At 41.8% G+C, this 72,089-nt stretch overlaps 1 long non-coding RNA gene across 1 annotated transcript; it reads left to right on the plus strand.

Annotated features, from left to right (window-relative positions):
* The first annotated feature begins 22,180 nt into the window (after positions 1-22,180).
* On the plus strand, positions 22,181-44,016 carry LOC124554197. Its single transcript, XR_006968286.1, has 3 exons — positions 22,181-22,348; positions 38,983-39,307; positions 43,972-44,016. It is a non-coding gene; the product is annotated as an uncharacterized LOC124554197 (long non-coding RNA).
* Positions 44,017-72,089: the final 28,073 nt, after the last annotated feature.

A 72,089-nucleotide genomic window follows, 5' to 3' on the forward strand; every position in this document is an offset into this window, starting at 1 on the left:
GATAGTTACTGGAGCGAACAAATATTTACGTACTTCTCCGGAAATAGCCGCTGGCCATCGCGAATGACAAATAACATGTCAGAAAGTATAACATAATACAGTGGAATATAATAATTATTATCCTCATCATTTGTCAGGAGATTGTCAAAATATGTGAATATATCACAGTAACTGCTAATATTTACAGAATTGGTACACTGACAGAATAAAACACAGTTACGTACTTTTAATAAATTTATCGTACACAGAATACCCGATCTTGACTGTTGCAACCAAGTGCTGTCAAAACTGAAATATAGCAGAATTTTTACCTAAGCTGGTCTATCAGCCTCTGTTGCGATATTCATCTGCGGAATAGAAGGAGGGGTTAATGGAAGCGTCTGATTCCACCTGTCTGCTTTGACGTAAAGGTGTTGTGGTGTGTGAATGTCGTTACGGCACGGTGTTTATGAGTTGGTTTTTGTCTGTGTGTGTGTGGGGGGGGGTGGGCTGTCGATCTAGGTTGCAGTGCCGGAATTTGTTGGTGGTAATTAATTTTTTTTTTTCTAGCTGTGATGTTTTGTGTATTTATGAAGTATTGAATGTGATTTAATTTATGTAGGGATGATTGATTTGTGGACTTTTGGGATTGTGGTTTTATTTTTCGCAGTTGTAGGTGTTGGTTTTTTGGCATCAGTAGCTGTGGTGGACCTATATAGGTCACCGGAAATGACCGATTCCCATTTTCATAGTTGTGTGTGTTGATGTTTTAGTATCGTCATCTGAGGTTGACCTATGTAGGTCAAGGGAAATGTCCGATTCCAATTTTTGTACTTTTAGTTGTGGGTATTGGTGTTTTGGTATGGTCACCTACAGTTGACCTATATTGTTCAAGGGAAGTGTCCGATTCCTGCAGATTTTTTTGGTGTAGCAGAATGCTGTATTTTTTTCTTTTTGTTCTTCATTTTGTGTTTTGGGATCATGGTGTGTTTTTTTTTACTAGCTTGTCATCACCCTAAAACCCCCAACTTCCCGCAGTTGTCCCATTGGTTTGATTGTATTTTTGGTGAGAAATGTTATTGTATTATTTATATGTATCTTCGTGTTTGTTGCCATGTGTATGTAGTGACGTCATAGACACACTTAAAATAGCCATTTCCGGCATATTGATGACGGGTGGAATCAGACACTTCTGTATCAAATAGTCTTTCAAACACACTGTAAACCGTGCTTTATCTGAAACCAAGTTTTTAATGGTTGCTGACTTGCTGGCAGTTTATTGAAAATGCATGTTCCTGAATACTGGACCCCTTTTGGACCAAGGTAAGTGATTTTAGGTCTTTATGTAGATTGCTGTTCCCATTTCTAGTACTGATATTATGTATTAAGCTATTGGTTGGAAATACTTGTAACAAATTTCATTAAGGAATAAATATACTAGGAAGCAGTGGTTAGAATACAAAGTTCCTTGAACACGTTCCTACATGATGTTCTTGAATTGATACCACAAACAATTTTTATTACACGCTTTTACATGCGAAAAACTTTTGCTACGTTTGATAAGTTACCACAGAATATGCTCCCTTATGAAATAATAGAATGAAAAAATGTGGTATGCCCTTCCCAACTGAATTTATTATCGAGTTGTAACACTGTCAACCATTTCGATCTGCATGTCTTCATATGTTATAAACATGCTGTAGCTGGAGAAATCGAGCAGTTTCCAAATTTGACATAAAACTTGGATTAGCGTACTCACACTTTCCCCAATAGGTCTAGCTTTTACAGCACAAGAGTAAACGAATCTGTCACATTACGTATAATTTTTTTTTTTTTGTATTACAAGGCTGTACACTTTATTCTATTATGTGAGCAGCACAAGAAATTAAGCTTCGAATTTAACCTACAGTACTCAGTTTACATACTACTTCATACTTAAAAACGCACGTTGTTAACATTTTACTTAAACAGTGCTTTGGCGAAGTTCCCCGTACTTTCTGTCGCAGCTGCGAAGATAATATTTCTAATAGCGACCGATAACCTACAAACATATAATATGAAACACTAATAATCGTTCTAACATCAACTAAAATGTACCCGGAGTTAATAAGCTAAGGTTATGACACGATTCATACGACATTCCTGCTATTTCACACTACTCGCAGTTATACTGATAACTGATGGATTCCAACTATGTCGTTATTTAACTGTCGGAGTATTCGGTATTCGCTAGCGAAAAATAACTTGGCAGTTATTAATAACCGTTAAAGATAACGGTTATCAAAGAATAACTGGAACTGTGTTAACGGTTACTCCAGAATAACCGTTTGGCCCACCTCTAGTCTAGCGATAGCGAAACACGGGAAGTGACGTAGTTCACACAAGTTACCACATCCAATTGAAGGCGTTGCGAGTATTATCTTTGTAGAAGAAATTTTTGGCGGGCCGAAAGATCTGTGTTTGTTATTGTTTTCATCGAAGTGGTACATGCTGCATGGAACTGTGGTAGTAACTCAGCAACAGGGTATGTGGTACTGTGATTTCGGAAATACAGAAGCGTCCGATCTTACCCGTCGGCTTTGACCCATGACGTCACAAATACCGCGGAAACGACTATAAACAATTCCAATATGGCGGATATAAAAACATCGCATACGTATTGTAAACACTGAAATACACAAGTTTCACAAAAAGCCTAATGACTGTAACGGGACAAGCGTGGGAAATTAGGGGTTTTTGGGTGCGGAGAAACTAAATATACAGAAATGTAGCCACCGACCGCCATTCAAAACCACGCAAAACAACGAAATAAATCAACATCACAAAACTGACCAAATACCAAAAAACACATTCCTATCCATAATCGGACACTTCCCTTAACCTATATAGCTCAACAGAACCTACCGATCACATCCCCCAATAGAAAACTAAGAAACGAAAGCTTCCCTTACACCTACATACATCGGCACTTATGCAGTTTAGCAGGTACGGAAAAAATTTTTCATTTTTTTTCAAAATTTGATCATCATGTGTCGTTATGCGGTGGGGGGAGTCTGCAGTGCCCCCCCATCCCCCCACAGGCTTCATTAGTGTCAAATCAATATTTTCGAATCATAGGCGGCCGCTGCCGCGGCCGCATTCCAAAAAAAAACTCCCAACCTAACCTCAAGTGGGCTACGCTACAGATCAATATGTTCATCAAATTGCTTCATATTACGTATACATGTTCATTAGTGTCAAATCAATATTTTCGAATCATAGGCGGCCGCTGCCGCGGCCGCATTCCAAAAAAAAAACTCCCAACCTAACCTCAAGTGGGCTACGCTACAGATCAATATGTTCATCAAATTGCTTCATATTACGTATACATGTTCATTAGTGTCAAATCAATATTTTCGAATCATAGGCGGCCGCTGCCGCGGCCGCATTCCAAAAAAAAAACTCCCAACCTAACCTCGTATTCAGGGCTACGCTACAGATCAATGTGTAGGTCCCTTACGTCACGGGTCAAAGCCGACGCGTGAGATCGGATACAGCAATGAGCATTAAATTAACCATTAACTCACTAATAGAAATTCCGCTTCAAATCCAACACCTGAGCAACAGAAAACTGACCCCACCACACGAAACAAACGAAACAAACGAAAACCATGAACACACCACCAGAGAGCACGACAAACAAAAACAAGACATCTACAAACACGCCACAATCGCAAATCAAACTCCGCGCCGTAATGACGTCACACACCACAACACGCTTACGTCATGGGTCAAAGCCGACGGGTAAGATCGGACGCTTCTGTTGACCCCAGTAGACATTTAAGTATCACAATTTTGTTTTGAATTTTATCGAGCACATCCGACCACACACGCTTACAAGACGTAAATTATCGTCAATCCGGTCACAAGCGTAGCACTTCTGGTCTAGTGAAGCAGGGAATATAATCTGTCGGCCTTGACCAATAACGTCAATCGTCATGCATTAGTCAGAGATAGTAATGTCTTCACTTCGAGGCATAGATAATAAAACAGTTCTGTGTCCCGGATAAGCGCTATCATTGTACATTAAAATAATTATTCGTAATGATATTGAGGTAATTTGGAGTATTAGTTTGTTATTGTAGAAAAATTTTTAGTGTCTTATTTTCGTTTATAGGAATGGATTTGTTTGTTTGTGGGTATGGAACTTTCGTTACTGTCTGTCTAGGTGAGCTTCGGTTATTCCTCGATATTTCCGTGTGGTAAGTTCACTTTTCCATTTGCTTCTTTCACTGTATTTCACTATTTTGACATATTTCACTGTTTTATTCCCCCAATATGTGTATTTTCGTGTTGTAAAGTACGTAATAGAAATTTCTCAGCTGTCGATCTTCTTTCGTTTCCCAGCACTAGTATCAGTACGACATTTTCGAATGTGTACTTGCTATATTACAGGCTAAACCCCCGGCACAACTAAAATTTCTATCATGTCCTTCACTTCGCATTAACACTGACGACACAACGAAAATTTGTATCCCATCCTTCACTTCGCCTTTAACTGACACTATATATGTCAATTGGCGAGCAAGATACAAATGTTGCGTATAGCTATATAGCTCAAGTAACGAATGGGATACCATTAGCTTCCAAGGCAACAAGGAAACTGTACCCCAAAGTGAAGTACGGGATACAAATTGTACATGTGTCGTCTTCTTGTCTCCGTGTAGTACAATTGAGGTACAGTTGCGAATGTAGAGTACGTCTATTTCCACCGTTTCGTCACCAGTGTACATATATAGAGGTCAACGGAAGTCTGGTATACATATATTACATACGTAGGTCCTTCTGTCATCAGTGGTACTGATATGTACATAAGAAAAGACTGTTAGTAATAGACTAAATAAACAACACATCTACAATTTGTATCCTGTATTCCACTTAGGGTTTACTGAAGAGGAGGATACATCGTTCAAGTGAAGAACAGGACAGTAATGCTGGTGAAAACGAGGAAATCGACTTATGACAAACTCGTATTCCGTACTGTACTTAAGCAACACACTTCGGATGAGCTTTTAATTTGTATCGGGTTTTTCATTTATGGTTAGTGAAGCAGGGGATACATAGTTCAAGTGAACAACAGGACAGCAATGCTAGTTGAAATTAAGAAATCGACATACGCTAAATTTGTATCCCGTACTGCACTTAAGCAATACAGTTCGAAAGAGTTTCGACATACAACTGACGTACATGTAACTTGATGTCTTCTTTGCTAGTAATATATTTCATTCATGTATTTCCATTGTATTTTGCGGAGAAATACTAAGATACAAACACGCGATATCATTAACGTGAAAATACTACTAGCCCTTATATATGTGAAGTACAGTCTTTCTGTCTTGCATTCCTTTGTTTCTGAACATTCTTCTCAGCTCTTTCATCTTTACAATACATGATTTCTGGCCAATTCCGAAGCCATTGGTCAAAGCCGACGGGTTGTATCCCCTGCTAAACTAGACCTGGACTTTTTGTGGGCAAGTTTTAAGAGTTCTGCATTAAATACATTCTACAAGCATGCATTTAAATGCACATTTGGTCCTGTCGCAAACATACGTGTACAAAGATACCGCGGCACAAGAAAAAGAATAATCAAATTTCCACTCTTCTGTTGCCTTGATAACATTTAATTCATTTCTTTCCATCCCACGGGGACTTGCGACCAAAGATGAATTACCTATGTCTGCGAAAATCCTATCCGTTCGTTTCGACAACAAGCTAATGAGTAACGAATACCTTCATAATATCCTGGTGGGCATGATCTTAACATTCGACAGTGTTACTTACATCGTCAGACTATCGATTAATCGATAGTATATGCGCTATCGGTAGTCTGGTTTAACTATCGTTAGTCCTATCTTTTATAATGTAATTGGCGCCTGAAAAATTGTTGGTTCCTATTACCTCCATGGCGTTTGGAGTGCAGAGGAAATGTAGACTGTATGGTGCTATTTAATCAACAACAAATACGGTGGCGCCTAAGCCAGTCTAAGTTGTTTATAAGCTATGTTGTTAATGGATTGTTCGCTGTGGGAGAGGGGTTCGTGAAAAAGGGAATTTTAATTTTCTTGTTTGTCTTCCAATGATGACAACTCATGGTCGTGTGTCTCGTACCGATCAGATGCTTATGGCGAAAACTACACAGCTAAATAACACGTAATTGTGAATGTGCGTTATACTGATTTTCATCTTCAAATGTGTGGGCTTACTTACTTGTAAAATGGAATACAAATGTAAATAATGCTGTTGTAATACAACGCAGTTAGTAGAGGAAAATATGACATTTTAAAGATTTTTTAAGTGTTTCTGATTGTAACGTGTAATGCATTTTAAAATAAATACAATTATTGTCGTTATCAAGTAAACACACCTGCTACTGCCCTCTTCTGTTTCTGAGTCCTCAATGCACTTACAAGTGTTTTCAGTTGTACATATTAATACGTAAAGTGATGGCTGGACACAAACATTAAAATATACAGCTGTATTTACATGCTATATGCTTTCACAGCATTGTAGGGCGTATTCATAAGTAATTCGGGCGAAATGTGAATGTTTTAGTGGATGTGAGAAAAAACTAATCACTTCTTGCCAAGAGTTGACTGAATGTCCACGGCTGTTTTTGCAAAGCTCCAAATCCTGTATATATTTCTTAAGCTCTTGCTCGTTAATGCTGAAACCCCTTGTTTGAAATTTGTGCAGCAGGTGAATAAGCTCACCATTTTTTTTCATTTTTCGTGTTTACATCTTTCTGCAACCTGATGAATAATTTTTCGAACGCCACGAGAAAGAATTCTATCCCTTAAGCTTCTCGCTCTACGAGGTACCATAGGGGGCGACCACAATATGCCAACAATCGCTTCTTCGTCACTCACTTCGTTATTTAAACGCCACACAACATTATTATTGATCATGCAACTATAGTGCCACAACTGTTCAACCTCTGTCGGCAGCAGTGAGACAAAGAGCACAGTAGCGAAGAAGTTTTCCGAATGGTGCCGACATGAAGCGATCAGTACTTTTTGCGTGCCAGCGACAGTCTCTGTTGGCTGAGGAAATTCCGCGCTTTTGTTTATGTAAGAGCTGCGTCTTATTGTTCTGAAAATGAACCGTAAAAATCAATAATCCATGTGGAATTTTTTCAAGAAAGCGAGGGATAACAGTCAGTTTGTAAAGTGTACCATCTGCATTTGAGATAATAAACATGATCAGCGAATAGGACTAATTTAAGAGACCACTAAAAAGAAATCATGGTGAAAACTAGGAACCATGAATTAGCAATAGAAGCGAAAGGGAAGGGATCGAGTTGTGAGCTAGATCAAGTGCAAGAGGTGCAACCAAAAACATCGAAAACCTCTACAACCAATTATTTTAACACAAGACAGTTGTACGATGCCAGTTCAAATGTAAAAAAAAGAACTTGGTTCTCTTTATGCACAAATGACTGCTATCTACATTCTGCCAAACACAACTTCCGACCATCAATGCTTGAAAAAAATTGTTTGTGCCTTAGACAGCGGATAAAAACCACACTTAAATGTTTACCGATCTCAAAACTATAAGAAGCGATAAAAAATAAATCGGAGTAAGCCCTTACAAAATGTAATTTTTTAGTGTTATAACAGACATGTGGAAAAGCGACACATATAACTCATACTGCCATTGACTTGCCACTCTATAATAAACGAAAAATTAGTTTCACCCATATTAAAACTGACAAAAACTACAGGCTACACAAGGCATAATCTATGCACATGCAACTAACATTTTTTAAAAACGTTTCCTCCTTTAACTTGTCAATGCCATGCTGAGTTTCGTTTCGTTCTTGTGATCGGTACATGTCGGTATAAGTCAAGTCGGCGTAACTTGTAAGATATTTCTTGGCAGTTTCACCCGTCCCCTTCCCGCCCCCACTACACTCGCCAATCTTGTCGATAGAAATCTGACGTTATCGTGTATTTGTGTTCTGTTTAGACACTGCCAGCTGCAACAGATCATTGAGTAATTGTGTTACAACAGGCTTAGTATATTTTCTTATTCATTACTACAAATAAACAACACATTTGAACATAGATGTCTCTGTAATGCGCTTTCTCAAAATATTGTTACTTCCACGCCCATAGTTTTCTCTTGAGAGTTCGTGCAATAGCAGACTAACAAGTGAGAAATGAATGGTAACCCCAACACGATCTGAACCAAAGTTAATATAGCATAGAAAAATCAGCTGCAGTGGCATTACAATTACAATGTTGCTGTCTTCTGAGTATATAAACAACTTGCTTTTGTGGCGATTTATGTGGAAGTGTTTCCCTTATGTCAGCGAATTGGAAAGAATTAAAACTTTCGGTGCTTATAAAATGGCATCAAAAATTAACACATATATTTGCCATAAAAGACTAACCATAGCAAGTTGTAAATATAAGCCTTACTAACGAATCGAAACTTACCAGTGGTAATGGTAAACTCTGAGCTATTGAGTAATGGAAGCTGTCGTATCGCCACTGCAGTGAAGCTGACGAAACGCTATCTCTCAGGTTCTGTCAAGTGTATAATTCGAGCAACGCGGGTATATTATAGGAATACATCGGTCTCTCGCTGCACCTTACCATATCCTTCATTAATACCGTGCTCTTTATACCGCTCCGTGTGTTTCCCCCCGACGAAAGGCAAAACACCCAACAAAACTTCTACAAGCTACATGCTTTATGTCAACTGCACTAAGATCACAAGTGCTACCGATCTCTGTGATGTAGTGGCTGTAGCACTGCAGTAGAGTGATGGCCCTTTTGTTTCGTACTGAGTGTCAACTCAACAGAGAAAAAACATGAGTGAAGGAGCCACCCTTGATCTCTTCAACCCAGTTTCAGCCTTGTTATTCCAATGTCCAGTTTATACCATAACTGCTGCAGTTCATCAGCAAGCATGCACACCTAACGTAGCAACATTGCGTAGCTGAACGGTGAACATTTCCCCTCTCACATCCCTATTCCTTACGACCACCTTCTTCTTCCTCTTGCTCTTCCTGTTTTCCCCATGCTTCTAAGACTCTGAAGCTCGATGTAACGTCGACAAATAACATATTGGCCAAGTTTTTATGTGAATTATTTTTTACGTATGAAAGTAATTTATCAGATAACAAGACGCTAAAGAAAGAAATTTTTTGACAATATTATGCAAAATTTCGGACATACTTGCAGGTTACATTAACATTACATATTTTCAGATCAAATCTTACTAGAATACAATACCCGTGATAAGACAATAGTAGTGGTTACAGACAACACTGCAATTACGAAAAATCTGTCTAAATTTTAAGGATTCGACATTCACCCTGTTTTGCCCACTGCATCAACTTAAATGTAGAGTTCTATGTACTGACTTGGCAGAAAATCCTTACTTCGAAGAGGTAGGAAGATCAAAACAAAATGTCCAGACACTCTGTGACCAAAATGGTACTGAAACAGAGGATGACAGACTAAAGGCCGAAGTACTAAATGTCTTTTTCCAAAGCTGTTTCACAGAGAAAGACCGCATCATAGTTCCTTCTCTAGATTGTCCCACAGATGACAAATGGTAGATACCGAAATAGATGACAGAGGGATAGACAAACAATTAAAATCGCTCAAAAGAGGAAAGGCTGCTGGACCTGACGGGATACCAGTTCGATTTTACACATAGTACACCAAGGAACATGCCCCCCTTCTTGCAGCAGTGTACCGTAGGTCACTAGAAGAGCGTAGCGTTCCAAAAGATTGGAAAAAGGCAGAGGTCATCCCCATTTCCAAGAAGGGACGTCGAACAGATGTGCAGAACTATAGACCTGTATCTCTAACGTCAATCAGTTGTAGAATTTTGGGACACATATTATGTTCGAGTATAATGACTTTTATGGAGACTAGAAATCTACGCTGTAGCATGGGTTTCGAAAAAAACTATCATGTGAAACCGAGCTCGCGCTATTCGTCCACGAGACTCAGAGATCCATAGACACGGGTTCCCAGGTAGATGCCGTGTTTCTTGATTTCCGCAAGCAGTTTGATATAGTTCCCCACAGACGTTAAATGAACAAAGTAAGAGCGCATGGACTATCAGACCAATTGTGTGATTGGATTGAAGAGTTCCTAGATGACAGAACGCAGCACGTCATTCTCAATGGAGAGAAGTCTTCCGAAGTAAGAGTGATTTCCGTTGTGCCGCAGGGGAGTGTTGTAGGACCGTTGCTGTTCACAGTATATGTAAGTGGCCTTGTGGATAACATCGGAAGTTCACTGAGGCTTTTTGCGGATGATGCTGTAGTATATCGAGAGGTTGTAACAATGGAAAATTGTACTGAAATGCAGGAGGATCTGTAATGAATTGAGGCATTGTGCAGGGAAAAGCAATTGAACCTCAGTGTAGCCAAGTGTAATGTGCTGCGAATACATAGAAACAAAGATCCTTCCTCATTTAGCTACAATATAGCAGGTCAGCAACTGGAAGCAGTTAATTCCATAAATTATCTGGGACTAGGCATTAGGAGTGATTTAAAATAGAATGACCATAAAAAATTAATCGTCGGTAAAGCAGATGCCTGACTGAGATTCCTTGGAAGAATCCTAAGGAATTGCAGTCCGAAAACAAAGAAAGTAGGTTACAGTACGCTTGTTCGCCCACTGCTGGAATACTGCTCACCGATGAAGGATCCATACCAGATAGGGTTGATAGAAGAGAGAGAGAAGATCCGACAGAGAGCAGCACACTTCGTTACAGGATCATTCAGTAATCGCGAAAGCGTTACGGAGATGATAGATACACTCCATTGGAAGACTCTGCAAGCGAGACGCTCAGTAGCTCGGTACGGGCTTTTTCTGAAGTTTCGAGAACATACATTCACCGAGGAGTCAAGCAGTATATTGCTCCCTCCTATGTGTATCTCGCGAAGAGACCATGAGGATAAAATCAGAGAGATTAGAGCCCACACAGAGGCATATCGACAATCCTTTCCACGAACAATACGAGACTGGAATAGAAGGGAGAGTCGATAGAGGTACTCAAGGTACCCTCCGTCAGGTGGCTTGCGGGGTATGGAGGTAGATGTAGATGTAGATGTGCATACTGAGGGGCTGTAGTGTTACAGATTCTTGATGGTCAGTAGGGCTGTTTGAGAACCCTGGGTTCTGACTCAGCATGCAATAACTGTGTCGAGTTTAGAGGTGAAAAGTGTTTGAAACATTCATTCTGGCGTACAACCGTACCTCACCAAAGAGGGCAGACTCTTGCTGAACAGCTACAGCCAGCAGGAAGATGGATGGACAGATTGCTACACATGTTGGGCACAATGTATTGGTAATGCGTCGCTGCTTTCATCAGTGGGCTGTGGAACATTTCCACGTCTGTAGACCATGTTCTGGACTTTGATTTAGTACAGATGAATGTCAATGTCGACCCATTGTGTGAAGAGTGGTGGCCAGCCGAACATCATGAAGGATCGAAATCAGGGCTCATGTTGCATCTGCTGTCTCGTCAGGGATAATTGGGAACCATCAGCTTGCAGCAGGATTAAGGTCACATGCATCTTTGGCCAGGATACCACAGCCTCCATGACACCACTAACCATGGCTACCAGCACTCTGGTGTCGTTAAAGTGTTGACTGTAGAGTGGAATGGAGCTGTTGTCTTCAGTGATTAGCGAGTACGTTCTGTCTATATGCAAGCGATGGACATACTTCTGCTGTACACCTGATGAACTGCCTATTCTAGAGTGCATTCACCTATGACACATACGTCTCATTCCAGAGTTGATGGTAGTGGTGGGAAAGAGGCAATCACTTAAGTTAGTGGTCATATCTGGTGTTTCTGCAAGATAAAGTAACCAGTGCCCAATACATTGCACAGCCACAGACAATTTCTTCGACAGGAAGGTGATATGCTTTTTTAGCAGGATAATGTATGGGTGCTTTGGTGCAATGTGCTCTTCGTCATGTGCATCAACTGCCCTCATCTCTAGTCAATTGCAATAACTTACTCATTCTCCAGAGCCTGGAAGAACCATTGCCAGATTACAACAAAAGGCAAAAGATGCTCAGCACAGTTTATCACAGGACATCGCTTGGCACCTTTATGATAGTTTGGACTGAAGAGTACACGTTTGTGCATTCACCAGGTAGGGGTACAGTACACCATTTGATCAAAAGTATCTGGGCACCCCCAAAAACATACGATTTTTATATTAGGTGCATTGCGCTGCCAACTACTGCCAGGTGCTCCATATCAGCGACCTCAGTAGTCATTAGACATCATGAGAGAGCAGAATGGGGCTCTCTGTAGAACTCACGGACTTCGAACGTGGTCAGGCAATTGGGTGTCACTAGTGTCATATGTCTGTACACGAGATTGCCACACTCCGAAGCATCCCTAGGTCCTCTGTTTCCAATGTGATAGTGAAATGGAAACGTGAAGGGACACGTACATCACAAAAGTGTACAGGCAGACCTCGTCTGTTGACTGACAGAAACTGCTGACAGTTGAAGAGGGTCGTGATGTGTAATAGGCAGACACCTATACATACCATCACACAGGAATCCCAAACTGCATCAGGATCCACTGCAAGTACTATGACAGTTAAGTAGGAGGTGAGAAAACTTGGATTTCATGGCCTAGCGGCTGCTCAAAAGCCACACATTAAACGGGCAAATGCCAAATGACGCCTTGCTTGGTGTAAGGAGCATAAACATTGGACGACTGAACAGTGAAAAAATGTTGAGTGGAGTGACAAATCACGGTACACAATGGGGCGATCCGATGGCAGGGTGTGGATATGGCGAATGCCCAGTGAACATCATCTGCCAGCGTGTGTAGTGCCAACAGCAAATTTTGGATGCGGTGGTGTAGTGGTCTGGTCATGTTTTTCAAAGAGGGGGCTTGCACTCCTTGTTATTTTGCGTGGCACTATCACAGCACTGGCCTATACTGATGTTTTAAGCACCTTCTTGCTTCCCACTGTTGAAGATCAATTCTGGGATGGCAATTGCATCTTTCAACACAATAAAGTAACTGTTCATAAGCACGACCTGTGACGGAGTGCTTACATGACAATAACAGCCCTGTAATGGACTGGCCCGCATAGAGTCCTGACGTGAATCCTATAGACACTTTTGGGATGTGTTGGAAATCCGGCACAACCTCATCCACCAACATCTATACCTCCCCTCAGTGGAGGAGTCCATGAAGAATAGGCTGTCGTTCCCCAAGAAACTTTCCAACACCTGACTGAACGTATGACTGCGAGAGTAGAAGCTCTCATCAAGGCTAAGAGTAGGCCAACACCATACTGAATTCCAGCATTGCCGATGGAGGGCGCCAGGTGTCCGGATACTTTTGATCACATATTGATGCGACTGTTTGGGCACGTTTTACTGTGCTATATGTGTTTTATTTGGTCAGAAGTTATTGTCATATACTGCTACAGTGATGAATTATCTATCATCTCACTTATCATTAAAAAGACCTTGTCACTGAGGGTGCCGCAGTCTTGTTCCAGCACTGTATTCTGACAACATACACACTATGTGTTGCTGGCATAAGCTGTCGCCAGCACACCGATCGGCAAAGAGTTTGCAAGAAGATCGATAATATGCGATGAATCAAGCGCACTTATCAGAAGAGAGGGGAAAAACAGACTCGCAAGCAATGCGCCGCCAAAGTCCTCTCGACCGTCAGTATTTAGATCGCCGCCGCGCCCAGTCAGTCACAGACGGCCAACCAAGTCAGTCAGTCACAACCAGCTCAGTTACTAGCTCAGTCACTATCCTGGTTCGCATCTGCCATTTTACATTACCATTTATAGTGGGACTTGTACTTCACCAGCAGTGAGGCTAATGTGGATTATTACAGAAGAGCTTGTACCACAACAACTTGGTTAAAGATAAGTAGCTCCTTCTTCTTACGAATAAAGAACCTTGTTAAAATATGTGTGCAGTTGTGTTATAGAAAGAGGACACCAGCTACCAAGCAACATCCTCTCCTTGCTTCCCATGGTACAAGACCCTACAGTAGCAAATATGACACAAAAATATGTATTCATGTAAAACGCGTCTAAACATAAATATACGTAGATACCGCAAGAAAAAGACTTTCTAACTTCTAAGACAAATAAGTATATATTTGTTGTGGATTAAAGACACACCAACAAATTTGTTTTCCAGCCAAAAATCTGCATTTTATCTGCCCTCGTTATACGTTAGGGGAACAATCACTTCACTTAGTGTGATAAGATGACAGGAGACGTAGATATCGGCTGGAAATACGTACAACTGTAAGCAGCAATTCATTAATGTAAAAATTGTGTTGCTTACTATTTTCTGGTCAACCAGTATCGTGTATAAAAGCAAAACTGTGTAGTTCGAGAATAAATCCACTGAAGATTCCTTAAAAGGCGAAACTGTAGTGGAGTATAGGCAAATAAAGATTGCAGCAAGAAAAATACGTTTCCATTTATAAATTGGATATCTCAGTACTATGGCTCCTAATAGAGAAATTATTACACTAGACGGATGAATGTGAAACCAACGATGAGTGTACCTGGTGAAGCAGTCAAAATACTCTTTAATAAGCAACTGAAATCAGTTATGAGAGAAATGTGAAATGTCTATAACATGTGGAAGTAGCTAAAATGGAACTAAATCTTCGAGGCTATATTGTAACTGAAAGTATATTATATATATATATATATATAAAGTCGTGATTTAATATTGCAGGGTAAATGCTGTCAGGAGACATGTATTTAAATTTGCATGATGCATCCAATACCCTCACTGGTAAACTGTTTGAATTGTGTGGACAATATATTTCGTGTGTGACGGTGCAAAGTGCACTGTGTAAAATAGACCGCTTTGACATTGTCTAACACTCTTTGTGTGCGCTAATTATTCTGTTGTGTTCGCTGTTAATTTTGTTTGTTCTTGAATGTGCAAATATAGTTATTAGTAAAATGTCCTTTTTTTCTCCTTAATACTTATTGAGCTGCGCAAATTCCAATAGGTTATGGGCCCAGTGTGCATTTGAAATAAGTATATCAATAAAATGGTAGGGAGAAAGTATTGGAAAAGTTCCAATTTACGTGAAGTGCGAGTTATCCTTACAAGACGATCGCAGTTTTTTTCCGCATTATTTTTCGGTGTTCTTTACGGCAATAAAAAGCAAGTTACCGTTAAGAATGAGTGCGGCACAAATTCCACAGATTGAAAGACTTATAGATCGCGAAAACTATGCAACCTGGAAGTTCGCAGTAGAAGTGTATTTACGTTTAGACGATCTATGGGACGTGGTAGATGGGACAATGAAATTCACAGATCAGAATTGTTCAAGTAAGGATTGTTGTTGTTGTGGTCTTCAGTCCTGAGACTGGTTTGATGCAGCTCTCCATGCTACTCTATCCTGTGCAAGCTTCTTCATCTCCCAGTACCTACTGCAACCTACATCCTTCTGAATCTGCTTAGTGTATTCATCTCTTGGTCTCCCCCTATGATTTTTACCCTCCACGCTGCCCTCCAATACTAAATTGGTGATCCCTTGATGCCTCAGAACATGTCCTACCAACCGATCCCTTCCTCTGGTCAAGTTGTGCCACAAACTTCTCTTCTCCCCAATCCTATTCAATACTTCATCATTAGTTATGTGATCTTCCCATCTAATCTTCAGCATTCTTCTGTAGCACCACATTTCAAAAGCTTCTATTCTCTTCTTGTCCAAACTATTTACCGTCCATGTTTCACTTCCATACAAGGCTACACTCCATACAAATACTTTCAGAAATAACTTCCTGACACTTAAATCTATACTCGATGTTAACAAATTTCTCTTCTTCAGAAACGCTTTCCTTGCCATTGCCAGTCTACATTTTATATCCTCTCTACTTCGTCCATCATCAGTTATTTTGCTCCCCAAATAGCAAAACTCCTTTACTACTTTAAGTGTCTCATTTCCTAATCTAATACCCTCAGCATCACCCGACTTAACTCGACTACATTCCATTATCCTCGTTTTGCTTTTGTTGATGTTCATCTTATATCCTCCCTTCAAGACACCATCCATTCCGTTCAACTGGTTTTCCAAGTCCTTCGCTGTCTCTGACAGAATTACAATGTCATCGGCGAACCTCAAAGTTTTTATTTCTTCTCCATGGATTTTAATACCTACTCCAAATTTTTCTTTTGTTCCCTTTACTGCTTGCTCAATATACAGATTGAATAACATCGGGGAGAGGCTACAACCCTGTCTTACTCCCTTCCCAACCACTGCTTCCCTTTCATGTCCCTCAACTCTTATAACTGCCATCTGGTTTCTGTACAAGTTGTAAATAGCCTTTCGCTCCCTGTATTTTACCCCTGCCACCTTTAGAATTTGAGAGTATTCCAGTCAACATTGTCAAAAGCTTTCTCTAAGTCTACAAATGCTAGAAACGTAGGTTTGCCTTTCCTTAATCTTTCTTCTAAGATAAGTCGTAAGGTCAGTATTGCCTCACGTGTTCCAGTATTTCTACGGAATCCAAACTGATCTTCCCCGAGGTCGGCTTCTACTAGTTTTTCCATTCGTCTGTAAAGAATTCGTGTTAGTACTTTGCAGCTGTGGCTTATTAAACTGATGGTTCGGTAATTTTCACATCTGTCAACACCTGCTTTCTTTGGGATTGGAATTATTATATTCTTCTTGAAGTCTGAGGGTATTTCGCCTCCAGATGGTAGAGTTTTGTCAGGACTGGCTCTCCCAAGGCCGTCAGTAGTTCCAATGGAATTTTGTCTACTCCAGGGGCCTTGTTTCGACTCAGGTCCTTCAGTGCTCTGTCAAACTCTTCACGCAGTATCGTATCTCACATTTCACCTTCATCTACATCCTCTTCCATTTCCACAATATTGTCCTCAAGTGCATCGCCCTTGTATAGACCCTCTATATACTCCTTCCACCTTTCTGCTTTCCCTTCTTTGCTTAGAACTGGGTTTCCATCTGAGCTCTTGATGTTCATACATGTGGTTCTCTTATCTCCAAAGGTCTCTTTAATTTTCCTGTAGGCAGTATCTATCTTACCCCTAGTGAGATAAGCCTCTACATCCTTACATTTGTCCTCTAGCCATCCCTGCTTAGCCATTTTGCACTTCCTGTCGATCTCATTTTTGAGACGTTTGTATTCCTTTTTGCCTGCTTCACTTACTGCATTTTTATATTTTCTCCTTTCATCAATTAAATTCAATATTTCTTCTGTTACCCAAGGATTTCTACTAACCCTCTTCTTTTTACCTACTTGATCGTCTGCTGCCTTCACTACTTCATCCCTCAGAGCTACCCATTCTTCTTCTACTGTATTTCTTTCCCCCATTCCTTTCAATTGTTCCCTTATGCTCTCCCTGAAGCTCTGTACAACCTCTGGTTCTTTCAGTTTATCCAGGTCCCATCTCCTTAAATTCCCACCTTTTTGCAGTTTCTTCAGTTTTAATCTACAGGTCATAACCAACAGATTGTGGTCAGAGTCCACATCTGCCCCTGGAAATGTCTTACAATTTAAAACCTGGTTCCTAAACCTCTGTCTTACCATTATATAATCTATCTGATACCTTTTAGTATCTCCAGGGTTCCTCCATGTATACAACCTTCTATCATGATTCTTAAACCAAGTGTCAGCTATGATTAAGTTGTGCTCTGTGCAAAATTCTATCAGGCGGCTTCCTCTTTCATTTCTTAGCCCCAATCCATATTCACCTACTACGTTTCCTTCTCTCCCTTTTCCTACACTCGATTTCCAGTCACCCATGACTATTAAATTTTCGTCTCCCTTCACTATCTGAATAAATTCTTTTATTTCATCATACATTTCTTCAATTTCTTCGTCATCTGCAGAGCTAGTTGGCATATAAACTTGTACTACTGTAGTAGGTGTGGGCTTCGTATCTATCTTGGCTACAATAATGCGTTCACTATGCTGTTTGTAGTAGCTTACCCGCATTCCTATTTTCCTATTCATTATTAAACCTACTCCTGCATTACCCCTATTTGACTTTGTGTTTATAACCCTGTAGTCACCTGACCAAGTAAGGATAGGAAAGCAAAATCAAAATTGATATTACTGATTGATTCGGTGAATTATGTTCACATTGAAAAAGCTGCTACAACGAAAGAAGTCTGGGACAATTTACGAAGTGCATTCGAGGATGGTGGTCTTACGAGAAAAGTAGGATTATTACGCGAGTTAATTACCACTCGTCTGGACAAATGTAAGAGTGTAGACGAATACGTTAACAAAATAACAACCACGTCGAACCGACTGAGAAACATCAGATTCGAGATCGCTGACGAATGGATAGGAACATTGCTGTTGGCAGTACTGCCCAAAAGGTATGCACCTATGATTATGGGACTTGAAAGCTCGGGTATACAAATCAAAGGCGACAGTGTTAAGGTGAAAATCCTGCAGGACTTAAAGAGTGCTCCAAGCTGTTGTACATTGGAGAAGGAAGGTGCATCTGCTCTCTACTCAAAAAACAAAAAGAAGAAATCGGTGAGGTGCTATAAATGTCAGAAGATGGGACATATTGCGTCTCACTGCAAAGAAAAAGTAAGCCCAAGATCAGACACTCAGCAAATGAGGTATGTTACTGATAGCCCAGAGATAAGGACCAATAACAAAGGTAAGGCACTCTCATGTTTTTATTCTTTTGGTGGGATGAGCAATCGTGATATGGAATGGATTTTAGGCTCAGGTGCATTTGTGCATATTGTTAAAGATAAATCACTTCTTTATAACATCAAAGATAAGACTCATATGGGAATATCTACTGTTGACGGCAACAAGCTCCAGTGTTACCTGGCTGGGAAACTAGATCTACATGTAAGTGTAAATGGTGAATCAGATATGGGTACAGCACACAATGTTCATTATGTGAAAAATGTGGCAACTAACCTGCTGTCTGTAGGGGAAATTGTCAAGAAAGGAAGTACAGTCACTTTTGACATGCAGGGTGCAAGAGTAATCAGTGAAAGTGGTGAAGTTATAGCTACAGCAAGTAACGAAAGGGGTATTTTTAAGTTGGATACCATTGACAGTAAACATAAAAATGTTAGTGATTCAGTATATTCAGCAGAAGGTTTTTTATGGCACTGGAGGCTTGGACATCTAAATAGAAAGAGTATGTCTATAATAAAGAATATGGTAAAGGGAATACAGAATTTTAGTGTGTCCAAGGATCCTTGTGAGGCATGTATAAAGGGAAAACAAGCAAGGTTACCCTTCAAGACTAGTAAGAGTAAATCCACAGAAGTCTTACAGTTAATCCACACAGATGTATGTGGCCCGATGGAGTGTGAATCCATAGGTGGGAGTAATTATTTTCTTACGTTTATTGATGATTACTCACGATATACTCATGTTTATTTTCTTAGTTCTAAAGACCAAGTGAGAGATATCTTTGAGGAATATTGCAATATGGTTGAAAGGTGGATGGGAAATAAGATCAAGATCATCAGGTCTGATAATGGGAGAGAATATATTAACCAGAAATTGATGAAACTTCTGGCAGAAAAGGGAATCAGGCATCAAACTACCATAAGGTACAGCCCATCTCAAAATGGGGTTGCTGAGAGGGCTAATAGGACCATTGTTGAGAAAGCAAGGAGCATGATGACTGACGCTGAATTATCCAAAGATTTTTGGGCAGAGGCAGTGTCAACAGCTGTATATTTGAACAATAGATCACCTACAAAAGCATTAAAGAATAGAACCCCTAATGAGATATGAATAGGAAAGAAACCTGATCTAAGCAATATAAGGGTTTTTGGGTGTGTTGCAATGGCACATATTCCAAAACAGCTAAGAGGAAAATGAGATCCGAAAACTAAAAAGTATATTTTTGTAGGCTATTGTGAAAATTCAAAGGGCTACCGATTAATGGATCCATTGACTAAAAAGATTGTCACAAGTAGAGATGTAATATTCTTTGAAAATAGAAAGGACTCAAAAGAGAGCAAAACCACTAAGTCAACTGCACCTAGTTCAGAAGGTGAAACCTTGTGTGAGGAAATAGAAAGTGAAGAAGAGGAAGACGACAACCAAGGACAAATGGATACAATTTATGATGACAACGAGTTAGAGGATGAAAAAAATGAAGAAAACAATGTAAGGCGTTCTTCTCGTGTACCAAAACCGAAGGAATATCCATATTTTGAGATGTATACAGCACAGTCTTTTAATGATGAGCCAAGAACAGCAGAAGAAGCAATGAGTGGCCCAAACTCTCAAGAATGGAAAGAAGCGATGAAGAGAGAATTAGAATCTTTATATCAGAACGAAACCTTTGAATGGGTAGATATGCCAGGAGATAAGAAACCACTACAGGCAAGATGGGTATTCAATTTGAAGAACCCTGAAAGCTCATCACCAAAATACAAAGCAAGACTTGTGGTAAAAGGATATTCACAAAAAAAGGGTAGATTACGAAGAAACTTTTTCACCTGTAGTCAAGTATGCATTATTGAGATATCTTTTAGCCTTGGCAGTAAAACGAAATTTAATAATCCGTCATATGGATGTTAAAACGGCATATTTAAATGGGAAATTGGAGGAGGAGATATATGTCATTCCACCAAGGGAAGCCATAAAAACCAGATCAGAAAGTAAAAAGATTTGGCGTTTGAGAAAAAGTATTTATGGACTTAAACAAAGTGGACGTTGCTGGAATCGATGTCTACATGAAACTCTAATAAATATGAATATGAAGCAATCCAAGGCAGATTCCAGCATTTACTATAAAGGGAGAAAAGAAGAAATAATAATAATGGCGATATGGGTGGACGATTTCTTTATCCTGACTGAAAGTGAAGGCCAAATGAGAATTTTCAAGGAACAGCTGCAAACCAAGTTTAAGGTGCATGATGTGGGAGAAGTCAAACGTTATTTAGGTATGCAGATTACTAAGGATGAAGAAAGACAAGAATTGAGGATAAGTCAATCATCATACACGGAAAAAATATTAAAGAAATTTGGCATGAGTGATTGCAAACCCATAAGTACTCCAATGGAAGTAGGAATGAAGTTAAGTGTAAATGAGACTGATGTGGAATGTGACAAGAATGTTCCTTATTTAGAAGCAGTAGGGAGTCTGTTATATTTGTCTCAAACGTCACGACCCGACATTGCTTTTGCCACCAATGCAGTGAGCAGATATTGCAGATACCCAAAGGAAAAGCACTGGAAAGATGTAAAGAGGATATTCCGATACCTAAGAGGAACCTCAAACTATGAGTTAAAATACCATAGACATGATAATGCAAAACTAGAGGGATATAGCGATGCGGACTGGGGGAGTGAATTGGGAGACAGATACTCCACCCCTGGCTGCTGTTTTAAATTAATGGGGGGCCTCACATCATGGTCGTGCCAAAAGCAAAAAACTGTTGCATTGAGCACCGTAGAGGCTGAGTATATGGCTCTATCTTACACCACACCGGAAGCATTATGGCTACGAATATTAGTAAGTGAAATAGAACCCAATTTAATTGAGGAACCTACAACCATCTTCTCTGACAATAAGGGAGCCATAAACCTAGCTCAAAATGATGTTACTAGTGCTAGGACAAAGCATATTGATATACGGCACCATTTCATTCGGGACCACATAGAGCGACAGAACATTGCCGTGGACTATCTGTGCACAGAAGACATGTTAGCTGACCTTCTGACCAAACCCTTGGAAAGGGAGACGTTTGAGAAGATTGTGGGACTATTTGGCTTATCTTGTGGAAGCAACACACAAAATATAAGTTCAAGGAGGAGTGTTGGAATTGTGTGAACAATATATTTCGTGTGTGACGGCGCAAAGTGCACTGTGTAAAATAGACCTCTTTGACTTTGTCTAACACTCTTTGTGTGCGCTAATTATTCTGTTGTGTTCGCTGTAAATTTTGTTTGTTTGAATGTGCAAATATAGTTATTAGTAAAATGTCCTTTTTTTCTCCTTAATACTTATTCAGCTGCGCAAATTCCAATAAAAACTAAGAGTTAGGCCGCAACAAAGAACCAAAGACGTACCTATAAGTTCGACCATACCGGAAAGAAGTTGAAGCAATTCGCGGTGCTGCAGGCACTGCTGTCATTTCATAGTCATCGGTGTTCATTTGTATTCTGGGACTCGGTTTGACTAGCCGAAAATTAGTTACTGTTTGCCGTTCATTTGTCTGGTGGTTGAGTTCGTCAGTCATTGAAACAGTTGAGTCCTAATTTTTGTAGTCGTACTACAAAGGATTTTTCTCTGATGCGAGAACTTACTTTAGTATTCTGCATGAAATACATTATAGATTCGTCCGCTGCAAGATTATGGTACGTTAACGAGACAGTGTGTTTGCGCTTTGTCGCTCGTAATAGTTACTATAGATGATGTGATGTATGTCAGCTCAAGGAAGTTGTGCGTCCTGATAGTAGGATACGGAAAAGGTAATATTGATGCAATTTTTTTTGTAGGTAACAATAGTTATTTTGTTGGCCTTCCTTGCAAACTTGTAATCGGTATCATTAATTTTACAGCCAAGTGGTTTCGAACAGCATGTGGTCTTCAATTTCGCTTAAGCGGAAATGAGGTTGAATATGTGAACTAGGCGGATTTTCGTAAAGATTAAGAATTCATTTATTCATGTACAGAATGAGGAAATACAGAAGCGTCCGATCTTACCCGTCGGCTTTGACCCATGACGTCACAAATACCGCGGAAACGACTATAAACAATTCCAATATGGCGGATAAAAAAACATCGCATACGTATTGTAAACACTGAAATACACAAGTTTCACAAAAAGCCTAATGACTGTAACGGGACAAGCGTGGGAAATTAGGGGTTTTTGGGTGCGGAGAAACTAAATATACAGAAATGTAGCCACCGACCGCCATTCAAAACCACGCAAAACAACGAAATAAATCAACATCACAAAACTGACCAAATACCAAAAAACACATTCCTATCCATAATCGGACACTTCCCTTAACCTATATAGCTCAACAGAACCTACCGATCACATCCCCCAATAGAAAACTAAGAAACGAAAGCTTCCCTTACACCTACATACATCGGCACTTATGCAGTTTAGCAGGTACGGAAAAAATTTTTCATTTTTTTTCAAAATTTGATCATCATGTGTCGTTATGCGGTGGGGGGAGTCTGCAGTGCCCCCCCCATCCCCCCACAGGCTTCATTAGTGTCAAATCAATATTTTCGAATCATAGGCGGCCGCTGCCGCGGCCGCATTCCAAAAAAAAACTCCCAACCTAACCTCAAGTGGGCTACGCTACAGATCAATATGTTCATCAAATTGCTTCATATTACGTATACATGTTCATTAGTGTCAAATCAATATTTTCGAATCATAGGCGGCCGCTGCCGCGGCCGCATTCCAAAAAAAAAACTCCCAACCTAACCTCAAGTGGGCTACGCTACAGATCAATATGTTCATCAAATTGCTTCATATTACGTATACATGTTCATTAGTGTCAAATCAATATTTTCGAATCATAGGCGGCCGCTGCCGCGGCCGCATTCCAAAAAAAAACTCCCAACCTAACCTCGTATTCAGGGCTATGCTACAGATCAATGTGTAGGTCCCTTACGTCACGGGTCAAAGCCGACGCGTGAGATCGGATGTTTCCAACCTATACCCAATACACAAAACATACATAAATAACCAAAAAAAAAAACGGAACTTACCTCAAAAAAGTTCCAGCTCCACAAACTAGATTGGCCACCACAATCACACACAAATGCACACACGCACGCACGCACACACACACACACACACACACACACACACACACACACATACAAAAACACACACACACACACACACCAACGAAAAAATACTGAACTAAAATAAAAACCCAACCCACCCAAACGTCAACCCCCTCCCCCACAACTCCAAAATACAACACACAAACACTATACAACAAAATAAACCACCCACCCACCTACCCAGCCCACCCTAACTAACCACTTTCGGTCTATACATTTTACCCACAGCCCTTAAAAAAACCCGAAGAATGCAATAGCCCTCTGGGACACTCTTCCGCCAACAGTACTCATCTAAATGAGACTGAAGGTTGGAAGAGCGCCTCTTCCCCCTCCCAAGAACTGACTTAACCGCTCCCCACATCCCCTCAATTGTGTTAGTGCAAGCCCCAGTATCATAATTCTTAAACTCTAGACTGTGGTTCACTACTAAATGATTAAATCCCCTCTCACCCAACCCCCTATATGAAGAAAACGCATCTGAAACTACTGTGGACCCCGGCTCTCATACTCCTCAATTAACCCCACTAATTCAGGCTTCGACCTCCCCTCCACAACCCTAAAAACACATTCAGTACCCCCACCCCCCTGAACAACAGCCCCCCACACCCAAAGACCAGCCACAGACTTCCCCCTCCCATACTTCCTTTTACCAAACTGCGATTCATCCACCTCCACAAGCACCCCATGCCCACCCAACTTACCCCTGTACTTAATAAATTCGGAACACACCTCACGACAAAAGGAATACCAGTCTAAAACAGTCCTCTCACTCACACCAGTCTCAAACGCGCAAAAACTCTGCCCGCAACTATAACAAAAATAATACGTAATAAGCACAATCTCACGCATGGCCAATCTAGACTTCTCGAACCAGGTACCACGCCTTACAGAACGCCATACGCCATCTTTCCGGCAACACCACATGTATCCGTCCCTGGTCCGAGAGTCCGGAACTTTAACCAATTTCATAGGTTCACGGCACACACCGCACTTCACGACCTCGGCAATTAAGCCAAATAGCTGAAGAAATTTAATCAGCTCTAAAGCTGTCTCCCCCATCATCGCCCTCAACCGAACACTGTTAAGGCGGTCTTTCATATCCATTCCTGAACAAAAAACCACAACCAAATACACTCAATAACAAACTCACCCGACGTACAGCAATGAGCATTAAATTAACCATAAACTCACTAATAGAAATTCCGCTTCAAATCCAACTCCTGAGCAACAGAAAACTGACCCCACCACACGAAACAAACGAAACAAACGAAAACCATGAACACACCACCAGAGAGCACGACAAACAAAAACAAGACATCTACAAACACGCCACAATCGCAAATCAAACTCCGCGCCATAATGACGTCACACACCACAACACGCTTACGTCACGGGTCAAAGCCGATGGGTAAGATCGGACGCTTCTGTTGACCCCAGAATGAAGTTAGCTGTAATGCGTTTACAGTAAGGCATTGCTTTCATAAATAGTTTTTGTTTCATAAGACAGACAATAATAGTAAATGTTATGTAATGGACTCCATTGAATTTTTGTAGTTTGTGCAGTGTGTGTACGTGTTATGGGAAATACGGAAGCGTCCGACCCCGCCCGTCTGCTGTGACCCATGACCTCACAAATATGGCGGAAACAAAAACAGACACACACACTTTCCACAAGCAGCCTAATGACACTAACGGGACAAGCGCGGGAAATGGGGTGTTTTGGGTGGGGGGCAAACTAAATATAAACAAATTTAGACGCCTTGCGTAGCTACAACGTGTAAGTGAAGAGAGCCATGCATGAATACCCACCCACCTCCCCAGGGGTCGTAACCCCTGCAACCCTTAGAAGATAAAGATGCTTCAGTAGCTGATTAGTGCTTTTTGTCTTAAAAAAAAAAATCTCACGGGATAGAACGAACAGATCAGAAAAGTAAATAAAATAAGATAAAACAGAACTGGAGACAGCCACACTCAAACCAAACTCCGCGCCGTCATGACGTCACACACAACACCCTTACGTCACGGGTCAAAGCCAACGCGTGGGATCGGACGCTTCTGTCGACCCGTGTTATGCGTAAAAATATTCGTCAAGCCATATCCAGTGTTTAATATGGGTTTCCTGAATTTGCAATTTACTCTTTTGTAACGAAAAATGTGTTAAATATGGCACGAACAAAAACATTTGGCTAGACTACAGATTATTCTGTTACTACTAGTATTATTACTACCACGAATATGTCTGTGCGGTGTTGCTGGATTGAGGGGTGGGGGGGGGGGCAGGATGTGGTAGTGTCCCATGTGTGCTAGGTTTTGTTTAAGAATGGTTACTTGTAGTGAGAACTTTGTTGAAATTCGTAGTTATTCAGGTAGTATAAAAATGGTACATATTCTACAGTTAGGCCACAGTCTACTCACATCCCTTTTCGCCTGATATAATCTCACTGTACTAAGATTCACAACTCTTGTGGGAACCAAATGTCCCTGCTATGTTTTGCTACTGATATAGTAACATATGAGGTAACAGATTAGAAAGTGCAAATGTAAGTAGGTCCTACTTGAAGTTGAGCAGGAATTGTAATGTAACAAGAATTGAGGACACATATGTAAAACATTTGGAATTAATCAAAAATGTATTCCCTAATATAGCAGATATTTAGTTAGCAGGATCTGTGTCTCAGAATAAGATTAGTAAATTTCACCCTTTTGTCATTGTTTGATATCCACAGATCAACTGCCATTGTCCCTATTGGTCACTGTAGACCTCGATGTAATGGTGTTGGTAGAAATACTTATTGAAATTGGTTGGTAAATGGCTCATTTGTTGGAGCTGAGACATTGACAGATTGCAGGTCATACCAGCTGCTAGCATTGTGTTGCTGGTATGAGGCTGTTATGTGATTGTCTGCAGTCAGTTTGTTGCCCCTATTGGTCAATGTAGCTGTTCACTGTAGACCTCGATGTAATGGTGTTGGTAGAAATACTTATTGAAGTTGGTTGGTAAATGGCTCATTTGTTGGAGCTGAGACATTGACAGATTGCAGGTGATACCAGCTGCTAGCATTGTGTTGCTGGTATGTGATTGTCTGCAGTCAGTTTGTTGTTGTCTGGGGAAGAGTTACAGTGCGTTTAAAATGAGTTGCGGCTTTTGACAGTTCAGTACAGAGTGAGTGGAGGAGGGAGGCGCATTTGCCAGCATGTGCGGGGCACATCGGCAGGTGACGACAGTATATTGTCAGGCCTTCTCAGTGTGGAACCTGGCAGACTCGCTTGACTTGTATGAACAGCAAACCGATGGATCTGCGATTTTTCTAAAATTACTTTAAAGAAACTATTCTGTAACAAAAAACTGATTCTCGCATATCTTGTAGTTTAATTCATCGGCTTCATGGTGAACCCCCTATCATTTTGTTGGTGGCATAATTATTGTGATATACCCATAGTAGGTAAACTCCAGAGAGAAATCCTTAGTTTGCAGCGAAAAATAGGTGCCGCAATGAAATTGTTTTTTGTGTGTGTTAGGTTGCGTGTTGCTACGTATTAAATGTAGACAATATATTGAATTAATTCTTAAATTTTGAAGGAAAGCTGTCTGGAAATGCAATATATGTAAAGTACTCAGTCACGAACTCAGGTGTCGGTGGAAAAAAGTAGAATGAAATATTCACAAATTCCTCATATCTCAAGATTTTGGCAAATGACAGCACGCAAAGATGAGTGTTTTGCCATATGATTAATATGCAAAACATCCATATCTACCACGATATTAAAGCGACTACAGATTTTTCAGTGATGTAATGTAATTACTTAGGGCCATTGATAGCTGGTGAAACGAGAACTGCTGTTTTTGCAACAGTATAGCTGAAGAGGTTACTGTTTATTTTTATACTGAGCATGGGCTGTTTCATTAACTATTGACCTGATTTGCACTCAGTTGTTAGTTTAATAATTCACTACCTCAGGATTCTGTCACAATTTCAAATGCATTAGAAAGTTAGTGACATGAATATTTCTACACTCTGGTATGTTTTGACAAAAGAAGCAGATTTTAACAGGGCAACAAGAGAAGTTACGTATTCCTCAAAGCTTGCCACAGTCCTTCATGAATCAGTGTTCCCTCAACTACCTCCTTGGTATGGCTGACATCTCAAGACCAGTCCTGTTGTGTAACATTTGCAGTGGCTTCTTTTGTCAGCATTTCAATGTCAGTGAGCGTACACTTCCTGTTGCTTTTTGCCAGTGTACTTTTCACTTAGGCCCATATACTCTGTCGGATTTACACGGGCACGATACGGAGGGTGCCCGATTAAACTACGCCCTTCACGTTTAGCCAGTTCGTCGACCTGGTAGTGTGAAGTTTTGACTTATACTGCACTAAGAGTTCCATTAACTTTGCTTTATACATGTTACGTTCAACTTTATCTCGGGCAACATTTCTTTGTACACAGAGCAAAACATCCCTTCCCTCCACTGCATTATTGGAGATTTATGCATAACAGCAGTGTGGTATGGCATTCTGCCCATTACTGTTGTCATTCCGAGGAATGTTTTGCAGCACAGTGTTTCCTGACCGGTGAACAGTGACTCACATTCCCAACATGTCCACACCACTGCATTCGTGTGGACATGTTGTGAATGTGGGTCTCCTGAGGAGCGTGCAAGGGATAAGTCCTTGCAGGTGCACTATCCTCTGTGCCCTCAGTGGCTCTGGTGGATAGAGCGTCTGCCATGTAAGCAGGAGATCCCGGGTTCGAGTCCCGGTCGGGGCACACATTTTTCAACATGTCCCCAATGAAATATATCAACGCCTCTTTGCAGCTAGGGTGTCTATTTATTATAATTTAAATACAAAACACTTCTTCAGAATACAGGACTACACAACATTTCAGTGCCATAAAATAAGACTTAATAAGAGCTGACACTGCTGAATCTACTGTGTGATGCCATTCAATACTTTTTACTTGTGCTTTGGCAACCGGGGCACTTTACCAGCCGGACTGCTGCCGGCACGGCAGGGAAAACCGCCTCGCCATTGGTGTTACCTGGAAAACGGCGTCGTGTCCCCCTCTGGTCAGCCAAACGTCAAGCTGCAACTAATTTTAAATGCGCTGTAGTGCAGGATATGGTATAACATTCCTTGTCCACCGTTACATCTGCTTTTTAGACGATTTAAATTTTTGGTGATTGTAGTAAATTGTACTATTGGAGATAGGGAACGGGGGTTGGATTTATGGTGATTGTGCCAAAGTGTAGCAGATATGTTGTGAAGTTCTCGATTCGAGAATTATAGTCGAATATGTGATGTGTGTCAGTTCAGCAAGTGTTATCCCATAACTATGGCAGTCTGTGATGATGTAAAATGTGCTGCATTAACTTCTGGAGCGAGATGTATGTCTTCAGATCCATAGACTGGTTTGATGCAACTCTCCGTGCTAGTCTATCCTAACATCCCATGTCCTGTGTCAGCTAACACCAAACAAATGTTTAAATGTAACAAGCACTTCACCAATATCGTACATCTGAAAAGACGTAAGGCTGCTACTGGCCAGTAATGTAATTTACATACATCGAGGCCTAAGAGAAAGACGGGCTGTGGCGCATACATTTTGTACAGTGCAATTCTCGTTTGTATGTACGTGCCTAGTTAAGAGTTAACAGATGTAGAAATGCAGTTTGTCTGCTGAGTTGAGTGAGCAGGTGAGCTATCTTGATTTTGTGATGTTGCTGTTTTCTGTTTTTATTTTCCGTAGAGCTTCACTTCATATGAAAACAATGGTCTTCTGTGACTGGGGTAATTGTGCTTGACTACTAGTTTGTTTTCTGGTTTCGTTTTATTTCCACCTTATTTGCAAATCAAACATTAATCGTCTTGCAGAACATTAAAGTTAATTTTGTCTGTTAGCTAAAGATATTCGGCTTTTATTAATCAGGTAAAATGAACTGTTCTTCATTGTGAATCTAGAAATCAGAATGTCCACGTCAGGCTGAATGGTTTTTTAGTATGGTTTATAAAATTGATGCTTTCAGTATTTTGTGATTTCTGATTTGTTTTTATGGTGCTTTATAAGACCGTGTAATACTAAACATATGAACACATGTTAGTGTCCTTTGAGGATGAGTAAACAGTTGAATGTGATCAGCAGTGCAAAAATATATTTTTTCTTCAAATTTGTTGACAGCTTTAGCAGAATAAATGGTTCTTTTACTGATCTGCTTTCTGTGAAAAACAATGTTTTTCTATGACAAGACATTTCCACACCTATCTGGCACCTTCTCTAGGCTTCATGCTATTTCTAGGTTTGTCTTTGTATTATATGTACAGAATGGTGTTTGTTGGTTATTTATAGATTGGCAGTGATTTATCACATGCCTTAGTATTCTTCTCCAGAAATAAATTTAAATTGCCAGTTGTGCATATTCTTGGCTTCGCAGATTCTTACCAATTTTTTTTATAAATTTTGAAATTGTCCTGAAGTAACTTATTGTCTAGTTCTGGTGGATACAAATAATTGTATTTTATTATTTTTGCAAGAAATTTGTGATCCTTCTTAGTGTACTTCTCGCATTGATGCTTTGAATGTGTAAACTTGATTCAAAATATTACTGTTGCAAACTGAAATCATATGGATCGATATTAAACTTACAGTGCATGTTATGACATGTTATGACATTATAGTTGTGACAATTTATGGTAAATACATGGAACACAAACCCAAATGTTAGATCCAGAAATAAGTCAGGAGCCCCAAACACATTTTTTATAACAGGAATAATGCTCGAAAATTAGAATTCTGTCTGCTGTGGCAACATAATGAACAGCTGGTATGTAAGTATCATCTGCAGACGTTGGCACTCTTCTAAGAGTTTAGGATCTCATTTCATTTGTTGATGTGAGCATTTAAAATAATTAATCTTTAGTTTAACAGCAGCTATTTCACACAAATAATCCACAACTTATCCAGTGGCTGGTCTCGGTTTATATGACTCACTTTTTTGGCTACAAATTAACTTTATTTATCCACCCAACATCTTTGAAGATTGTGGGATAGGCCTACGTTATTGGTTTGCAGATATTGCAGATGCCTCCCCCCCTGTCCCCTCTATGCACGTGCCCACACACACAGTTCTGTCCTACTGTTCTCGTTCCAGAACCTACTGGCCACTGTTCTCTAACTTTTTTTTTTTTTTTTTCAGTAATAAAATGGGAACACATTGAAGTCAAATGAAGTACTTCATAATTGCTCCATGCAAACTGTGACAAAGCTTGTGTTTCAAAGTACAGCCACCAGGGAGCAGTGGTAGAAGGAAGTTGGGGTAACAATATACAACCAAGTTGAACTTTTGTGGCACAAGAAAAGTTACACCACAGAAAGTGGGAGTTTTCACTTGCAACTGCAGTATGCCACTAGCTGTCTCAATACTTGTGTTGCATGTGAATCCGGCTTTACTGTCAACAACCCAGGCACTGTAAACAGTGTTATGGGGTGAATGCATGAAAGTTGCAATGTTGTTCCTGTTGCCTACTGATGCATAATTTTTTTTATACATACTACTATGTGTGTACGCATATTGTTGTTTGACACAATTACATTAAATATCTAATGATTATGAAAATCTGCTGATAGCATAGGAACTAGTAGCAGTTATTTTTGTTGCTTAGTGCTCCATTTCTGCCCATTTGAGGACAAAAAAATCAAAATTTGTTAACGAGTTTAGATTTGTCAGGAAGTGCTCTCTGAAAGTATTTGTATGGAGTGTAGTCCATGTATGGATGTGAAACATGGACGATAAACAGTATAGACAAGAAGAGAAAGAAGCTTTCGAAATGTTATGCTACAGAAGAATGTTGAAGATTAGATGGGTAGATCACATAACTAATGAGGAGGTACTGAATAGAATTGGGGAGAAGAGGAATTTGTGGCACAAATTGACTAGAAGAAGGGATAAGTTGGTATGAACATTCTGAGGCATCAAGGGATCACCAATTTACTACTGAAGGGAAGCATGGTGGGTAAAAATTGTGGAGGGAGACAGTGACAAATACATTAAGCAGATTGAGAATAATGTAGGTTGTAGTAATTACTCAGAGATGGAGAGGCTTGCACAGGATAGAGTAGCATGGAGAGCTGCATCAAACCAATCTTTGGATTGAAGAAAACAATGGGCTATAACAACTGACAGCAGTTTAAATTATGAATAATATGGCAATTTAGGGATCTTAATGTATCAATTAATGAAGTATGTGAACTAGTGCATAAAATTCTGGCCTAAAGAAATGAAGACAAAGGTTGGAGTTTTATAAGCCCCAAGGCAATGTCTGCAAGTGAAGATGCAGCTATTTCTGATATTGAATATCTTGTAAATTAATGAGTCTAACAGAATATGGGAAACGTTAGGCCTACTTAGAAGTTGAACTGCTAGTCCTTAAACCTAATGTTATCACTGTACCCAGGAATACATTAGTTTGTTTTTCTTATGTTATGTATTAGAATTTTCGTCTGTGTTTAACTGAGGTCTCAGTAAAGCTATGACCAGTATTAGAATAAGCACATTGAAAATATTATCTTGAACAATCAATCTAAGAGGTAAATGATTTGATGTTTTGGAGAACCCGAACACCTTCCACATGTATACTATTTAGAGAAAGTACAAAATTTGAGAAATTCACAAAGGGGGGAAAATCCAGATATTTTCAGGAGCTGAAGTCATAACAGATGGAATTGTTCCAGCTTGCTACTGGCCTCTGTGGCCAAGTGGTTCTAGGCACTTCAGTCTGTAACTGCGCGACTGCTATGGTCGCAGGTTCGAATTCTGCCTCGGGCATGGATGTTTACGATGTCCTTAGGTTAGTTAGCTTTATTTTTGTTGCAGTTTGCTATCTCTTACTGGTTTTCCTAAGGCTGCCAGTAATTCAGAGGAGACGTGATCTACTCCTGTGCACTTACTTCAGCCTAGGTCTTCCAGTGCTCTGTGAAATTCTTGAAGTATCAAGGTTCCTACTTCATGCTTACCTACTTCCTCTTTTGGGTTAACAGTATTATCTTGTAGTTTTGTCTCCTGACATAAACTGTGTATATATGCCCTGCACTGACCAGTCTTCCCATCTTTGACCGGTAATGGTTTGCCGTCTGAGCTCTTAATATTTATACAGATGCTTCTCTTTTCTCAATTTTGGGGTCTTTAAGATTTCTGTAGGTGTAATTTATCATTTCCCTAGACAAGCATGTTTCTGCACAATTGCATCTGTCCTCTAGCCATTCCTTCTTAGTTGTTTGGCATTTTCTGTCTTTTTTACCCCTTTCATATGCTTTATTTCTGTGTTTTTCCTTTCGTGAATTAAATTCAGTACCCCCTATGTTCATTTATCCGCTGTGTACTGCAAACACAAACCAGGTAGTCTCTGGCGCAGGCTGCTGTCTATCTGTGGAGGTCATTCCCACTTTCTGCAGGCAATGTTTCTTCACATCTCCCTGTTTGCTACTGGTCTATACAAATACAATTTGTCACAGTCTACTGTAGTACACCGCATCACTTTGGTTACGCGAGTATTGAGAGGTTTTACTGGGTCCGAGGTACAAGAGGACATTTTATTGACTTTATGTTCACTTTGTTAGAACAATTTATGTGCTTGCTGGTTGAGAATATGGCTCTCTTAAACATGTTGGTTGTGCTCCTTTTATAATATTCGGGATATATCAGTCGAATCTGATACAATTAAGTTACCTGTAACTGTTAAAATTTCATTCCATTCTGAGTTGTTATTCAAGATTGACAGACCGGATGTTAAGTTTTACTACCGACTAGTTTGTGTGAGGTGAGATACAGTATTCTCCTCTCCAGTACCAGTTAGGCGTAGAGCTTTGTAGACATCTCAAGTATGTTGTATAGTTCGTTGTTGAGCTGTGTGTTTGACAGGAATCAAAATATTCTACAGGGACTTGTCTTATATCTAATATAATTTACTTGTATTGTGCAGTTTATTTGTAATGCAAATTGTATTATAAATGGAATTCATGCATGTGTGGTTTGAATAATTTACCAAGATGGAAAACTTTGGGAGATGTAACAATAGTGAAAGCATATACGGAGGCCGGTTGTGGGAGACCCCCTAATATCGTGTCGGACCTTTTGCCGAGCACAGTTGTAGCAACTCGAAGTGGCGTTGTCTCGACAAGTTGTTCAAAGTCCCCTGTGGAAATATTGAACCGTGCTGCCTCTATTGCTGTCCATTATTGTGAAAGTGTTTTTGTTGCTGGATTGTGCACGAACTGACCTCTCGATTAGATTCCATAAATCTCTGATGGGATTCCTACTGGACAGTTTGAATGGTCAAATTATTTCCTCGGATTGTCCATAACAACTGTAGCCTGATGACGTGATGCATTGTCATCCATAAAAATTCCACCATTGTTTGGGACTGTCAACAGGGTTACCACAAGTTCTGGAAATCAGAGAATTTCAAATGTCAGGAAAATGAGTTAAATCTGAAAAAAAAAACAGTGGAAAATTTAGTTTTTGTCTCAGTAGATGAAATGATTTGTTTACTGAGATATCAAGCATTGTCACTGGCTGGGTGCCACTTCCCTTCTCCCTAGTTCTTACGGCTTCTCCCCTTCTTACCACTCCCCTTGGCTTGCAGTCAGTGCTTGCACCCCTTCTTGTCACTAGCCTAGCAGCTGCTGACGAGAGGCAGGGAAGCGTGAGGAGTGCTTCGTTTGGATCCGATTCTGAGATTGTCGACGCGGCGGCCAGAGACGGCGGTCGTGCGTGCACGAGTTGCCTGGATGTGTGCACGCTCTCGTTTCTGAAAAAGTATATGGTTAAAAATTTAATTGAGAGGGTGTGGTTGTCTTTTCTACGTGACTGTAAGCGGCTCAGCAGTCGTCTTTACGGTGAGTTCCCCCTATCCTCATTAGTACTGATTCTGAGTATTTGTGCAAGTTCTGCAGCACGGGTTGACCACTGCAGTCTCACTTCGACACTGTCTCTGTGACGTGTGAATAGTTGGCCACACGAGTGGACTTTGACAACGGGCCAAAACTGCAGGCCGTTTCTGCGGGTATCTCTAACGGATCGGGGCTGCCGCTCTGAAGCCCACCGTTTCCCCGTAATGTGTGAGCCCTGCCTGTCGGATCTGGTCTCACCGAACTACGCACAGGCTGGGTCTGTTCGTGTGTGGCACAATGTGGTGGATTTTCGCGGTTCATCCGTGGACCTAGAACTGCGGTGCTCCTCGGCAGGCCGGAGGCCGCGGGCGGTGGAGTTCGGGAATTGAGGCTCTCTCACCCCGAGTGCATTGTACAGTGCAGTGTTTCGTAGATATTTTACTTATTATAGTACATTTTGGCACCTCAAAAGTAGTTTAAATATTAGAAAATATGGATGGTAAGAAAAAGAAAATGTGGCAGTCACTGGAAGTTTGTATGCTATTTACTCATTTATTTCTCGAAAAAATCACACAATCCCTGTAAAATAATAGACATAACAGTGTGTAATAACTGACAATTGTTGGTTTACACAACTCTTCCCCATGTTATACACTTCTTTAGACACGTGAGGTTCTTTCTGAAATCAGTGAAGGTATTTTAAATCTATCTTGCAATTCCAAGGAAATGCCTATTTTTCTCACCAAATGTATTTCATGTTATTGAAATAAAATAAGTGGTCTTAATGAAACACACATACCATTTGGCTTGCTGTCTGCATCTAAAAGTAGTTCATTACAAAAGATTTTTGTGTTAGTACTTAAGATTTTTGCAGGAGAAATACAGAAGTCCTTAAACTTTTTGTCAACTTAGGTCTTTACTTACCACTGAGATCTCAGAATTTGTCAGGGGTAAATGCTAAAACTTGTGTGGAAGTCGCGGAAATATCAGGGAATTTCACTTGCGGCAACTCTGAAGTCCACAAATGGCTGCAATGATCTAAGTAGCCAAACGTAAGTATTTTTAATGATCGGTTTCCATCTTATGAAAATACAGCAAACACCACTATGCAGCCACCACCGGGTTGCTCGGGTCCACGGCTTCGTGGGGTGTGTGCCACATTCGAACCCTACAGTCAGCTTTTACCAACAGAAAGCTGGACCTGTCTGACCAGGCTAGTCCACCAGTCTAGGGTCCAACCGATACGGACACGAGCCCAGCAGAAGTGCTGCAGGCAATGTCACGCTGTCAGCAGAGGAACTCGTGAGTACGTAATTAGCATTTGCGTGCATACTGGTAGCATCACAAGCTTTTCTGAAGCCAATATCTGACAGTCCTTGCTGGAAACGGAAAGTTCCTGTAATTGTTGTGCCGTGCTCATTAGACTTTATAGCGTCAAACTTTATTTCGTTCCGAATCGGAACACTAGGCTATATTTTGGATTCAGTATTATTGCCTGACCTTTTGATGCAGGCAAGTTGTAAGCACGTTTTCCACAGTAATCGTGGTTGCTGAAACATTATTCGTGATAAATAATTGTAGGTACTCTTGAAGACAATTTTTAATAGGCCTACTTACTGTGGGGTAGAAGGGATACGGTAGTTTTCTTGTTATATTATATTTGGTCGTTATTACAGTAGCCTACATTTAACATTACCTGATTTTTGTAATCTTTTTCGTTTGTTATCTAAGAGAGGTATTCCAGTTGTTCACTTGTGACATGCAAAAAGTTTGAAGACGTGACAAGAAGTACTAATACGACTCACACTTTTTGCATGTCACAAGTAAACAACTGCTTACGACTTTCATTCATCTCCCGTAATACAGGTAAATTAAATAGTTAGCGTTGTGCAGTTCCAATACAAAACAAATGCTATACACTATATTTTTTTTATTTACGTTACTTTCATTGCAATATGTCTAGTAAACGAATTTTAAAGGAGATAAATGCAAATAACGAATAATTTTTACAACCACTGTATCACATTTTCCTGTGCTGTACGTAGTTGGCTACTATGAGTATGTTATAGCTGTAAAAAAAGGCATTTAACGAATGACTTTGCCATATTGTCTTTGTCTTGTGCTTTTGATTCGGTGAGTGTGTACTCCACTACTGGCCATTCAAAAGTCCCGCTTACAGTTTGGCAGAAAAATGGCTGCCGTATCGTCCGGTTGGCCACTCTCTCCCTATACAGACAGGCTCTCTAGATCTGACTACCCCTCCACATTCAAAGTCTGTCAATTCCCATTGTATACAGTAATGAGACAAGCAAATCATAGAAAGTTGAGTGTGTACTGCATTAATAACACTCACTGTTCGCAGTCTTTCTTCTTTCTTTCTCTACCGGTCGGCAGGGTTAAGTACGGATTTGGCACGGTTAAGGGGTGGCCGGATGCCCCCTACCGCCACCCCGTACCGCCCGGGATGGAATTAGTGGATCCCGGCTGTCTGCTTCTAGTGTAAATCGTGAAATAGTGTGAATGCGTTTCAAATGTCTGCGAGTCGTGTAACTGAGGGGGGACGTGGGGACCGGCCCGGTATTCATCTAGGAGGATGTGGCAACCCGCCTAAAAACCACATCCGGGCTGGCCGGCACATGGGCAGTCGTCGTTAATCTGCCGGGCGGATTCGATCCGGGGCCGGCCGAGCCGAGGAAGCGGCGAGTTAGCGCTCTCGGCTATCCTGGCAGGTAACACTCACTGTTCGCAGTATGCCGACTAAATATGAATGAGTGAACTGGACAGAAAGCTGCTACTGCTGTCTGCTCACTTCCGTTAAATAGCAGCCATTCGTGTGCTGTTGGCAGCTTAGTATTTACTTCATTACAATGGTATTCCTTGAAGTATGTACCTGTATCATTAAACAGTCCTTTCCACAATATGTTGTTATTGGTTGAGAAGGTTTACAGTGAACATTGCTACTTGCCGTGTAGCTAACACAACTTTCCAGTCCCTGACTCTAGATATTTGGGTAATTTGTGTGAAGAGTGACGAGGCACGTATCTGGTGTTCGTCTGAACCGGGAGGTATTCCAGATTGCTTGCTTTACGTGTGATGGGAGTGTGTCTGAGGTCTTTCTGCACTGTGAACGTTAGAAACAGGCACAGCCTCTGTGGAAATTGTCTTGCACTGTGATTTCGACTGTCATCGTTAAGCAGAAACTTACTGTCAGTGGTAACAAACAGCATTACGGAGTAAATGTGATGGGAACAGAGATGTATCTAAGTTTGGAACAGCCTGTACCAAAGTGCTTGGTAAGTTTGTGCAGAATCAAGATCAGTGTAGACCTGCAATGCTGTTACCATAAAATGGACTTGCTTAGCTCACAAGGAATGTTTGGGACCCTGTTTCTGATTCTTAATTTCTTGACATATTGATTTACACGAAATACGATAAGTTGTTAATGTAACATTTATTTTCCGTGTCGACCCATTACGAATGGGTGTGAAGAATGCTGTACAAGAGCCAGACAGTTAAGTTTCTGCTCGGTGAACGAGTGTGTGTTCTATCACAAGCCGTTCTCAAACAATCTTTTCAAAAGACTTACAAGTGGCTGTCATTACATGATACTATGGCCTGTTAGTTATGCCTACAGTCATACTGGACACACCTTAACATTAGTCCTAGCAACCTCCACAACATTTTAAATCTGCTACGAACCCCATTACGACTGTCAGAATTGCAATACTTTAGTTGCTCAATGTCATTTTGAGATGAACTGTTGACAGTGCATACCCTGTGTTAAAAGTAAAACTAATGCATCAACACATCTGCAATTGTCAGTTTATTACTGGGTCCATTGCTTGCCACCATGTTGAAGTAATCGTGTCTTTTTTGGCCAGTCATTTGAATTTTCACTGTTTTTGGCCGAGCTATTGTCTTTGTGTCAGTTTTATTAGCTTTGCTGTTTCCATTTCTTGTTTAATAACGTTCTGAACGGCTTGTGCCTTAAGCCGGAGAATTATACATGTTGAATATGGTATGTACATTTACCTTTCTTGTAAAACTGGAGGATTTTTAGATTTGTGGTGACAGTGGTCTTTACAGTGGATTGTCATCTAGCTCCAGAATCATCAGGACCTGTGTAATTTGCTTTGTGACTTTAATTTTACTTGTATGAAGAATATCATACGTGTAAAATTGAAGTGTAATCATCGTAAATAGTCGGTGGCTGTACCGAGTAGTGTGAAGTGACTGTATCGGAAATTGGGCAGCTTTTAATGTGTTTTTTTTTCTTTTTCCCCTTGTAATTTCAGGTGCCTGAGTGTGGCAGAGAGGAAAGGGAACTCGATCGGTGCGGTGTCGGAGCTCCTCGCGTGGGGCACACGTGCCGATGTTAATGCTGTGTACCGGAGGTGGTAAAATAGAGCCACACGGTGTAATACTGGCTGCCATAAACCCTGTTGTCACAGCTGTGCTGGTGTGGCATGACACAGCAGAAACTGCCAGTGACTGTGTCCACATACTGGACATAGAGACCACCGCTGTGAACCACCTTGTCCGTTACGTGTCTGTGGTACAACTATTGGCAGCTGCAGACAAATATGACCCCCATCTCCTAAAGGAGCCTCGTAAAGACAGGTTGGTACAGGAACTGACACTGGAGGAGTTAAGATTGAAACAAACCTTCTGTTTGATAAAGAAATCAAACAGCATAATCCTGGCACATTGGATCAGTGAACACAGCTGTCTGTTAAAAATTTACAGCGATTGGCAGAAATTTTATTTCCACCCGATTTCGTCTCGGTAAATATGAAATGCCAACTACCTTTAGTGCATCATAATATTTGAGGGCTTAGAAGTAAAATTAATGAACTACTTATGTGCATTGATGAATTAGTCATCAAACCCAGTTTTTTATTTATTTATTTGTTTTCTGTCCATATAACAGTTTTCGGACATTGTCAGGAAAATTTAGATTACATTACACATATACAGTAAAATATTTACATTCTTTCATAACAACATATGGATCAGACACATGTCTGTACACATTATTTTTCAAAAGGGCATGACAAGTAGATTCTTCTATAGTGTAACACAATTTAGCTTATATTTATAATAGTACAGTACACGTAATACAGTGTACAATTACATTCTTTTATACCACTGATAGATCGGAGACATTGTCCATATACACTGTTTTCCAAGATGGCACTACAACTTGGTCCTCTATAGAGTAACAACACTTCTCTATTAATAATTGCTTCAGTCTACTCTTTAGCATATTTAGATTTACTTTCTTGAGTTCACAGGGTAGTGCATTGTAGAAAATTGCTCCCATTCTGTGTGGGCTGTGGTCAGTTGTCTTTTTATTTGTCACAATTCTATGAAAATTTTCCCTTCCCTGTGTATCATAGTTGTGTACATCACTGTTTCTCATATTAAATTCGGGATTTTGTTTCACGAACATGACTGCCTGCAGTATATACATATAGTACACCGTAAGAATTTTATATTTTCTAAAGATGTCTCTACAAGGCTCTCTCTTCTTTACCTTGGCTACCATTCTTACTTCCTTTTTTGTAATCTAAAAAGTCTATTTATATGAACTGCTGATGCCCCACCCCATATCTCAATACCATACTGAAGGTGCGGATGAATTAACCCAAAATATATTTGCCTTAAGGTATCGTGGTCCAAGAAGGCTGAGACCCGTTTCAGTAGATACGTTTCTACTGATTTTCTTGCAAATATTATCTACATGGTCTTCCCATGATAAGTGGTCATCAACAACGATGCCCAAAAATTTATGTGAATTTGCATTTGCAACACCCAATGGGGATGTAAATACAGTATCAGTTACGGCAGCATTATAACTGAGGATGAACTTCATTATCACAGTTTCTTCTTTATTTACAAGAAGCTCGTTTGCTGTGAGGTATGCGGACAGAGTATTGAAACTGATCTCGCTACTGTTAGCTGCAGACTGCATATCACTGCCACAGCTGATGAAGGATATGGCATCGGCATAGCTTACAACTGTGCAATTTTGGGGTTCAAATAAGTTATTTACATATACGAGGACCAGAAAAGGCCCTCGTATGCTTCCTCGAGGCTAGCCACATTGAAGTGAAGTGTCCTGAAGTTTGATTTGGTTGTTAGGAGCTGATCATTTTGATAAGTTAGCTTTACACACTGTTTCCTGTCTTTCAAATAGGAGGTAAGTAGTTCCAAGGCTAGTCCTGTCAACCCGTACTCTTATAGCTTACACAGAAAAACGGTATGATTCACAGTGTCAAAGGTTTTACTCATATTTAGGAAAGTGCCTATTGCCTTGTTGATATAATCTGCCTCTCTGAACATTGTGTGACCACTGGTATAGATATGTTACACCTTACAGAATTTAAGTTAGCCTCCTACTTCTGTAGACAAAAGATGGAGAAAGGAGGAGTTACCACGTTTGTTAAAAAGTTTTAAATTTAAGAATATTGATGTTAATAAATTTTGTTTAGAGCAGCACTTAGAAGCATGTGCAACAGAGATAGAATTTCATAATATGTTCTTTATAATAGTAGCCATATACAGAGCACCTTCATGAAATTTCAACCTGTTTATAAATGGTCTTAAAGATTTATTATCTCATCTAAAATTGAAAAGCAAAGAACTTGTGGTTGCTGGTGATCCTAATATAGGTGTCCTGAAAAACATTGTCAGTGAACAGTTACTGAAATCAGTTACATTGTCATTCAGTTTAATTTCTACTGTAAATTTCCCAACTAGGGTATACAAATGTTCTAAGACTGCCATTGATAATATATTTATAGACAATTCTAGCCAACTAAACCACATTACAAAACCTGTAGTAAATGGGCTATCTGACCATGACATGCTACATGTAACATTAATTTTGAAAATTGTCAGGGTAAAACATCTATCTGAACTGAGTACAGAAGGCCAACAAAACAGTCAAAAACTGAGAAATTTAAGAGATTGCTCAAAGAAATTAATTTGATGGATTTTTACAGCATCCAAGACACAAATGGAAAATACAAAACATTCATTAATAAAGTTAGCACCTTATTTGAAAATTGTTTTCTCCTGAAGGTAACTCAAATTAAGCAGAAGTCTAATAGAAACCATGGATCACACAAGGGATAAAGATATCATGTGAGACAAAAAGCAAACTCTGATACGTAGGGACACCTTTGACACTAGCATTATAGCTCATTGCAAAAATTACTGCAAAATACTGAAGGTTATCCCGAAATCTAAACACCTGCATTATGAGAAGAAGATAAATACATCCAGCAATAAAATAAAAACAATATGGGATATAGTTAAGTCAGAGACAGGTAGAACCAGAAATAAGAAGGAACAAATAGCCCTAAAAATAAATGAAACTCTGGTAACATACGCATGTTGTGTTGCAAACCATCTAAACAAGTATTTTGTCTCTGTTACTGATAGCATGGGGTTGTCAGGTTCAGTAAATAATGCAAAGGAATACGAGACCAGTGCACACAAGCAATCTCAGTAAAATGGAATTGACACTTACTTCACCCAAAGAAATAGAATCCATCATAAAGTCTTTGAAATCAGAGCATTCTAGTGGTTATGATAACGTATTAACAAAGTTAATAAGTGCATTCATGTGAGCTTAGTCATATCTCAAGTTATTTGTGTAATCAATCACTTATCACAGGAACATTCCAGAATGGCTTAAATATGCTGAAGTTATACCTCTCCACAAGAAAGTGGACAAAGAAATTACTGACCGATCTCACTTCTGCCAGCTTTTTCAAAAGACTTTGAAAAGGTTATGTTAAAGTGTCTACTTAAGCACCTTAGCGAAAATCACACACTGTCAGTCACAGTTTGGGTTTCTTAAGGGTTCTGATATTGAGAAAGCTATTTACACTTACAGCAAAAATGTCCTTAGTTCATTGGACAACAAATTGGAGGCAACTGGCATATTCTGTGACCTGTCAAAGGCGTTTGACTGTGTGAATCTCAGCATTCTTTTAAGTAAATTAAAATAGTATGGCGTCACTGGTAGTGCTGCAAAGTGGTTTCAATCATATCTTACCAATAGAAAACAAAGGGTGTCATTACGTAACACTTCAGCAGTAGGCAATCAGACATCTGACTGGGAAGAAATTACATGTGGTGGTCTCAAAGATTCCATACTAGGTCCACTACCGTTTCTTGTGTATATCAATGACCTGTCATCTGTTACATTACCAGATGCCAAGTTGGTCTTATTTGCAGATGATACAAACATTGCAATAAATAGTTAATCAAATATAAATTTAGAAAGGGCAGCTAATCAAATTTTTACTGACATTAATAAGTGGTTCATAGCCAATTCACTGTCATTAAGCTTTGAAAAGACCCCCTATATGCAGTTAAGAACTTCCAAGAGATTTCCTTCTGGTGTGTGTATAAAATATGACAACATGGAAATAGAAGTTGAGAGTGTAAAATTCTTGGGATTACAACTTGATAATAAATTCAATTGGGAGCAACATACTAACAAACTGCTAAAGTGCCTAAACAAGTCTGTGTTTGCAATGCGAATGATGTCAGACATAGGAGATATCAATATAAAAATACGGGCATATTTTGCTTATTTTCACTCCATTATATCATATGGTATCATATTTTGGGGTATCTCCACAAACAGAAAAAAATTTTTGGAGTACAGGAGTGTGTAATAAGAGTAATTAGTTGTGTAAATACAAGAGCATCATGTCGAAAGCTATTCAAAGAATTGGGCATATTAACCACAGCTTCTCAGTATATTTATTCCTTAATGAAGTTTGTTGTAAATAATACATCACTTTTTCCAACCAACTGCTCAGTTCACAGCATAAATACTAGGTATAAGAACAACATACATAAAGGTTTAAAATCACTTACTCTTGCCCAGAAAGCAGTCCAGTATTCAGCAACGCATATTTTGAGTAACTTACCAGCAACCATAAGGAGTTTAGTTTCAGACAAGGCACAATGTAAACATAATTTAAAAGAATTTTTGGTGGCCAACTCCTCCTTTTCCATCTGTGAGTTTCTCAACAAGTGCAGTAGACCATTTTAATGAAAATTTATTATACTTTAATTTTTGACAATACTTGTTTGTAATAGCTAAGTTACTACCTACTGTGTGAATGATGGATGTATGGAAAGCAGACGTAAGTCTTAAGTCTGTAAATAGTGGAAGTTTAATTTTAAATCTTGTACATAATCTGACTGTTCTTAACTGTAGATCACTGAAATGAATATTTTATTTTAATTTTTGACAGTACTTGGTTGTAATGGCCAACAAACTAGCAAATGTCTGAATGATGGATTTAATGAAAGCAGATGTAAGTATTAAACCTGCAAATATTAGAAGTTTAAATTGAATTCATGTACATAACTTTACTGTTTATTGCCTGAGGATCATTAAAATTAATAGAACTCAAGTTTTTCTAATTACATTTTTGTAATGTGTTTATCTGACATGTTCCACACCCAGGAGGATTCCCTCTTTTATGGGTCTACAGAATGAACAATTAATGTAATCTGATCTGATCTCGCGGGACTCTCTGGATGTGTGGAGGATGAAATACTGGTGAGACGGGGTGGCCAGCTGCCCACAGGTTGTGGCAGAGGTGTTACAGTTAGTGGAAACAAAAATCAGGTTAGCATACAGTTCTACTTTCCTATCTCCTTGTAAGTAGCACCTTTCAAACACTTCTGTTAAGTAATAGTTTGATAAAACATTGAGGCTTCCTTCCATCGATATTTTACTAATGTAAATCTCACACGTCTCGCACAATCCATAAATTCCCTCTGTAATGGACCTCTTTCTCTGGGGGACAAATATTAATTATCAGTAGTAGTATATCAAGCTACAAATTATCATTTTAAACCTGTGTGGTCTCCCTGGTGTGCCTAGTCGACCACAAGTCCCCGTCACGCTGCTCACTCCGAGTACATACAGGGTTGAAGACATGGAGAAAGATAGGTGTATAATCACAAATTGAATTTAGAGTAATATAACTTTCTTACCTTTATTGGTCAGTGTTGCACGTCGTCGTCGTCCAGTGACGAATCTCGCCATCCGCTGTTTGTTAAATCAATTTGAGGTCCAGGGTGTGTATTCGGCTGTGTAAGAACTGGCACATAGTTAAACTTCCAACTTTTATTTTATAAATGCTGATTGTGATGATATTCAACAATTTTCAATGTAACAGCTTTTCCAATACATCATTTCGTTCCCTCTATCCTTGACCTTCTCAAAGCACGCGTATTAAGACGTCTCGACGCCAACTGCCCATTGTCTCTACACCCGTCAACCACTGGCTCCTGTTCGCAGAGCTTACAAACTGTGCAGTACTGCCAGCCTCGGTTGTATATCGCACGTATAGATATATGAAAAACATGGCATGAAGAATTAAGTGTTTGTAATATAGTTCTGTGGCCATATACCTCATTATTGTCCTCATATTAACAGTTTTGTCAGTGGACTCACATTCGGGAAGACGACGGTTCAATCCTGCGTCCGGCCATCCTGACTTAGGTTTTCTGTCATTTCCCTAAATCACTCCAGGCAAATGCTGGAATGGTTCCTCTAAAAGGGCACAGCCGACTTCCTTCCCTAATCTGATAAGACCGATGACCTCGCTGTCTGGTCTCCTTCCCAAAAAAAAACAACAGTTTTGTAACAAAATATTATTTCACTTTATGTTTACGCGGTTAAAGTTCACTTGCTCCTTCAAGTTGATTGACAGCACCACACACCTCGCCAGCCGGTGGTATCGGTAGTTTCAGTAGTCCGTTACGTTACACCTCGTGGAGCTCGCCACTCTTTAGCGGGTTCGTGCTTGGTTACCAGTGGGCCCCAGCCATTGCAGCATCTTTTCCCTTCCGTTCTGCGTGTCTGTCCTCTTGTTGTTCCTTGTCCCCTCCTTTGGGGAACATGTCTGGGGTGTTTACGGGAATGTTCCTCATTGTCCATACCTGACATAAGCGCAGTCTCACCACTGTTTTTCGTTCCCTTTTCCTTTCTTCGTTCACCTTCTGTCCTTCCTTCACTTCGGTGTTTGAGACTCTGCTTTTTCTTGTTCATCCCTGTGCACTCCTGAAGTCTGACACGTAACATGTGATTGCGTAATGCATAATTCCAAACCCTGGATTGACAGGTGGGGTTCACATGTAGCAGGGTGTATACGACCCGGAAGATCCGGGATAAACCCGGGAAATTTTTGTTGTTTCAGTTTTCAGTTAAATTTTTGTGATTTTTGCCTGGTATGAATCTATACTCTAACAAAGGATATTGCCGTATCCAGCTACTGCAGAATAATACTGCAACAATAAACGTGAATGAGAAAAAAAGGGAAATAAAACATAAATTGCAAAGGAAACGTGACATATACAACACAACACAGTGCTAATATGAGCGTTTGCCAACAGCAAAATGTGTCAAAGGCTTTAGAAAGTCTATGCAATGCTTCATAACAAATTGCCTCTGACGAGGTGACGTCACGACTGTTTACATTAGATTCGTTTTAGCAGTTAAGAGTGGGCTCCTTGCGCACGTGCAGTTGAGTGGCGTTCGAGTAGCACCTTCTCCCATTTCTGGCTACAGAAATGTGGCTGTCAGCTGTGTAAGCAGTTGCAGCGAGCAGCTAGATGCTACTGGGAAACATTTTACTGCCGTGCCCAACCTGCCAGATTCACACATGCGCAGTGGGCCCAGCTCTGTGGGAGGGAGGGAGGGACGCCAAATTCATATTGTGGAGGAGAGCAACTTGTTTCACAAAGTGCGTAGCATCCAGCGCATGTTGGTCTATCGATTTACTCATTCGATTTTGATGCGCATCCCTGTCGGGTTTTTGAATACTCTGTAAGTGGATTTCTGACTGAATCATACGCCGCATGGGGTAGCCGTGCGGTCTCAGGCGATGTGTCGAGGTTTGCACGGAAAACGCGTGGTACGAACACATAATGACACGTAACCCGAGAATAATCGGGGATAACTAAACTGGTGATTCTGGCAGGCTTAGTAAGTTCACCGGCGAATAAGTTTTGACAACGGCAGGAATAGTTCCAAAATTAGTGCTGACAAGATTGTTTGTTAGAACGAGGGAGGAGAAGAAACGGGGACATCACACAAATTAGGAAAGAATATGGCAATTCCAAATTCGTATAAAAATCTCTTACTAATACTTTTTCGGTCTCGCGCTCGAGAAACTGGAGCGTATAAATGAAATACGAAACTATTTTTTGCTTGTCGTAGGCGTAATAGGCATTTTATGTCGGTATTTGTGAATTATATTCTGCCGTGTTATAAAAATGACAATTTGTGCCTAAAGGGTCTCATTTGTTTGGTGTGTGTTACAATTTCTGCAGTGTTAGAAAAGCCTATTTTGTTTTACGTAGCAGACAGTGACAAGAGAGCTGTAATCAGATCGAGAAACCACACCAGTCTCGGGTACTATATGTATTAACAGGTTACGCGGTATTAGACAGCGATATTTTGATTTTTCGTGTAGAAAAGCGTTTGACGAACTTCGATGAGGTAATAGATTCTGTCGCAGAAAGGAAAGCGCGGTGTGTCAAGCTGTAGCAAGATCAGAGAAAAAAGAAATGCTAGGAGCACCCACATTCCTTTCAGCCTCCACGCACATGTATTCCCATTCGGACCTCTCCTCCTGCACGGCCCAGCTTGCCCGTCATCAATCGAGAGTGGTCCATTCGCTCTGACGCGTACTCGAACAACCGTTTCTCGTGTGCTACCCGTTTGCTGACTCCTACCCCACCTACATGCACACCCAAATGGCAGCTTTCTGAGGCCAACTGGAGACTTTTATTCCTCCCTGGCAACGCTCGACATACCACGTTTCTCCAGTTGTGATGACCGGGTAGAATATTGTGCAAACTTTATCCTTACCACTGCAGAATGTTCCATTCCTCACACTTTTTCTTTACTGCTCCGTGTCCCAGTACCTCGGTGGACTGAGGCATGTCGCATTGCAATTCGTGCGCAGAGAGGTGCTCTCCCTATTTTTAACCTTTTAAGTGGGCATGACGGATATATCCGTCCGTACTCTGCTATTGCACAGTGGGTTCGACAGATATATCGGTCCACTGCGTTCTGTGGCTAGTAGCTAGTGGGCATGACGAGTTATTGCCCTGCCGTTGACACCGTGGTATTAGTTGAGCTTCGTCCACTAGATGGCAGCTCTTGTCACGCAACGCAGCATGTTCTAGGCTAGTTATAACATTGTCCACCCGAGCGCGCATCGAGAAAATGCGTCCTGTGAAGCAGCCGCAAAAGCGTGCCTTTTTCGTCTGTGTTTACCGCAGCGTTAGTGAGTGATCTTTTGCAATGGTGTAAAGAAGTAGTTTATCAGATTCGGAGATTGAGAAGCTGCTTTTAGAAAGTGATGATAATTTCAGTGACAGTTCTGGAAGTTTTCAGGATACAGATGTTGAGGCTAGTGAAAGTGACTTCGATTCAGAAACATCTGACGACGAGACACTATTGCAGCAGACAGTACGTAGTGAATTTGTGCGTGCTAGTTCAGTTCGTATTCAATATTTGTTCAGTGGTAATAGTGGTGCAGTTGTGCCTCTAAAACAAAACGATGTGATGAGTTGTTCTATGTGTTTTGTGGATGATGCTTTGTGCGCAATGATAGCTGAACAGACGAACTTGTATGCAGAGCAGTTCATAGCTTCTCATCCCAATTTAGCAGCACGCTCCAGGGTTCACAGCTGGCAGAATACTACACGCGATGAGGTAAAAACACTCATTGGAATGCTTGTACTTCAAGGAATTCTTCACAAACCAGACCACAAAGTGAACTTTTCAAAGAGGGAATCAGTTGACGCACTTTTTTTCAGGAAAGTGATGAGTGAAAAGCGGTTTCATCTTCTATTGAAATTCCTCCACTTTGCTGACAATACCTCATATGATCCACTAGGCACTATCAGCAGAAAAGTATTCAAAATTCACCCTACTATGGAGCATCTGCGACATAAATTCAGATCAGTTTACATGCCAGAAAGGAACTAAACCTTTGGCGAATCGTTGATGCTCTGGAAAGGACGGCTCGGATGGAAGCAATATATTCCATCAAAGCGTAGCAGATTTGGCATCAAATTGTACGAACTCTGTAAAAGCAGTTCCGGGTATGTATGGCACTTTATTGTTTACACTGGAAAGGACACTAATTGTGGTAGCCACTATCCAGACGAAAAAATAACCTCTCAAATTGTTTTGGAGCTTCCACACATTCTACTCGGGAAAGGCCACTGTATTTGTCTCGACAACTGGTACACCAGTACAGATTTGGTGGACAAACTAACCAGCAATAACACCGATGTTGTCGGCACAATGCAGTGAGACAGGAAGGGGTTCCCTGACTTTGTAAAACAGGAAAAACTGAAGAAAGGGAGTACATAACAGGGTACAAAGGCAAGCAGGTGGTAATGAAATGGAAAGACAAGAGACGTTGTTACGGTCAGCACCTTCCACGACTATACATTTGTAAATGTAAACTCGAAGAAGGGAATCGTTCAAAAGCCACAAGTTATCGTTGACTACAACAAGAATATAGGGGGCGTGGATAGGTGCAATTCTCAGTTACAAAGCTACCAGATGGCCAGAATCAGGCTGAAAAATTACTATCAGAAGCCTTTCCGCCACTTGTCGGACATTGCGTGCTACAATGCATACCTTCTGTACAAGAAGCACGGTGGCGAGCAAAGTAGACTGAGCTCCGTGATTAGTCTCGGTGAACACTATACCGTATCTTTACCACATCAGGGAACATCAGTAGGACACCCACCTCGAACACCAAAAGCGACACACCTTACAGCCAGGCATTTTCCAGACCTTCTGCCACCCACAATGAAGAAAAGACCAACAAGGGCGTGTGTGGTGTGTACGAGAGAAGGCCTTCGCAAAGAGACTTCATACTGATGCGCAGAATGCGAAGTTTCCTTGTCTGCAGCACCTTGTTTTAAAACGTTTCACACTGAAAATGATATGTAATATTGTGAAAATACTGTTCTGTTAAGTTCTGCAATTTATTTTATTCATTTCCACCCAATATCAATTTAAATTCAACAATGAAAACGCGAAGGAAAACGTGAGAACAGTGCCCAGCACCACCGCGAACTGGCGCTCTGGCGTATATTACCCACTGTGGAAGAGGCGCGTGTGCACGCGCCAACTACCCACTTGAGAGGTTAACTGTCATCCTACGATGGCAAACTGCATTCATTATATACAAATGCACGCACAGTATTGTCGCGTTCTTCAGGATAGCAGAAAAGATAGCAGTGTTCCATTCACTAGTTCTTTCAACATTTCCCCCACCCCCCGCTCCTGTTGTGTAAGCCGACCTCTCTGGGACCGAGATCCGTTTCCCAATTTCTGACGTGACAGTAGCAGACGATGTCATTGTGGACCCTATTGCTGTCTCCGACACCTCGGGCCGCCATTTTGCGGAAATTTTGAGCTCTTCCCTTTCGTCACCCTGTCTTTCTCCATCGGAAACGAGCAGAGGTGGTGGCTCGAGTGATACCCTTCTCTCCTCAGAATCGTGAGTGTTAAAATGCCGCCTTACTGTGAGAGAGCGAGATAATTCTCCCACTTCGTCCCGATCCTCCGCCCGAGGGCCAGACACTGTTAACATTCGGATGTGGGAGCAGCTTTCTGTTGCGGCAAGTACTTTCTGCTTAGTACATACAACTGCATCTGGGTAGATGGCACGTTTCCCAGTCACCGGTGTGAAGTCACTATCGAATCCATACCAGAGCCTGGTGAGGACAAACGCTGTCCTTCTAGCTGCTGCCCCGTTTCTCTCACCAGCTGTATTTGCGAGGTGACGGAACGTACGGTTCGTGCCCGGCCGGTACGGTGGCTCAAGTCTCGCAATTTACCGACCTCTCACAGTGTGGATTTTGAGTGTGTCGTTCTGCAGGTGACCGTCTTGTCACTTTGTCCACCCGTGTCGTGAATGGTATTCTGTGCAAATCCGAGACACCGGTTTGGAAAAGGCGTACGACACCTGTCGGAGCTCTGGTATCCTCCGGTCACTCTACAAATGGGGCTTCTTTGCTCGCATGCCACATTTCCTTCAGGAATTTTTAAGACAGTTTTTGAGGTACGTGTGGGTTTTGCCTTGTCACACCTTTATCCAGGAAAATGTTATGCCTCAGGGGTCTGATCTGAACCTCTTTCTCTTTGCTATTTCCCATTACCCCTATTGTGAGCTGTCTCCCACTGGGTGTCTGTCGCAGTTCTCCACGGACTTTTCTTCTCGAGCAGCGTCTCGTGCGACATCTCAATTGTCTCGACTCGTGGAGCGTCAATAATGTCTTTCGCTTTTCCGCTGACAAACCCGTTCGTATAAATTTCTGGCAGTGCAATTGGTTTCTTCCTCCATCTTTACGTCTCGGGCCTGTCGCTCTTCCGTTCGTCGGAACTACGAAATTCCCGGGGCTCGTGCTCGATAGGAAACCTCGTCGGTCCTCCCTCACATCTTACCTGTCCACCTGCTATACCTCGGCCCTCAGTGCCCTACGTGTCTTCGGTGGTACTTCCCGAGGAGCGGATCGAACTGCCCTCCTCCATTTGTACAGCTTCCTTGTCTGTTCGAAACTAGACTAAGAATGTTTCATTTATGCATTTATGTTCATCTTAAGTCGTCTCAATACAATCCGCCATTGTGGCACATGTTGGGCCACTGGCATCTTTTACACTAGTCCAGGTGAGAGTCTGTAAGCTGCCAAACTACTGCCGTGACTTCCTCCTCGGCAGATAGGCGTGCCGTTCGTCTGCCATTCGTAGCGACCTGTCCTGTGCTTCCTTCTTTGGTGACTCCTTTGATTGCCATTATGGGGCGCGTCCCTCTTCCGTTACCTCCTGGAGTTCACTTGTGACTCTTGCTCCGGCAGCTTAACTACACGCTACGCGCAATTTTCCCGGTGGGTGTAAACCCTTCACCACCTCGGCTTCGTGCGGCGGCTCGTGTTCGTTCTCTTCCTAAAGGTACTACTCCGGCCTTGCTCTTTCGCCTCCAGTTTCACGGCCTTCTCGAGTAACTTCTCAATAGTACCTTTGCGTACACTGGTGGCTCTGACTGGTGTCGGGTGTGCCTTCGTCATTGGCACAGACGTTTGTCAGTATCGGTGTCTGAAACACTGCCCTGTATGTACAGCAGAGCTCTTTGCCCTGTTTCGGGCCACGCAGTACATCTAGAGACGGGCTTTTCGATTGCATCTTCTGCTCCGACACTCTGCCCTTCGGAGCCTCAGTGTGCCGTACACCGTCCGTCCCTCGTCGTAACGGGTCGGGGAAAACTGTCGCTCGCTCGGTCTCGGTGGAGGCACGGCGGTGTCTGTGGGTTTCGGGTCGTGTCGGTCTGACGGGAAACGAGGCTGCTGCTCCCGAGGTTGCAGTCGCCGTGCCTCGGCCCGCCAGTTCTTACGTTCCCTCAGATGTCTGTGTTGCCGTGTCGCGGCAGGTGACGTCACTTCGACGTCACCACTGGTCTCCCCTTCGTGGGGACAAGCTCTAGGAAACTTAGCCTCTCGCAGCAGCTCGAACGACCTGCTCGAGGCCCTCTTGCTGTGAGATCGTCATTTTAGCTAGGTTGTGTATCGAGCACGGTGTTTTTAGCCATCGCTGTTTAAGTGGTACTTACACACCACTGTGCATTCGTTGCCCTCAGCCTTTGACGGTCCGCTATTTCCTGTCGGAATGCCTTTTTTTAACGACTTTCGTTCCAATTTATTTTTACCACCTGAGTTATCGGCTGTTTCAGCGAACGATGCGTGGGCTGTCGATTGCTTTTTACTTCTTATCTGTCGTAGCAATTTGGTGAAGGATGTTTAATCTTTAGTTCAAGACCTCTGTTTCTCTATGGTTCGTTTCATTTTATGGACCTTTCTCCAAGTACTTGTTTTTAGTTGGGTTTTTTTTCTATTGATTGGGCTTAATGTGTAGTTGCTTATAACTCTCTCTCTCTCTCTCTCTCTCTCTCTCTCTCTCTCTCTCTCTCTCTCACCCCCCACCCCCTCTCCGTGTTCTCCGCTTCTGACATGGGCGCATGTGGCCCTTGTTGTTTTTGCACCCTAAAACAACACATTTTTTTCAGTAAGGAAACACTTTATCAGCATTTCTCTGCTTTGAAGATACACTGAAATTTTCATATCGTTTTGCTGTATTTTAGAAGGCAGTCCTGTGATCTACAGTCAGTTATGGAGACAGTTTAATATAGATACGGGATATAAATCATGCTTCCAGGAGAGAGTGAGAGTCCTACCTACCAGGTTCTTTGTAAATTATAGATGGACAGGTACCATTAGGTTCTGAGGAGTGCTCTTGCTCTTTCTAGGTCACTAATTGGGACACCATCCTTATTGTTACCCCTGTTGTTGTCTACTCAGGAAGAATGGTCAGCACAAACTGAAGCTGCTCATAATAGGGAAGTATGCTGAGAGTAGAGCTTTAAAAAATATAACTGCTCCTGCACGGCCTGTTACATATGTCCACCAAAAATCTGCTTAGATGCACAAAAATATTTTTAAGAAGTGGTTTCTTGAAGATTTTGTTCCAGAGACCAAAAGATACCTTAAGAAAGTGCTTCCCTTCCAAAGCAGTCTTAAGGCTTAACTCTGCATCATACCCTGATCAGGAAGTGTGATGGTATTTGTGTGTTGTTCTTACCCCCTGAGCTTAATACAGCCAATGGACAGACATTTTACAACACTTGGGAAAAAAAGGCATTGATGTTGTTTGCTTCAGACACTTTTACAAACAGGTGAAGGAACCATCAAAGAATTTAAAAGTGGTGGTGGTGGTCTCCGTCGTCGTAATGATTAGTGACTCTAACGGAGAAAGTGACAAGGAAATGCCTGAAGAAATTGTACCACTGATCACTTAAACCATGGGTTTGGCAATTCTAGACGTGACTTCTTATATTGAACAGAAGGTGGAAGCTTCTCCAACTGACACGATGCTTCTTAGATGATGGCACAACATTGCTGCTAAGAAAAGAGGTTCTGTTTTAAAATAAAGGACTATGAATGGTTTTTTTTTAAATGTAGCTTGTACACTCCTGGAAATGGAAAAAAGAACACATTGACACCGGTGTGTCAGACCCACCATACTTGCTCCGGACACTGCGAGAGGGCTGTACAAGCAATGATCACACGCACGGCACAGCGGACACACCAGGAACCGCGGTGTTGGCCGTCGAATGGCGCTAGCTGCGCAGCATTTGTGCACCGCCGCCGTCAGTGTCAGCCAGTTTGCCGTGGCATACGGAGCTCCATCGCAGTCTTTAACACTGGTAGCATGCCGCGACAGCGTGGACGTGAACCGTATGTGCAGTTGACGGACTTTGAGCGAGGGCGTATAGTGGGCATGCGGGAGGCCGGGTGGACGTACCGCCGAATTGCTCAACACGTGGGGTGTGAGGTCTCCACAGTACATCGATGTTGTCGCCAGTGGTCGGCGGAAGGTGCACGTGCCCGTCGACCTGGGACCGGACCGCAGCGACGCACAGATGCACGCCAAGACCGTAGGATCCTTCGCAGTGCCGTAGGGGACCGCACTGCCACTTCCCAGCAAATTAGGGACACTGTTGCTCCTGGGGTATCGGCGAGGACCATTCGCAACCGTCTCCATGAAGCTGGGCTACGGTCCCGCACACCTTTAGGCCGTCTTCCGCTCACGCCCCAACATCGTGCAGCCCGCCTCCAGTGGTGTCGCGACAGGCGTGAATAGAGGGACGAATGGAGACGTGTCGTCTTCAACGATGAGAGTCGCTTCTGCCTTGGTCCCAATGATGGTCGTATGCGTGTTTGGCGCCGTGCAGGTGAGCGCCACAATCAGGACTGCATACGACCGAGGCACACAGGGCCAACACCCGGCATCATGGTGTGGGGAGCGATCTCCTACACTGGCCGTACACCACTGGTGATCGTCGAGGGGACACTGAATAGTGCACGGTACATCCAAACCGTCATCGAACCCATCGTTCTACCATTCCTAGACCGGCAAGGGAACTTGCTGTTCCAACAGGACAATGCACGTCCGCATGTATCCCGTGCCACCCAACGTGCTCTAGAAGGTGTAAGTCAACTACCCTGGCCAGCAAGATCTCCGGATCTGTCCCCCATTGAGCATGTTTGGGACTGGATGAAGCGTCGTCTCACGCGGTCTGCACGTCCAGCACGAACGCTGGTCCAACTGAGGCGCCAGGTGGAAATGGCATGGCAAGCCGTTCCACAGGACTACATCCAGCATCTCTACGATCGTCTCCATGGGAGAATAGCAGCCTGCCTTGCTGCGAAAGGTGGATATACACTGTACTAGTGCCGACATTGTGCATGCTCTGTTGCCTGTGTCTATGTGCCTGTGGTTCTGTCAGTGTGATCATGTGATGTATCTGACCCCAGGAATGTGTCAATAAAGTTTCCCCTTCCTGGGACAATGAATTCACGGTGTTCTTATTTCAATTTCCAGGAGTGTATTTTTGCAACTTGGAAATCCTTCCCCTTATATGTACATCACAGATATGTACTATATATTTTATTTATTTTTAACAATTATTGTTCTCATTAAAGATTTATTCATGATTTACCCATTGATTTAGTGGAATTTCCATATTATATGAGATTTTTGTAATTCAAGGTAGGCTAAGCCCCAATTAGCTCAAATTATTTGGGCTCTACCTTAGCCTTAATCTGACTGCTATGGGTGGTAATATATCTTGCACGTTCACTGTTTTTCCATTTCTGTGTTTTAACTGAATTTAGCAATTGAATATGGTTTAACATTTTTCATAGAAAACATTGTGCAAAAGTTCACTGTGTTTGTAATTGACATTTAATTGTGACTGATCTTAGCCCAAATTAACAATGCTCTAAAAAGCTTGCAAAGGTTTGGATATGTAAAGAATGCCTCCATATAAAATCAACCTGAGAGAATGATTTGTTCCCTTTCACAATTCCTGTTGCTTTATGCAGGCTGGTTACCTCTGATGTCTGTAGTTGGGGGAAGATTGCCCACTACACTTGCATACACCAAATGGTACACTGATTCTGTTCATCTTCCAGCATTTTCAAGAAATAGTTTGCCAGGTTTCACGAGGAGCAGTATTAGCACAGTTAGAGAAGGTGGCAGCCGACAAGCCTGACATTTTTTAGTTTTTTTCTGAGCTTTCATGAATGTCTTGCATTACTACGATTCACATTTCTTTGGAAAGGAACAAACATGGTACCTACAATCATTGTGGTATGTTGGGGGGAGATGTACGAATATTTGTTTGTCTATACAATATATAGTCACGTATAACTTCACTGCGATATGCTCAAGGGTGTATTGAGACATAAACGATACTTTTGTCACAATGTTTTATTAGATCTTGATTGAACCTTTCCACATATGTACCTCGATGATATTACGTGGTGGTGGTGGTGGTGGTGGTGTTGGTGGGTGTGATCACATCGTTATTGTTATTAGTATTTTTACACCCTACTTTGGGGTATAAAAAGTCAGTCACTTAATGTTCTGTGCCATTCTATTAGCTCAGTATTGTTTCATTCTTTCTAATCTTGCTTTACTTTCTTCTTCAGAGATTTGGATTGATTGTTTTGGTTTTTATTTTGACTTGGAACTTCTTTCTTGTGTTTGATTACTTTTTTACAATTTGTGATTTAGATGTCTTTTAAGACCTCCTTCATTTCCTTAAACCAATTTGGTTGTTTTTTTTTTTCCCTGCAGTAGTAGTCAAAAAAATTCTATTTTAATCTGTTTGGTTTCATTGAGGATGTGTCCATAAACATTGCTTTCTTCTTTTTTTTTTTATTGTGTGAGACTTCTCCCTTTCTTTGATCTCCAGACTTTCAGCTGGGCATGGTTAGTGTTGGACAATGTTTGGCTCCACTAAGGGCTTTTCATTTGATTATTGTATTGTAATGTCTTACATTTGGATTCCATGAGAGAGACTTTTTGTTACGTGTTCTTGGTGAGTTGGAAGGCCAGTTCAGCTTTACTTCTTCTAGCTTCCATTGCCTTTCCCTCGAGGGCATTCCAGACGATCCATTCTCAAAGATATTTGTATTCTTTGACAATCTCAATTTTTTTCATTCTCCTTCTTGGTGGGGTTTGTTATTATCCGGAGCTTTTCAAATGAGATTTTGAGACCTATTTTTTTAGCTTGTTTTTGTAGTTTGAGGGTCAGTTCCTCGTCTTCTTTCCAGGTCTCTGCTTAGTAGGGCCATATCACCTGCAAAATCTAGACAATTGACTTTGATGACTTTGCTGTTTGTTCCTAGTTGGATTCTACTATGGATGTAAGTTTTCCACACACTACTTCTTCGAGGGCACAGTTAAATAGGTTTGGAGAGAATCCTTCTCCTTTCCGTACACCTGCTTTTATTTCTAAGGGGTCAGAGTTCTGAGAATTTGGCCACGGATTACGTTTGTAAGGATTTCTCTGATTTAGTGATTTTGTTGTCTAGGTTTAATTCTTTTAGTACAGTGATAAGGGATTCCTGATTTGAGTTGTGTGTTTTCTGATAGGCCATGAGGTTTTTTAGATTTAGGATTTGTTCTGGGGAGGATCTCAGAACATGCTTGGTATTATCAAAGTTGATGGACTAGTTGGGGTTCTGCCCTGTTTAATGGTACTGTAGAGAATATCTTGTATGTTGTCTAGGAATCCAATCCCTCTGTAGTCGTTCTAGTTCTCTTCTGGATTGGGTGGATGAGAGCTGTGTTCCATTCGTGTGGGATGCTTCCATTTGTCAATATTTCTCAAAAGATAATTTGGAGAGAGTGTATGGCAGTTTTTTCATTTTCTCCAAAGTTGAGCTGTGATTTGGTCTTCTCTCGAGGCTCTATAGTTATCGAGACTTGAATCGAATGACTGTAATTCCTCAGTGGAGGGTGGTTCAGAGTTTGTATTGGTTATTGTTGTTGAGGTCTTAATAGTCCATTTTTTTTTCTGTGGGTTATTCACAGTTGAGGTGGTTCCTGAAATTTTGTCCTGCTGTTATGGGAAATATTTCTGTTTTTGTCTTGGAGCTGTAGAGCCAGTGGGCTATATTTGGTTATTTCTTGTTTAAAAGTCTTGTAAAAGATCTTCGTTTTTTATGAATTCTTCATTGATTTGAAAGAGGATCTGGGCTTCTTGTGCTTTCTTTATTCTTTTGATATTTTTGCTCACTAATTTTCGCATGTTTGAGAAGTTTTGTGTGCTATGTTCATTTCTGTGTGACTGACACTGTTTCCATGCTTCTCTTCCAGTTTCTCTGTCCACAGGTGAAGTGTGTTTTTTGGCTTTTGTTACGAGAGCTAAGTGTTTGATTTCACTTATTAGGCTTTTTTATATTTGATCCTAAGTTTGGTTTTACAGGTCTTCAGTTGCAAGGGGAAACTCCATGGGGTTTGTTACCTTTCTGGGTTTTATTTGTTCAAATGTTTTCATTCCAGTCTTCGATAACAATATCAATTCTTTAGACAATTATCAGTTTCAGTGCATTATGACCATCCTCAGATCTACAATCTACACCTAGTGAGCAGTGTATCTTTAAACATGATACAGCAATACGTATCACAATATACTATCATAGAACCAAGGAAATGTACAGATAAAATACGGCAAAAAATACTTTTTACACCATGTCCTAAAGTGATAAGGCCATAATGGCATTGTCAAAACATATAAATATAATCAGCACAGCATCGTCACATAGATCTAAAATAAGGTGTAGAATAGGCCACGTCATCCACACAGTCATTATTGCAACTGGCTGCTGAAGTGCAGTAGCCACCAGAAATCTTTACCTACATCCTCCCTAGATGCCACTACTGTTGTGTTAGATGTAGTCATCATTTACGTAAAAAACATAATCTGATAAAAACACATTGTGTAAAATACATGTAGCAGACTTTTAAAATTGATACTATCATAGAAATCAATTGTGATACATTACAAGATGAATACAGTTACCCGTATAAAATTATTAAAAGGAAATACATGAAGAGGATAGGTCCGACCCTTTTTATGGTGAATTTATGGTCAACAATATACGTAATACATTGCCTGTAGCAACCTATAACTTGCCTATGAAAGATAAAATGTCTATATGACAGCTGAAGGAAAGACAGATCAATGATCAGCGCCCTCTGTTGGGTCAGCCACCAGAACTTAACCACTAGAGGGCTTGACATACATCGTGTTATGTCTCCCACAGAAAACGTTTAAACAACATATTAACAGTCAATAAATAAAATTATATAGTCTGGCTATACATTCCATGAATAGGTAGGACATAATCAGTTACAGGATTAGAGGGACTAATGTATGCAAGTAAGGCAAATGCCTACTGTTCTCGACATAAATCATCAAGTAAGTCTAGGTATAAATATGCGAGGCATTATTTGGTTATCGTAGTACATTATCAAACAAAGCAGAGTAGGCGTTGGACACACAATCGCTTTGACCATTGAGTACCCTAGTGGGCTCATGCTTTTTGGCTTTGTGAATCTCCGACAAGTTATATTTCTTCTTTTGGGATTGTTGGTTCTGTTTTTCCTTTCTGGGAAAGGTAGGTGGGTTGTCACCTCTGAGGACTTTAACATTTCTTCATGGAACTCTAGTTTGATTGCCACATGATAAAGTTGAAATTCACATATGTGCTGGTTTGGTAAGATCCATGTTTGCTGTTTTTGAGGTAGCTTTCTAGATGCTATGGATTTCGGGTTCATGTTGTGTGCTTAGTGTAATTTTATCAGTCTTATGGCATTTTTATTAGTTCTGTTATGTGCTGGGTAGTTTCCAACAATTTTGCTGTATTTCTTGCCTCTGGGCATTGAAGTCTACCATAAGTAGGACCTTTTTTTTTTTACCCCCCCCCCCCCCTCACCTCTGGGATTTTTGCACATCACCATTGAATTGGTCCCAGAAACATTCTACCTTTTCGTTGTCCTTTCAATTCTCTTCATTTATGGGGGCATGTGCATTCACTATGGTGTATATTTTGTTAGCAGTTTTAAAGGTAAAGTGTGGAGAGTCTTTAGGGTTGTGATTCCAAGTTGATAATGGAGTCCAAAATATTTTTGTCTATTATGAAGTGAGTTCCAAGGTACAATGTGTTTTTCAAATTTTTTTCCATACCTCTCATTTGTATATTCTGAAACCTCCAGATGAAAGTTATCATTAATGAATCTGGTTTCTTGTAGGACCATTACAAGAATTTTGTGGTTCTGAGGGTTTCTGTAAGACACTTTAATTTTCTGGTTTTTAGTAGAGGATTTACATTGAAATTAGCTGTGTAACCTGGTCTTCTATGCTTCATCTTGCTTAAGCTTCCAAGATGCTCTGGCTCATCTCTGTCTGATAAAGCTGCAGACTCCCCAAAATCTGATTGTCTGGTTGCACACTGTGGTGCTGTGGATTGTCCACCTTGAGTAATCTGTTTCACATCACATTCTTCCATAATTAATAATATTATGGGGTGGCTCCTATTGTTCCAGCTGGTCAAAGGCCATCTTTGGATTCTTGTGTTGGTCTGTGGGTGGTATTTTATTTTCAAAGGTCATTCCGTGTCAAATGCACAAGCTGGTTAAGTTTGACGTTAACAGATTTTGGTGAAATTGTGTACCTAGTGTCCATACACAGTTAGGAAAACAACAAAAATTTTCGTGATTTTAATTAAAAGTTTACTAAGCCTTGGATTTTAGAATTTTTAGTTAAAAATTGCTACACCTTGGAGTAGTAAATTGCTATTTTCTCAGGAACCAGATGAGGTACAGACCTGGAAAAGTCATTTTAAGGCTCTTTAGATGAGCTTTCATTTGATATAAAACATGATTGCATTTAAAAATTTTTTTTTTTTTTTTCAATTAAATACATTTTAATTTTCTAAAAAGCAATATTCTTAAAATTTTGAAAAAATCAGTTTTCTTGCACTGTACTCTCACACCTCTGAAAGTTTCATTTCGGGATCATCATGGCATCACATGTTGCAAAATTTTCAAGTTCCATGTGTTGTGTGAAACATGACTTTCATAGCGTTTCTACATGAAGAAATCATCAAATTAATTTAAAAAAATTAGTTACAACATGACATTTATTAGCAGCTGTCTCTCACAACTGCTTATAAATTGGAATTAACTATAAAGGCTCTGTTGGTTTTGACCATGCGATTTCCAGGCAAGGTGAATATTTGGCTTGTTGGAGTCACTGGGTTCTCCACACACAGAACATCCACCACACGAATCCACATAGCGTCTGGCTTCTCTGGGTATAAAAGAGGAGGAGATGGGCCACACAGAGGAAGAAATGTCACATTTATTTAATCTTGTTCGTCTTTTTCCGAAAATGTGTGCAAGCCACCACCTGTTGTACACTGTAGTCATGTACCTATTTATAACTCGGTGGCAGCATACCTTGAGGTTTGATGGTCAATTGTTGTAATGAACTTTGAGCATATGAGAATATCTCGACAAAGATTTTTGTCGCATCTGGAACTACAGAAGTGAATCCGTGAAACGTTGGAGTCCCTGGAATCGTTAACGCTTTGCTGAAGTGGCTGTTTAGAAATGTGGCTGTCTGTGTATTCATCCTGAGTTACAAATGTAAAATGTAGTCCAGAGATGTTTTCCACTGCCAAGTTGAAAAGCTGCTGGACTGTAAGAATTTGTCATACAAATGTTGCAAACTTTCTCATCCTGCCAACCTCTTGACTGTGTCACAAACTCCATCGCAAGGCCCTTTTCTGTGAGCTGTTGGTGAAAAATGTCATTCAGCTTCTATGCCAAAATCATCTTGATGGAAACATAGATCTAAAGTTTTTCTTGTTTTGTATTGATTGGCAGTAACAGAACAGCAGTAGTATATTTCTTTGGGTTCAGAGTGCTTTCTCAAGGATTCAGTGAGCTTTTTCTGGTAGCTGTTGATGGCCACAGTCTGGAATAACGACATAACTGACACACTCTGTTTCTCCTGTGTAGTACACAAGAAATGGGTGAACAGTGGCTTGCTGACTTGGACCTCATCCTGCATCAAAAATGAGTAGTTTTCTGAAAAATCACAGCACACAGCAAACTGTGAATCGTGTAGGCTGTCTGTAATGTTTCATAAATGAACTTTGTTGTTTTTGTGATAAAGTCATGAGGACCAACATAGACAGCTTATTGCAAAATAAATTGATGATGTCTGTAGTTGATTTTTGAATGTTTCCAATTTAGACCTGTCCACAGAAATTCTGTCAGAAGGTGACATTATCTATCCACATTTCTTCCAATGCCTTCTCAAGTATGGTCTCGATTTCCTTATTCCCAGGGCACGAGTTAGTCTCCCAACTGACAGACTATTGATGGTGGCTTGCACAGAATGTTTGCAAGACAATGTTTATATGTCTTATTTCTCCACTTGTTACGGAGTTTAGCCTTGCATTTTCAGTTGTAAGTTTCAAATTTCGGCGAATGCTACTTATGTATCCCGTTAGTCACACAGGTGCCTGCTAGAATACAGTTTCTATGCCTCAACTCTGCAAATTTGGAAAAACTAACATGCATTTTAGGAAAATTTTCTTTAAACACTCTGTATGCCTCATTTAAATTACAAAGAACAAGTCTCTTTGAAACTTTAATTTTCTGATCACCTCTGTCCTTCATTGAACACAATCTTCTATTCTAGACATGGCCCTGTTTATGCCGCCACACTCATAAAATGACCAAATGGATTGGTCTTTTCCCTGGTATTTGATCTGGATTTTCCAAAATACCTATGTTCTATAATAGATGCATCACTTAACGAACCATGTAGTTTGGGGTATTGAACACGCTGTGTTCTCTCCCTTACACTCTGGTTCAGGCAGGCAAGTTAAAATTATGATTTTCTCCTTCCTGCTGCTTAAATTTGTCTCAGATTGTTTAAAACTGCATTCTTTCACACCGCAGTGTCACTTTCAGAAGACACTGCTGATAGATTCCTTTTCGTAGCAGAATCAATTCTGTTTCTCTTTCCTGCAGAATGTCTCTTAGACGATATCTCTTTCACATGTGCAGTAGACTCTCCTACCTCTTGAAGACATGTTTTAAGGGGCTGCAAAACCTGTGCCTGAGAAGTAAAAATGGGATCTGATTTGAGTCTGACATCATATTGTGGTCAGCATCTATTGTAGCCTCCTGTTCTTTTCAAAGTATACAAGTTTTTTTTTTTTCCTACGGCTGTCACAAACTTTTGCAACTTTTGGCATTTCAGGAAAAAGTGTACACATTCATTCGGAAACATTTCTCAGTCCTTTTGTCTGCCAACTATGGTTCACTGTTCACAAGGAATTGAAACACTGCAAATTACACATCACATTTGTCCCTCCTTTTATGTTAATGTCTTAAATCAGCAACACCAGGGATTTCGAGAAAAAATTAAATAATTACAGCAGAAGTTGGATTTTACATTTATCACGATTCTACACCCAAAAATAGTCTCGATGGTTTTCATTAATAACTATGTAGAGGCACTAGGTATAAAAAGTTTCATCAAAATCTGAGAGCTTAAGGTAAATTTCCATTCAAAATTGTGTTTTGACACAGAATGACTCGCCACCTGCATATCTGCAGAGCCTTCGCCTACCTTCCCGGCAGGGGAACAGAAACTCTCCCTCTGTGACTGTTTATTATTGTGTGTTGAGGTAGCACTCCAATCTTGATAACGTGAGTGGACATGTGGCGTACTTTGTGTACATGTAAATACTCGTAATACTCTGTGTAGTACAAGATAAACATGCGTGAGCAGAGTCACAGTTAATCTTAATTTATTCAAACAATGATAAAATAAACTTTCATTATATAACTCTGTTGCCATGTGAAAGTGTTGCCCCACTGTAGTGAAAATGAACCACTCGAAGAATTAAACAGTGCAGTTGCATCAGGTTGCAGCCAAGAACTTATTTGATTACTAATTACCTCATAGACAACGTCCTCATTGTGGTATTGTGCTGTTAGCTCAGAATTTGGGACATTTTCTTGCACAGATCCTAAATTTTTTCTCACCTAGTTCACAATTTATGTAATATTACTGCTGCTCACTTGGACGTGCAACAACACACTCCGTCAGGTGAAGCAATAATTGAGAAATAGGTATGGGCTCGCAGTTATAAATGCCGACCGAACGGTGAAAGATAGTGTCGTTTACGGTTGGCGCACTTCGTATGTAGGTGTGCCTTCTCCCAGGTGAACGTGAAACTTCATTCGTTGTAGCAATGTGTTTGGTGAAAGAGTAGCATAAAAAAGGACTAGGCTGATATGCAGTATGAGGAAATGCTGCCGTAACTGGGTGTGCTAATATGACTGTCAGACGTCTGACTTTCTTGTACTGTACCTGACTGGCTGGTGAAATTTTGAATGTCAGTTTCTAAAAAATGCTTGAGCAGTACTTTCTACTTCAGGAACATTTGTCACATCTATATGAACTAAGTCAGTGCAGAAGTTCGATAAAATTAGTGACCTGTTGCGTGTTGAAACATCCCCAACTCTTTTTTTTTTTTTTTTTCTTTATTGTTATTTTCAAACCCGTACAAACAGGCAGGCTGTCAGCAGCATGGTACGCCGCTCTTCAGCCGTAGAGGAGATAAAGATAGAACAGAAAGAATACACAAATGTGACATAACGGTGGGTAATAAAACAGTAGACACATAAAGACAAACACGGAGCCGTTCACACTTGACGAAAATTCACTACAAACTGTTGTCACGACGCACTAACACTGAAGATGGCGATGGCACAGGTGAACGATGGAGTATGACGGGAACACTGAACACGAAACACGACGGCACTCACGAGACACTGATGGCGACGATCTCCGGCGCGCGAATGTCCACTCAGCGTGTACGAGTCCGGGGACCTGCCAAGAGAGGAGGTGGAGGAGGAGGAAGGGGAAATGGGAGAGGGGAGAGCAGAGATGCCATGGGCAAAGGAGAGAGGGGGAGGGAGGTAGGGGGAGTGAAGCCCGGAGGAGGGGGTAGGAGGGAGGGGGGAAAGGAAAGAGAAGGGAAGGGAAAAGGGGGGGAGGGAGGGTGCCTGAAGGAAAGGACACAGGAGGGGGGGGAGGATCAAAGTTGATAGGAGGGGTAGATGCAGGGGAGGAGGACATCATCAGGGAGGGGGAGCTGGCGGAAACCACCTTGGGAGAGGGTAAGGAGGGTGGAGAGATGGAGACCAGGTGGGACGTGGGAGTACAGGCGCGGCAGCGGGCGGGGGTGGGAGAGGATCGGGGAGACGAGCGGGTGAGGAGGATCGAGTTTACGGGAGGTGTATAGGATTCGTATCCTTTCGAGGAAGAGGAGGAGGTGGGGGAAGGGGATAAGGTCATACAGGATCCGCGTGGGGGAAGGGAGACGGATGCGATAGGCAAGGCGGAGAGCATGGCGTTCAAGGATTTGGAGGGATTTATAAAAGGAAGGGGGGGCGGAGATCCAGGCGGGATGGGCGTAACAGAGGATAGGGCGGATGAGGGACTTATAGGTGTGGAGGATGGTGGAGGGGTCCAGACCCCACGTTCGGCCGGAAAGGAGCTTGAGGAGACGGAGTCGGGAACGTGCCTTGGCTTGGATTGTCTGGAGATAGGGAGTCCAGGAGAGGCGACGGTCGAGGGTGACGCCAAGGTACTTAAGGGTGGGGGTGAGAGCGATGGGACGGCCATAAACGGTGAGATAGAAATCAAGGAGGCGGAAGGAGGGAGTGGTTTTGCCTACAATGATCGCCTGGGTTTTGGAAGGATTGACCTTGAGCAACCACTGGTTGCACCAAGCGGTGAACCGGTCAAGATGGGATTGGAGAAGGTGTTGGGAGCGTCGCAGGGTGGGGGCAAGGGCGAGGAAGGCGGTGTCATCGGCAAACTGGAGAAGGTGGATGGGGGGTGACGGCGGCGGCATGTCCGCCGTGTACAACAGGTACAGAAGGGGGGAGAGGACGGAGCCTTGGGGCACACCGGCGGAGGGGAAAAAGGTGTAGGAATCGGTGTTATGGATGGTGACATAGGAAGGACGGCGGGAGAGAAAGGAACCGATCAGACGAACGTAGTTAATGGGAAGGGCGAAGGTTTGGAGCTTGAAGAGGAGACCGGAATGCCATACGCGGTCATATGCGCGTTCGAGGTCAAGAGAGAGGAAGATTGCGGAGCGACGGGAATTGAGCTGTTCGGAAAGGAGATGAGTGAGGTGAAGGAGAAGATCGTCGGAAGAGAAGGACGGCCGAAAGCCACACTGGGTAACGGGGAGGAGGCGGTGCTGGCGGAGATGCTGGTGGATGCGGCGGGTGAGGATAGATTCCAGGACCTTGCTGAAGACCGAGGTAAGGCTGATGGGACGGTAGGAGGAGACGGCGGACGGCGGTTTGCCAGGTTTGAGGAACATGAGGATACGGGAGGTTTTCCACAGGTCGGGGTAGTAACCGGTGGACAGGACTACATTGTAGAGCCTGGCCAGGGTGGAGAGAAAAGAGACAGGAGCTTCACGAAGGTGACGGTAGGTGACACGATCGTGACCAGGAGCGGTGTTGCGTTTGGTGCGGAGTGTATTGATGAGATCCTGTGTGGTGATGGGGGCATTAAGGTCCGTGTGTGGAATGTTGTCCAAGTACTGGAAACCAGGAGCGAGGGGAGGGACAGAGGTATCAGTTCGATCGCGGATATCTGGGAAGAGGGAGTAATCGAACTGGGGATCATCAGGGATGGAAAACACATCGGACAGGTAGGAGGCAAAGTGATTGGCCTTACTAAGGGCGTCAGGAAAGGGGCGATCATCGTGGAGAAGAGGATAGTAGGGGGAGGGTTTAGTTCCGGTAAGGCGACGGAAGGCGGTCCAGAACTTGGACGAGTTTATAGGGAGGGTAGCAGTTAAACGGGTGCATGTCTGTCGCCAGTCCCGGCGTTTCTTGGCCGCGAGCAAATTTCGAATGTGTCGCTGTAGTTGCCGGTGGCGTCGTAGGGTGTCCGGGTCACGCGTGCGGAGGAAGGCACGGTAGAGACGACGGGATTCACGGAGGAGGAGGACGGCCTGTGGTGGTAAGGTAGGACGGTGGGGGTGGATGGCAACAGTAGGGACGTGGGCCTCCACGGCCTCAGACAAGGTCTGCTGGAGAAAGGATCCCCAACTCTCTTGCAGTTCCCTTTTTAGGTGCTCCACGCCGACGTCTGCTCGTAGATATGTATCGCCGGTAGGTTTTCCGGCTTCACTTCCCGACGTGACCGCGACGACTCTCCGATGGAGTGCGGGCCTCGTGTTTTGTTATTACTGCGAGTCTTGTAAATATCGCCTTTGTTTAGTAATTTGCCCGGCTAAAACTCTCCTCTCTTACGATTAAGACAGCCTGCGCCACCTTTCGGAGGGAGAGGGGACGTCAGAGAGTCACAAAAGTTCATATTAAGCAGTCCGTAAAACACGTAAACGGTTGGTGTGTTAGTTAATGCCTGCGCTTTCCGCTAGACGGTGCTGACTTACTGCTGTATAGCTTTGGTTGCGTAAAACCTTCACTGATTAGCACCAGGCAAATGGAATAAGTACAACACTCATGTATTTCACTTTCACTCTATATTCGAGGATTAAGATGGTGATGGATGAAGGTCTATTTAAAAGGTTCCTAGCCTGGAGGAATCTAAATAGTCCGCAAATGCCGATATGCACGCGCTCTACGTCCAGACTCGCAACTACCGGCACAAGACACTTTCGAAAGTCCACACGCCACTATCTGAATACCGGTACCTCTGAATTCACTCGTATCGGCAGATAATTTGAGTTTCTGTCGTCTATATGTCCGTAGACTTCCAATCTAGCACTAAAGTCCTAAAATCCCCTTAATACTCCGTTCCTACTGACAGTCAGAGATCGTACACTACATCACTTTTAATCTCCGTAACATTCTAACAGTTTATCGTGAATCTTAACACGATAAAGTCCAATCTAATTATTGTCTCGCCGACTGACACGGGTTCCCCGCCCTTTAACGAAACAATCGAGGAAAAAAAGGCGGCAATAATGACGATCGGGCCTTTTTATTGGTTTTTCATCACGAGAGTTTAACGTCACTGCTTCCTCCGTGATGGAGTTCCGTGGCTTTGCTTTACTTAGTCGTTAAACTACTTGCTGATATACTATAATTTTGATCTGAAATTACCGAACTCTGATTCTACACTATTTTCCCCTATTCTATTCTTAATTTTAAATTATTCTTTCTATAGCTTTTATCACTGTAAACTGAATCGAGGTGTTACAATGTCCCATGTCAGATCTAATGTAGTACTCCACCCTCTGACGATTTTTGCATGTAAAAATGTTGTCAAGTAATTGTGTGTAACCTCAAAATCTTCCCCCCCCCTCCCCCCCCCCCCTCCTTACTGGAACAACTGTCAAGTCTTAGTTACACATTTCTTACTAATCATTGAGGTTTATTACATTCAACTGGTGTAGTTAATGATTGTGTGTTCTACTGTGGCGGTAAATTTCTGTGGAAAATAATAAATCTCTATGCTCGCCACAGTGCCTCAAAGGAGTGTGCTGCCGAGAAGTGGACGCGGGAAAGTGCCGAGCGCGGAAATGTTGCCGAACTTTACGAGATCCTGGCGCGGGGAAAACATGTCGACAGCCGGTGCCAAAATAGCTGCACCGCACTGCACGGGGTTGCAAAGGGTGGCGACACCGTGGCCGTGAACTACTCGCCGGAGGCGGGTGCCGATGCCTTCAGTAAATTGATTCCTTAGGATGGATAGGACATGTGACTGCTGTGTACGGACGCAGGGGGAGCTGGCCACTGTTCGCGAACAGCTGAGCGTGTTGATGGCCGCTGTCAGCCGTCTTCGGGCTGCTGCCTCGGAGTGTAGCGGCAGTGGGGAGTCTGGTGCGTCGCATGGCACACCCCAGGTGTTACGTGCTTCACCCACTGTCCCTGCTGTCGAGACATCTTCGCGGGTGCCGGGCGCGGTTGGGCCACCCTCTCCCCGAGGGGAGTGCCGGGTTCAGCGGCATTTGCGGCGCACGAGGCGGAGGGTCAATGTGGAGGCTGGCCGTGTGGCATCGCCCGCTCTGCCTGTGAGTGGACGTGTGGCTGCTCTTTCAGCAAGGTCCGAGCAGGCACACGGGGGGAGGGGTTTATTAGTTATTGGGAGCTCCAACGTTAGGCGGGTGATGGAGCCCCTTAGGAAAATAGCGGAAAGGTCTCATCCGAGATGTGGAGGAGGTGCTACCGGCGGCGATAGAGAGCACTGGCTGCACCTGACTGCAAATTGTTGCTCATGTCGGGACCAATGACTCCTGCTGTCTGGGTCCAGAGGTCATCCTTACTTTGTACAGGCGGTTGGCGGAATTGGTGAAGGCGGAAAGCCTCGCTCGCAGGGTGGAATCAGAGCTAACTATCTGTAGTATCGTTCCCAGAACCGATCGCGGTCCTCTGGTTTGGAGCCGAGTGGAAGGCTTAAACCAGAGGCTCAGACGATTCTGCAGAGATCTGGGGTGCAAATTTCTCGACCTCCGCTATCGGGTGGAGAAATGTGGGGTCCCCCTGAATAGGTCAGGCGTGCACTACACGCCGGAAGCGGCTACAAGGGTAGCGGAGTACGTGTGGAGTGCACATGGGGGTTTTTTAGGTTAGAGAATTCCCTCCCTAGGCCCGACAAGACGCCTCCAGAGACGCGGCAAGGTAGGAGTAGGCAAAATGCAACAGAGAATAACAATATTAATGTGCTAGTAGTAAACTGCAGGAGCGTCTATAGAAAGGTCCCAGAGCTGCTCTCATTAATAAACAGTCACAACGCCCATATAGTACTAGGGACAGAAAGTTGGCTGAAACCAGACGTAAACAGTAATGAAATCCTAAACTCGGATTGGAACGTATATCGCAGAGACAGGCTGGACAGTGAAGGGGGAGGCGTGTTTATAGCGATAAGAAGTGCAATACTATCTAAGGAAATTGACGGAGATCCGAAATGTGAAATGATTTGGGTGAAGGTCACGGTTAAAGCAGGCTCAGACATGGTAATTGGATGTCTCTATAGGCCCCCTGGCTCAGCAGCTGTTGTGGCTGAGCACCTGAAGGATAATTTGGAAAATATATCTAGAAGATTTCCCCACCATGTTATAGTTCTGGGTGGAGATTTTAATTTGCCAGATATAGACTGGGAGACTCAAACGTTCATAACAGGTGGCAGGGACAAAGAATCCAGTGAAATTTTTTTAAGTGCTTTATCTGAAAACTACCTTGAGCAGTTAAACAGAGAACCGACTCGTGGTGATAACATATTACACCTTCTAGTGACAAACAGACCCGAACTATTTGAAACAGTTATCGCAGGACAGGGAATCAGCGATCATAAAGCGGTTACGGCATCGATGATTTCAGCCGTAAATAGAAATATTAAAAAGGATAGAAAGATTTTTCTGTTTAGCAAAAGTGACAAAAAGCAGATTTCAGAGTACCTGATGGCTCAACACAAAAGTTTTGTCTCAAGTACAGATAGTGTTGAGGATCAGTGGACAAAGTTCAAAACCATCGTACAATATGCGTTAGATGAGTATGTGCCAAGCAAGATCGTAAGAGATGGAAAAGAGCCACTGTGGTACAACAACTGAGTTAGAAAACTGCTGCGGAAGCAAAGGGAACTTCACAGCAAACATAAACATAGCCAAAGCCTTGCACACAAACAAAAATTACGCGAATCCAAATGAAGTGTGAGGAGGGCTATGTGAGAGGCGTTCAATGAATTCGAAAGTAAAGTTCTATGTACTGACTTTGCAGAAAATCCTAAGAAATTTTGGTCTAATGTCAAAGCGGTAGGTGGATCAAAACAAAATGTCCAGACACTCTGTGACCAAAATGGTACTGAAACAGAGGATGACAGACTAAAGGCCGAAATACTAAATGTCTTTTTCCAAAGTTGTTTCACAGAGGAAGACTGCACTGTAGTTCCTTGTCTAGATTGTCACACAGATGACAAAATGGTAGATATCAAAATAGACGACAGAGGGATAGAGAAACAATTAAAATCCCTCAAAATAGGAAAGGCCGCTGGACCTGATGGGATACCAGTTCGATTTTACACAGAGTACGCAAAGGAACTTGCCCCCCTTCTTGCAGCGGTGTACCATAGGTCTCTAGAAGAGCAGGGCACAGGTCATCCCCGTTCTCAAGAAGGGACGTCGAACAGATGTGCAGAACTATAGACCTATATCTCTAACGTCGATCAGTTGTAGAATTTTGGAACACGTATTATGTTAGAGTATAATGACTTTTCTGGAGACTAGAAATCTACTCTGTAGGAATCAGCATGGGTTTCGGAAAGGACGATCGTGTGAAACCCAGCTCGCGCTATTCGTCCACGAGACTCACAGGGACATAGACACGGGTTCCCAGGTAGATGCCGTGTTTCTTGACTTCCGCAAGGCGTTCAATACAGTTCCCCACAGTCGTTTAATGAACAAAGTAAGAGCATATGGACTATCAGACCAATTGTGTGATTGGATTGAGGAGTTCCTAGATAACAGAACGCAGCATGTCATTCTCAATGGAGAGAAGTCTTCCGAAGTAAGAGTGATTTCAGGTGTGCCGCAGGGGAGTGTCATGGGACCGTTGCTATTCACAATATACATAAATGACCTGGTGGATGACATCGGAAGTTCACTGAGGCTTTTTGCAGATGATGCTGTGGTGTATCGAGAGGTTGTAACAATGGAAAATTGTACTGAAATGCAGGAGGATCTTCAGCGAATTTACGCATGGTGCAGGGAATGGCAATTGAATCTCAATGTAGACAAGTGTAATGTGCTGCGAATACATAGAAAGATAGATCCCTTGTCATTTAGCTACAAAATAGGAGGTCAGCAACTGGAAGCAGTTTCTTCCATAAATTATCTGGGAGTACGCATTAGGAGTGATTTAAAATGGAATGATAATATAAAGTTGATCGTCGGTAAAGCAGATGCCAGACTGAGATTCATTGGAAGAATCCTAAGGAAATGCAATCCGAAAACAAAGGAAGTAGGTTACAGTACGCTTTTTCGCCCACTGCTCGAATACTGCTCAGCAGTGTGTGATCCGTACCAGATAGGGTCGATAGAAGAGATAGAGAAGATCCAACGGAGAGCAGCGCGCTTCGTTACAGGGTCATTTAGTAATCGCGAAAGCGTTACGGAGATGATAGATAAACTCCAGTGGAAGACTCTGCAGGACAGACGCTCAGTAGCTCGGTACGGACTTTTGTTGAAGTTTCGAGAACATACATTCACCGAGGAGTCAAGCAGTATATTGCTCCCTCCTATGTGTATCTCGCGAAGAGACCATGAGGATAAAATCAGAGAGATTAGAGCACACACAGAAGCATACCGACAATCCTTCTTTCCACGAACAATA

This window comes from Schistocerca americana, chromosome 11 (genome assembly GCF_021461395.2).
Source record: "Schistocerca americana isolate TAMUIC-IGC-003095 chromosome 11, iqSchAmer2.1, whole genome shotgun sequence".
NCBI classification, from domain to species: Eukaryota; Metazoa; Arthropoda; class Insecta; order Orthoptera; family Acrididae; genus Schistocerca; species Schistocerca americana.